The sequence below is a fragment of the Gossypium hirsutum genome, chromosome A05, assembly GCF_007990345.1.
Source record: "Gossypium hirsutum isolate 1008001.06 chromosome A05, Gossypium_hirsutum_v2.1, whole genome shotgun sequence".
In the NCBI taxonomy this organism is placed as follows: domain Eukaryota; kingdom Viridiplantae; phylum Streptophyta; class Magnoliopsida; order Malvales; family Malvaceae; genus Gossypium; species Gossypium hirsutum.
Window position 1 is genome coordinate 106313374 of NC_053428.1, and position 67531 is coordinate 106380904.

Genomic DNA, 67531 nt, shown 5'->3' on the forward strand with positions numbered 1-67531 from the left:
TGTTTTCAAAAATTTAATCCTTTTATTTTTCATTCTTCATAAAATAAATTATAATCGAGTACAAATTTAATGAGCTGAGTCCAATAGCAACGACAAAAAAAGAAGAGACAAATTCGTGGAAAAATTCACTTCCTTGGAGAAAAAAAGGAGAGACTTTTTAGAGAAAAAACAATGTCAAATAAGTCCCCCAATCTTCCCAATGTTTGAGCCTAACCCCTCAGCATAGTTATTGAAATAAGACCGTATACACCAATATGAAGAAATTGAAGAGAATCCGTTGACTCGCAATTTGGTATCAATTTATTAAATTAAAATTTTCATTTTTAAATATTTTTAATAATTTATTTAATTAAAATCAGACTAACCAAATAAAATAATAATAATTTAACTGATTCGACTATCTATCAGAATTAAAAATTATTCACTTCAGTAAGCTGTCGTTTTTAATCTCCATTATGACCTTAACTTGCCCCTTTTTTTTTTCTTAAGGAAAAAACAGGTTTCGGAGAAAGCAACAAAGCACAGGAAGGAAACATCATTGTACATTAAAAATTTTATGTTTATAATATAATTTTGAGATTAAGGTATCTGTGATTCTTACTTAATCTTTTAAAAAAAATCAAGGTATTTATCAGGGCGAGCCCAGAAACTCATCATTCGCGTTCTGTAGGCTCATTAAGGGGTAGATGCTGTCCACGAGTTTTAAAACTATTCTATATCCGATGATTGAACCCTCAACCACTAGTTAAGGTAGGAAAGACTCTCGTCATCTCACCTAACTCCCGTGATTATATCTTTCAAATTTTTAATTAGGTAACAAATAATATAGTTTTTAAATTTCTTTTATACAATACTTACTTCTATCCACTAAAGTACAAGGATTATAATTAATAAAGTGAAACACATGAATCAACTTCACAAAATAAATAAAGTAGAAGGATTGATTATAAAATTTGACCATAATGATTCTCTTTTTATAAATTTATACATTTTCTTTTTCAATTAGGATCCAACACTTTATCTAATGTCAACCAAACCTTGAAAGTAACACAAATAGTATTTTGGCATAATAATTTTATTTTACCCTTTAATTTTATAAAAGTTATTTTAACTTTTTATTTAATTTTTTTATCTTCTTTAGTCCTTAAATTTATGCTATTAACAAATCATTTCAAAATGAATGAAAAAATTATAGTCATATAATTTTATTGACGTAACATATATATGAATTATGTGAATGCCATAAAGTTATTAAAAAAATATAAAAATACTATTTTAATATTTTTAACAGATGTTAACTTTCTCATTTATTTTAGGGTGATTTAATAAATAATATAAAATTAATTATAAAAAATATGCAAAATTAAATAAAAAACTAAAATAATTATTTTCATAAAATTAGAGAACTAAATAAATCATTATTATTTTTTCATATATTTTATTTTATTTCGTTTTTGATGGTTTATTGAGCTGGAATCTGTGATGGGCTGCTGTTCAATTAATTGCCTTTTTTTGTTGCTTTGCTTTGGGGTAATGTGGTAGTGAGAGAAAGGTATCAACATGTGTTGTATTTGCGATTTAATTCTGACTTAGAATAAACAAGTAAATTATAAAAATATTCGTTTTTGTTGGTTTCAAATTTCATTTTAGTCATTTATATTTGAAATATTATATTTTAGTCACTTACATTATCGTATACTTACGTTATCGTTTTATTACAAAGTGGTCACTCTACCGTTAAATTCCGTTACCTTCCTAATAACAGTTCTATGTGATAGTCCAAATAAGTTTTAAATGACAACTTGAATGTCCAGTTGTTGGGATGGATATAGGTTTTTAATTAAATAAATTTAATTTGGGCTACCACGTAAGACATTTAAGTTAGTATTTAAAACTTATTTGAACTGTCACGTAGGACCGTCATTAAGGAGGTAACGAAGTTTAACGGTAGAGTGACCATTTCGTAACAAAACGATAACGTAAGTGACTAAAATGTAACATTTCAAACATAAGTGACTACAATGTAATATAAGGTAAAGAAAAGTGATTATTTTTGTAGTTTACCCTAAAATAAACCAATTCATATATCTCACATTTTTGTGTTTAAACTGAACAAAAACCAAAGGTTTATTATTATTATTTTTTGTAACAATAAGATAATATCTAACTAATCACGTTCAACATTCTAAAAAGAAGAATTATCTTGAGACTTATCCATTTCAATAAAAGTGTAAACCATCACGGAAGGAATTCAAACATCTGCAAGTTGTCTTTTCCTGTTAAGGTTTATTTAGCTAAGTAATTTGCGACTTAATTCTACTCTCCGAATGATCCAAGGATTCATTTTATTTAAATTAATTTTTACCACATTATTTTAAATGATTAAATATCCTTTTTTCCCCTTAAACTTCCTCAAATATTTTCCAAAAGGTAGAGAGAGAGAGAGAGAGAGAGAGAGAGGGAGAGGGAGAGGGAGAGGGAGAGGGAGAGGGAGAGGGAGAGAGAGATAACAAAAAGTGTATAAATTATTATCCTTTCCTTCCCTGCAATGCAAATGTAGAGATACCTGTTATTTTATTACAAAGAAAAAGAAAAGAGAATCAATAAATTAATAAATGAATTTTTAAAAGTGTCAAGTTTAGAAATTTGTGGTACAAGTATAGAATAAGAATTTCTTGCATCAAGTACTTTGTTTTTTTAACAAACTAATCTGAATTTAACAAGGTTTATTTTTTTTTTGGTAGAATTAGTGTATTTCTAATGTTTGTATTCATAGAGATTAATCCGAGGTCTGGGACTATCTTTTCTAATAATACCATATTCAAAATTTGAATTCGAGTCCTTCCTTTAAGAGTCAATGTATTTTATTATTACACCTAACACTTATTTGTAAGTCTTTTATTTTTAAGTTGGAGGAAGCAATAAGGCTTTGCTTGATAGAATGGAAAGAAAATTGGAATGAGGGAAAATTGAAAGGGTAGAAATCTAGAAGGATTGAAAACATAAATTTTCTTTCCATAGGTGTGCTTGTTAGAAAAGATGGACCATGGAATGAAAATATTTTTTTTCAAAAAAGAAAGGAAAAAAATAAAATATTTGAAAAAATAGGTAATTTTGAACCAATATACATCTCTCTCTCATTTTCTCCCCTCTCACCGTTCCAATTTGGAATGATTGATTTTTATACATTAGAATGAAAAATGATTATCTCTCCTATTTTCTTTCTTCTCACTTTTCTTTCCAACCAAACATACTTAAAAGTTTTTTTTTAATGTGTAAATGATGAAGATTAGATTTTCTAAAATTAAGACTAAATTGACACAATGTACAAATATTGAGGATTAAATTTGTTATTATGTCAATTTTAAAAGCTACCATCATTAGCCAACTGGTGAAAAAAAAAGACAAAATTAAATAATTGGGTGACTATTTTATAACTTTTCATAATTAGCTGACAAAAAAAGAAAATTACTAATAGTTTGGTGACTACTAGTGAAGTGTACCCTAAACCATTTAAGGGGGGAAAAACATGAAAACTTAAAGAGATTTGACTTTTCCGTTTTTCAACATTAACAACCACCATGTTAAAATTGGGTTAAAAACTACGGCCTGAGGTTGAAATGGGTAAGAATCGATGTCTTTAAGTTGTTGCCTTAAACAAGTTTGTTGCTTTGAGGTTGTGCTTAAAAGTGAGCATAATTAGGGATTTATAGGTAAGAATGAAGTATTGGAGACCCAGTAGGTGGAAAACCATACCAATAGTTCCATAATTAATTTCTAGTTCGATGGTATGACAACGAAGGATGTGAAAATTGAGGAGTTGGAAGTGAGAGTTATTGGTATCAATAGTTGCAGGTGAAGGTAGCGTCCAACGCTCAACAAATATGGTGAAAATTACGAAAGCGGAAACCTAGGCCAAAAAAGAAAGGGAGGGAGAGAGAGAGAGAGATCTCTCGTTAGGTCAATGCCAGACATATAGTGAATAAAATATTATTTATAAAATAAAAAAAAGCTTAAAATTGGTTTAAGTATTGTTTATTGGTTTTTAAAAAAAATATTTTATTCATAATATTATTATTTTAATGAATAAATTTAATGCTAGGAAAAGGGCATTCATTTATTTATATTTTGTATGTATTTTTATAAAATCTTATGTGTTTTTATAGAAAAAAAGTGTAAAGTTTTTAAAATTTTGAATTTTTATTATACTTGTTGATTTTTTGAGAATTAGGACTAAATTGTTAGAATCTATATACATATGAGAGCTAAATTTGTTATTATTCTAATGAAAGATGGCCAAATTAGAGCACTGTGTTAGTGATTTAACGGACGAGTGATCAAAATATTAAATTTCTATAACGTTAGTGACTAAGATAAAAATTTTGAAACCTAGACACATTAGTAGTTTATTGACTATTTATATAGTTTATCCTTTAATCTTAGCTCCAAGTTTAGGGCGTAGGACTAAACTTGTCCATCTCGGCCCAACCCAAATAGTGGAAAGGTTTGGGTAAAAATATAGACCCGAAAATGGGCTTCGACAAAAAAATAGGGCATGTTTAAAAAACGGACTGAGCCTCGGGTAAGAATTTTTTGGATTGGAGCCCAACCCAAATTTGAAAAAAGAATTGCTGCTTTTTTTTTGTTTTTTTACTGTTTTGTTGCTATTTTCTTGTTTTCTCACTATTTTGTTATTATTTCATTATTATTTTGCTACTATTTTTGTGTTATTTATATATTTTATAATTTTTATTTTATTGTTAATTTTGTTACTGTTTTAGAGGTATTTTCTTATTAAATTGCACCTATCTTAGTGTATTTAAGTATACATATTTTTTAAATTTATTTTTAATTTGTTGAGACACATTAATTTTAATATTTTTAATATATTATATTAAAAAAAATTAATACAGACCGACTAAATTAGATTTGAATAAAATTTTAGACTTATTTTTCAAGCCAAACCAAACCTAATATATAGACCTAAAATTTTGATTTGACCGACCCAACCCGACCCGGCTCGACCCATATAGAGCTCTAATTAAGACATAGCTTGGAACAACTTTAGGCTCTTGCTTGCGAAAGCGGAGCCGGTTTTGACTTGTTTAGTTAAATTACTTTTGTAGCGTTATATAAATGCATATTTAGAGCATCACTTTGATTTCTACTTGTTTATGTTGTTTTCTAAGCTACATACAAATGATTATTAATAACATTTTGAGCTTAATTTATTAAATCAACCCAGTTTAATTAAAATGGGTTTAGTTTATTCATGTATTTGTTTATAAAATATTTAAATGTCTTTCAATATATATTATAAAAGAAGACACGAAAACATATATGAAAATGTATATATTTAAAATAATTTTCATATTTTAAATTTAAATTTTAAATATAGATTTTTTGCCATTAATAATGATAACAATTCAATAGTTATTAAAATTAAAAGTTTAGTCGATTAGATTTGTGTGGTAAAGCATGATCGATGAAGACTAATGCTTCGAATAAACATTTTTATGTTTTTGTTGTATGTGTTTATATAATGGGAAAATCAAAAAATTATTTTGGGTTGAAATTAAATTATAATTTTTACTATAAAAAAATATAATTTCATCATTATAACTTTATAATTTTTAAAAGATTAAATCAAAATTTTATTTTTTAGTAATTTAAAATATAATTTTACTTTTATTAATTTAAAATTTTAAAAATTTTAAAAGGAGATATGAAAAAAAAATTATTTTAGAGAGTCCGGCACATGTCAGCTGCTAGTTTAAGTCACTGTGTATATATATAAGCTATTAGGATAGATATGGTAGTCTTATTTGTTGTTCATCTGGTGAAAGACTGAAGGTTGTAAGAATGGTGTGGCGAAATCCCTCAAAATTTGCACCAAAAAAACACTGCAAATTAAGGAACTAACAATCGCAACAGTGATTGTAATAAGACTGCAAATTCCAGAAAGGAAAAAGCAAAAAAAAGGGAGAGTCTGTCAGAAAAATGCATCACCAGACCAATAATCACCACATAGCCTCGATTCATCAACAAAGATACAGAGGTACGAGCCTATGTAACAGATTCTATTCAAGCAAGGTCGAATTACCTCATCGCTTGGTTCCAGATTAAATACCATTGCAGTATGGTATTTCCTTCCCATTGTGGGACATGTTCAGCTTCTAACAAAAATATTCAGTGTTTGTCTTTCACGTTTCTTCTATCATCTCTGGCCGGCGGCCGCCACAATGATTGGGATCCATTCAACATAATTAAATATTTGTTTACCGTATCATCCTGGCTATTATAATATTTTTGATTACCCAAGGTCATGGATCATTAGCCTGTCTAATGGCTTCTTCACAGTTTATAGCCTTAAACTTGAATTCATTCTTTTAAATCATTGCGTATCCATTAAACTAATAAAAGAAAAAGATAAGGTGAGAGGGACGTGTATGTATGTATTCAACACAAAATTTAATTCGTTGTACGTCTCGAAAGTGTTCTTGGCACGTTTATTTGCCTTGGGCTAAAAGGGAAAGAATTTGTAGATTTTCTCCTCTTCATTAAATAATATTTACTTCAGTTGTAAATTAGGTTATACAATTTTATAAATAAGGATAAATATGTTTAGTTGTTAAGTATACAATACAAGATCACTCTTTAAATCAATAACTATTAAGAAATAAATTTGTGGGGTTAAGTATAAAAACAAAAAGCTATTATCTCTCGTGAGATTTTTTCTCTTTCATCTCCTCCTCCTTGTATTATTTCGTTGACTTAATCTCTCTCATTATTTTTCACTATCTTTCACTATTATTAAGTATCTTTGAGCACTAACTTCATTATCTCCACAATTTACCTTCATCTTGCAAGAATTCAAGAACACTCAAGTCTATCTCCACATCCATTTATCTCAAAGTAGCTAAAAACAAGTGGTGTCATCTATGGGCTTAGCAAAAATCCATTGCTTAATCCTTAAAAGCTTTTCCATGTTGTTTGGGTTCCATTTCTCTTATGTAAATATCTTAATTAATCTCTAGTAAGTATGAAGTTTCTTATTGAATTATTGTCATAAATTAACCAAACACCAAATCAATTAGAAACAAAATTAAATAAAGTAAAAAATTTAAAATTAGTAAATTTTCTCATAAAGGTATTTGTGTCTTTCAATAATAATTTTATAATAATTTTTAAAAGAGATTTAAGATTCTTTGTTTGTCGTCATTTACAATATGAGTACCACGTAAGTTTTGATAATAACTGTTATTCTTGACACAATATTTATAACTATTCATAGTCCCTCCCCAATCTATAAACATGATGATGATTCATTTCAACACACTCGAACTTACGTCCTCTTGCATTAGTAACAATGCTCATGCCAATTGAGCTAAGATTCAAATAACTAAACAAATCGATTTACAACATAGTTTTTAATTTTTTAATAAAAACAAATTTTCATTGAAAGTAAAAAAAAAGGTCAAATTGTGGCTACCAATTAGAGTGATGCAATAGAGTATGGCCTCACTCTAAAAAGTAAAATCTAAAGTATAGGATAAGGTCTTCTCACCAACTTTCTTAAAATTTCCATTAAAAGGAAAATTAGTGAGTAGGATCATTTATGGGAAAAGAAAAGAAAAGAGATGTTAGAGCCACTGTCCGTGATTCTTTTGCAAAATAACTGACAAAGATTCAAAGGTTATTGTTTGAACTACCTATAATTTTTTATTTTATATGAAATAAATATATTAAATTATTTATATTGTAATATATATACTTAAAATGATATTATATCGATAATTGTGGTAATAATTTTTAAAAATTAAATTAATTAATATTTTATGTATAAAACTGTACGGCATCAATGTTTATATATAACTTTACACATCGAATCAAAATTCATGTGTAGTTTTGAGATTTATCTCTTATTATTTTTTAATACAAATTCAATTATTATTGTTTTAATTTTTTAAATCGAGAATTTAAACAAAAATTATTAATTAGAGTTATCTTCTTTAAATTTTTAAGTAATTAACATTTAAAATTTAAAGTTTAAGAGTTAAGTTTTAAAATTTAAAATTGAAATTTTAAAAGAAAAATGTTTTTTATTAAAATATTATTTGATTATTTAAAAAGTAAATTTGGAAAATATATATTATTTTTGTCTGTCATTTCCACATAGAACTAGAGGCGAATCTAGAGGGATTGGTAGGGGCTCTGGTTCCTAGAATAGAAATATTTTCATTTAAGCTCCTTAAAAATTTTAAAATTTTAAATTAGTAAATATAAAATTGTACTTTGACCCCTTCTAAAAATGATAAAATTTTGATTTAATTATTTAAAAATTACATTTGTACTATTGTATAGATTACAATTTAATTTTGGCCCCTTAAAAGAATTTGTGAGATGGTAAGGGTCTCTCACATTAACCAGTGTTCGAAGGTTAGATTCTTGCTTTGGATATGAAGCAATTTTGAAACTCGTGACTAGCATTTACTTCTTTAATGGGCCTACAGAATATGGATGAATAGTTAATAGATTCGTTCTAATAAATACCTTGAAAAATAATATATATATTTTATAAAAAATTATTTGAATATGTGTTAAGGTTTAAGAGTCAAACTTAGGAAATGGGTGGTACACTTGCTTTTGACGAAATGAACAAGAAATTAAATAGTCGATTTTACAAAATGTTGATTTTTTTTCGCAATTTATTGACTAAAATTATCAACTTAGTTAATGTTTTATAATGGTCCAAATTATTTTTTTAAAAAAATGGGTTAGTTGCATTGATGATCTTCAAATTATGAATTATATTTTAAATTAATTCTCTAAATTTCAGAATCTTTTAATTAAGCTATCAACGTATTAATATCTTATCGATTGAATTTTCTTTCTAATTTAATTATTGACTCGAATATTAAATATTAGCGTAGATATACTTTGGAGTATATTTAAAACATGTTGAGATAATTTTAAGGGTAAAATATTAAAATAATTACTTTTGTTTACCTTAAGTTACACTTTAGTAACTTATATTTAAAATGTTATGTTTTAGTCACTTACACTATCATGTTCTAACATTTTAGTCGCTGGGCTGTTAATGGTGTAACGGTAAGCTGACATGACACGTTAAATCATCATTTCAAATAAAAATTTTAGGTTAATTTATACAATCGGTCTCTATATTTTTCCGTTTTGAGTAATTCAATTTTTTTCTTTTATGTTATTTTAATTTTTCTTTATTTTCCATTCTCTTATGCTTCTCCCTCTATTTTCCTCCCTTCACCGTAGTTTTTTTATATTTTCCATTTGTTAAAAGTAGTCCCTATACTTTTATTTTGTTGAACAATTTGGGTTTTTTCGAGTGAGGCAAGCTTGTGGACTAATTTTAACAAATGGAAAACATAGAAAAATTATGTTAAAAGAAATAAAAAAGGGAGGAAAATAAAGGGAGAAGCAGAAGAGAATAAAAAATAAAGAAAAATAAAGAAATGCTCGAAATAAAAAAAAATATAGGGACAAATTGTATAATTTAACCTAAAATTTTCATTTGAATTGATGATTTAACATGCTACGTCAGCTTTCCGTTACACCGTTAACGATAATTAACAACTCAATGAGTAAAATATTACAACACAATAACGTAAGTGACTAAAACGTAACATTTCAAATATAAATGATTAAAATGTAATCTGAGATAAACGAAAATGACTATTTTGATAATTTACCTTAATTTTAAATATGAATGTATATATTGCATCAACAACATAGATTTGGCATGTTAAGAAAAGCATAGTTAACTCGCATAACATGGGCGAAGTCAGGAGAGCTAGTAAGTGCTATTTGAAATGAAACATTTCTCTTTTGATCCATTTATAACGTATAAAATTTTGAATTAATAATGATAAAATTACACTTTGAATCCAAAATAATAAAATTTAATTTAATTTATTAAAAATTATAAAAATATAAACTATTAAAATAATAAAATTATAATTTTATTTCCAAAAAAATATCTAGGCTTCTACCTACCTCTCTATTTTATGTTACACGCTTTTCAAATTTGCTTTACATAGGTTTCCCATCCTATCTATCTCATATTTAATGTTGTTAATCAAATTAATGCTTGTTATTTTATTAATCCATAACATTAAACTTCAATAAAATAATAAAACTTATCGATTAAGTGTTAATTCAGTTGATATGAATATTATTATCGATTTGAATATGCTGAAACGCATTATCCTTCTGTTTATGGATTGATGAGGATTATGCTTAGTTCTAGGCATTACGTCAAACAAAAATAGATATGATAAGAACTTATAATGAGTTTACTAAAAAAAGGATAAACTACCAAAATAGTCACTTTTGTTTGCCTCAGGTTATATTTTAGTCACTTACGTTATCGTGTTGTAACATTTTAGTCACTAAGCCGTTAATTGCCATTAACAGTGTAATGTTAAGTTGACATGGCACGTTAAATCATCATTTCAAACAAAAATTTTGGTTTAAATTCTACAATTGGTCACTATATTTTTTCATTTTCAGCAATTTAATTTTTTCTTTCATGTTCTTTTAACTTTCATTTTTTTTCCATTCTCTTCTGCTTCTCTTTCTATTTTCCTCCCTTCTTCATTTCTTTTAACGTAGTTTTTCTATATTTTTCATTTGTTAAAACTAATTCACAAGCTCGCCTCACTCAAAAAAATTAAATTGTTCTGAAAAAAAAAGTATAGGGACTAGTTTTAACAAATAGAAAACATAGAAAAACTACATTAAAAGAAATGGAGAATGGAGGAAAACAAAAGGAGAAATAGAAGAGAATGGAAAAAAAAAAGAAAAAAAAGTAAAGTTAAAAAAAAACATAAAAGAAAAAAATTACACTGCTTAAACCGAACAAATATTGGAACTGGTTGTATAAGTTAACCTAAAATTTTTGTTTGAAATGATGAGTTAACGTGTAATGTCAGCTTACCGTTACACCGTTAACAACAATTAATGACTCAATGACTAAAATGATATAACGCGATAACGCAAGTAATTAAAACGTAACATTTTAAACATAAGTGACTAAAATGTAACATGAGATAAACAAAAGTGACTATTTTGACAGTTTACCCTTAAAAAAATAAATAATAAAACTTAAAACGGTGAAAATAATATAAAAGAATAAAAGAAAATGCGAGTCACGTGCATGAAATTCCATGATTTTGAAACCCTAGACATCAAGAGGAACCCATCCGGCCACGTGTTTCTCTTCATTCAATCCAACGATAACACCTCCTAAGAAATCGTGGTGATCCATCATTGGTTCAAAGTGTCAAACCACAATACGCAATTAACCGAACCGCCCGAAACTTTCCCGAATCGGGAAAAAACCTAAAGCTCGTGTCCCACCAAAGAGTTTCTTAATCCCGTAATACCTATCTCATCAGTCGCCACGTGTTATGTCTACCCCATCAAATCTTTGCCACGTCGTCCCGAATAAATCTAAGGTAAAACGTTGCCACGTTTACAATTACGTACGGCAGTTTAACCATGGCCCCAAAGCTTCATTATCGTGTATATATATGTGGATGTTATGGTTTAGTTACGTTGTGTGTTTTCCAAGTAGAAAATCTTACATGAACTGTGTTGTTGGAAGAAAGCCAAGGTTTGTACATATAATTCTGGGTTTGTTTCTGAGTTTGTCTGAGAAAATGGAAGGGGAATCATCGAGCTTGCAGATTCATAGAACATCATCTATAGAGAACGAGCCAAGGACCTTGAGTATTGATCAAATCCAATATGCAAGGGTACTGAGTTTGTAACCTTAACTTTTGTTTTTAAAAGTACTACAAAGTGAGTTTTGATTGAACTGAGTTTAAAACAGGAGGCAGCCATGTATGTGGTGAATACCAGGAGCATAGAAGAAGCCATGAATATCTTCACACAGGTATGTTTTGTTCTTTTTCTTTTTTGGCCATAAGGCAAACATCACTTTGTTAATTAGGTATCATGGATTTGATGATTATAATATACAAAGATATGTACGAATGCAAAGCGAAGAACGCAGCAAGACTAGAATCATGATTAGTTCATACTATCACGACTCCATTTTTGTTTTTCATGGATTTACAATATAATCTAAATTAGAAATATGATTTATTTTGTGAAGTTGTGAAGATTTTTTGTGTTGTTTGAACCACAACAGGGACTAGAGCCGGTAGTTGAAGTTGCAAGGGACAAGATGGAAACGGCGACGATAGAAGGAATAGAGTATCTACAAGATATAGGGTTGCAAGGAATGCGCGACGTCGTTTCTGCACCTTTCTAGACACTTCTTTCTTTCTAGAATCTTTAAGAGAGAATATGTATATATTTTGGTGTTGTAAGATACTTGTACAGGATAGAATTTTGGTTTTATTTCATTTTTGTTTTTCTTTGAAAATGAAGTATCGAGTGCTTCCTTCTGGTCCTATATACCAACTCTTGATAAAAACGCAAATGCTGCCTTTAATTGTGTTGTAACACTCCTACATAATTTAGTACGTATTTCCAATGCCCTTTATTCACATTATTGCCTATGAAAACTTATTCAAACTTGGGCTTTACATTTTGCTAACATTATCAATTTTTTCATTTTCAAAGAGAAGACAAATTTTAAATATAAACCATAAAATATAAATCATAAAACAGATATAAATTAACATAGCGTAGTAAATACAAATAACTAATTCGAGTTCGACTCAAAAGAATTTCTCTCGTTTGGATTGAGATAATTGTGAAGTTAATTCCTTAATTAAGAGTTAGCCAACACCTTAGCATAATTTTGCGGAATCGAGAATTCAAAATAGAGACTTTGGTTTGCAATGATTGTACAGTAGCAATAAATAAGAAAAGCATCACTTTTTAGTAAATACATGGAAAGCAAATTCCATAAAGTTAAATCATATTAGTCATCACCAGTAAACCATTTCAACGTGTCCACCTAACGTCCTCAACCAAAATTGAATATTGAGACAAGACAAACCAAACCCCACCTTAAAGATCTGCGAAAAAGTTGTTTGAACCGCTAAACCCAGCTCCTCCTTTATTTGCATTTTTAGTCTTGGTCCCTGTGCAAACAATGTATCAACAGTCAATGGAGATACGACACAAAATATCGGATATAGATTCTTTAGGAAAGATAAATGAATCCCACATGGCATTTCATATTATATGCTACAGTTGAAACCAAAAGTTTTCTACTGAATGCTACCGCTGCACTCAGGCTGGTTAATACTAGTCCACTCACATTACAGGATGCTGTAGTGATGGAACATTATATCTCCCTACTTCAGTAATATTGCTCAGTTTACATGATCTAGTTTACACAAAAGTATCAAGGCACACAAGCGAGCGAGCAAACCTTTCTTAGAATGAGAAGGATTATCATCCACGTCCATCCCATCGCTATCACTGTCTGAACTGGCATCTTGACCTTTTGCAGCGTTTTCGGAACCTTGCAATATCTCATTGAGATCCCACAGCTGCATTAGAAACAAAAACAAAAACAAAAAAAATTAAGTCCATCTTATTCAGATGTAAAGTCATCCACCAGAGCAGCTGGATTATCCCAATCTACTGAGAGACTTTGTTATAAGTCTAACGACTGCTATCAGACTGACTTTTGAGGCAAATAAACTCCATACTGTTTATGACTCTGCCAAAGAAAAGTTCCTCATGCACATGCAATCATTTGTATGCCAGACCAGATAATACCATATAAATTTCCAATATTTCATACAACATATCATTGCAATCTCATAAATAAAAGTAAAGTCAGCCAAAGGGGGAGATAAGTACATACCTTCAACATCTGATCATGTGATATACTGCCAAGAAATCTTCTATCATGAGAAAAAGCTATAATAAAAAGTAAGCAAGCATTTTCAGTAATCAAGGAAGAAAAAAAACTACAGGGAGAAAAGCACAGCAAGAAAGCCACCAACATTTTTAAAAGCTTAAATGGCAGATCTGATTTTGAATTATAATGGTAGTCAGTTGTTCTATAGTACGAATTAGCAACAATATTGTCTATAACATTATATAAATAGCTGAGAGAAGGCTTTCGTTTGCATTAATAAGCATATATAACATGCTAATATTAAAGGCCTACAAGCAAAACCAACGTATCACCTTTTTCCACCAGCTTTTAAACATGGGCCTCTTGCTTTCTTAGTAATAAAGCAAATACATCATTCTTTCAAATAAACAAAAGCATATATAACAGGCCAATATTAAGCAGCTATAAGTACGTCCAAGCATAGGCTCTGTTTGGTTTCAACTTTTGAGGCCTGCATTTGTATATTTTCCATTTGCTTGCTTATCTTTTGTGATTAATCAGACACAAACTAAACAGATTTACATTCAATTAAAAGGAAGTAAATACTTCAAAGAAACAACCAACCCAAATATAAAGGTTGAAAATATAAGTAAGATTATATTTTTCTATGTCAAATTTTAAAATCTGAAATTATAAAAAGAGAAATCGCTTTTGTATCAAAATGCTACTGTTTGCTGTTTGTTTCTGAAACCGAAAGCAGGAAGTTAAAACAGGAAAACAAAAAGGAGCCTTCGTAAAATTTAGCCATGCCCAAAGATCCAATTAATTCCAATTCCAAAAGAACATAGTTAAGCAAAATGTTGATCACAAAGGGAGGAAGAATTATAATACCAAGGCCCTCAACTGGATATTCTGAATGCTCTGCAATTGGTTGTATGATTCTGTTAGGTAATATGCCTACTAGGCTGGGGAAATATTCAAACAAATTTAAATCAATGTTAGGGCAGGCAGATCAAATCAACATCCAAATAAATATCTCCTTCTGTGCCCAACTCTCACCTGATGAGTCCATTCTCAGATCCTGTAATGAGTCTATCTTCATCAAGCTGACACAACAAAGATTAAAATGCAAAATGTTTATTGGTTATTTTAAGCCAACTGATATTAGAAGAATTTGGAAACCAGCTTACCTTCAACATAGCCTCCACAGAATTTGGAGAAAGATCAACAAAACGATCACTAGACAACCAAATGATGTATTAAGGGAACAAAATTAGGTGAAAATATCATAAAGAGAGAAGGGGGAGAGAAATTCAAAATCATGGAGGATTAAGAGAAATATAATGTAATAGGTTTTTAATGCACAATACCTGCAGTCCTTAAAAAATCCCCACGAATATAACAGCAAAGTTCCACCTTGTGATCCACAAATAACTTTCCGACCATTCTGGCAAATACAAGGCATATTAAGATAAAGTTAGGACAAGAAAGCAAAGCTAGATTATGAGAACTATCCTCAAACTCTCACTATAATAGGAGTTATTACAAACTATGCAATTATTTGCTTTTTAATAGCAGATATCATTACTCATTACATAAAAGACAAATAATTTCTCTCAGAAAGGAAAGACTCGTATCTTCAGAGGAAGAGGAGTCAAGCAATCAAAATAATCACAGCAACGGATTTCTCACAACAAAACTATACAGTTTGTTTCCTTCGTTAAAATTGATCATCCAAGTTATTGAAGCATTATCCTCTAGAAGAGAAGGGTTCATGGCATCTTTGCAATTAAATTTCCATAAATTCTATACTGATGTACAGCATAAATAAGGATTCCATATTAAGTTCAACTTATATTTTAGCGTGACTGGTGTTGGGAAATGTGCACAAAGACAAAGCCTTTAACATTTGCAAGTACAGCACCATAATTCCAAACCCTTCTAAAAGCCACTCTACTTCCATTAATTGGCAACTAGGCCACCTCGCTTATCTTTTGTTTAAGCCATTACACTTTCATGTACAAGTCAATTAATCCATGCATAGAGATAACTGCCAACTCTCCATTACATTTGATATTTGGGTTAAAGAAAATTGCTAGGTGAAGTAATAAAATAGAAAAGATATAATCAACTAAATGCCAATTATATATTGTTTAAATGATGAACTAAGTAAACAATATTTAGTAAAATTCACAGATGACAGCTTAAGTAAGTATCTAATCTAAACAACATTAGAAGAATAGTTTGATTAACATTTTAGAGAAAAAAAGGAAGATACCACAAAACAGAAGAGAGAAAATGAAATTGAGAAGATTGGTGAGAGCAAAGAGGAAGGGAGAGAAGGTTCTATGGGATAAGAGAGAAAAGGGGAGAGATAGAGGGCTGTGGCACTGGATCTGTTTTGTTGAGCTGAACAATGCCTAAAATCAGTGTTGTCAAGGCCACCGCTTAACGCATCTACGCATTGCACCTTAGCACTAGACAACAAAAGCGCTTCAAACCTTTTTGGGCAAGTTTATTTTTCGAGTGACAGATAATTTTGGCTTGCATTTGGAGCAGGTGGCTAACTTGACTATCCACTGCCTCTTAAGCTATAACACTACCACATAAGGAATGATAACAGAATATTTCAAGACCATCTTATTGCCCCAGCATAGCCCCAACCTCCTCATTCAACCATCTTTCACCTCTTCCTTTCTCCTTTTTCCAACCTTATCCTTTGTCTTTTCGAATGAAACTAAATTTAATCCAGGTCTCCTTTAATCTAAAATTAAACTACAATAGGTTTTAACTATGATTAAATGAAAAAAAGAAAAAGTAAATGACTATTACTTCAAAATAAAAGATTATCAATTAAAAACAATATTTAGTTTGATATATAATCTATTTTATATAAAACATAGTAATTTGAATGCAATATCTTCTTTCCTATTTCTCCATATCACCTGCTAAATGGGTTTTTTCCCCTTCCCATGTCACTACTTTGGAATTTTTTATCTTACATCACATATTTGATGGAGGTTCTACATACTCTATTATCCAAGAGTTCTAATGGCAGAAATCATAAATAAAAGTAATGGTTAAAATGAAAATTTTGTAACAATAGAGTGGATTTTAGAACGGTTGACCAAAAGTAATTGGTGCAACCATGAAAACTGATCATTGACTAATTAAATGAATGCATATACCTTCATAACAACAACAGAACTAAGTTCGTCTTCAGAGAATTCAGAGCGTGTCTGAACCTATGATAAACAAAGAAATAAATAAATCAATTTTCCAAATCCATATCTAGCACAGCCAAGAAAAACTTCTGCGGTCAAATGTATATAATAGTTTAGAAAGGTTTCAAGCAAGAGCTTACTTTGTAAGTTCGAAGATTGCAAACAGATAGAGTCCCATCTCCACTTATCAATGAAAAATAAAGATATGTTATGTGTGGACAAAACAATTAGGAAGAACATTCTTAGAGAGGAACGACTGAGTAATCACAAGGGAACAATGAAAAGAAGGAAAATGAGATAAAACTATGCTATGTGCATGTGCAAATGCATGGACACACACAACCAGGTTTATTGCAAAAGGAGAATAATGAAAGAAAGTATCATGGTCCTTTTTATCCCTTCTTTTTGGTTAATATCTTCCCAATAACCAAACTCATTTTTCTCTTAAACAAGGATGTGTTCAAGCTACAATTTATTTCAAAATTTGGCATTTCTTTAGCGTATATCACTCTTAATTGGAAAGCACAAGAAAACAAAATTTCATGAAATGATCAATTGACCTAAACCAGAACAATTTTTTAAAGATATAAGCGAATTACAGAAATAGGCAATAATTTAAGATAATTGCAAAGCCAGATACCTTGTTGTTAGCAATTTCATGGAATCAGATACAAAATTCATATCTGAAATGTAGTCTTCATGAGCATTAATGGAGCCAGAGCATGATCGTTGTCGGGTATCCCATACCTGCAAAGAAGGAAAGCAGATAGATCATGGTTACATGTTTAATACGCCATTAGCACCACAAAAAATCCATAGAAGCAATTAATAGAGAACCTTAATACAGCCTTCATCGTCTCCAGTGGCAACAGTGGATTCTGTAAGATTGATTAAACTATTGATCGCATTCCTGCACGTCCAAATAAAATAGTGTTTTAATAACCAATTAAAAAAAATCAAAAGATAAAAAGTAGACCAAAATGCAGTGAGAACATACTCATGAGCATTTTCAAGACGAGCAATTACTGATCCGGTTTCAACATCCGTGGCTAGAATAGAACAATCTTTTGAACCCGTAGCCACAGCTAAACCCACAAACACAATCAACTATCATTAAATTAAATCACTGCGAGAAATACCGATTTAAAAAAAGACAAAACAAAAAGCTTTACCTTGTCCGCCATTGATAAACCGAACTGTTCTACAGGACTCAGCATGAGCATGTAAGTCCAAGCATCTAAACAGAAAATAAATTAAAGAAAGCTCTTAGAAATTCAGAACCAGACACTTCCATCCATCGGTATTAACTTTGTAGACCCCTCCACAAACTTAATTATGAAAAGAAATATAAACCATTTAAACAAGGAAGATGAAAAATTTTGTACCTTTGTAGCGAGGAATCATCTGTATTATATTTGTATCTGTAAAAGAGAATGTATCTCAATAATAACTATTTTTGAAATATTAAAGAAACTGAAGAAGAGCGGAAGGGAAAGGAAGAATACAGATGAAGATCTCCGGTGATGAGAGAAACAGCGACAAGTTCTTTTAAAGGATGAAAATCGATACCAAAGGGAATTTCCCCTAAACTGGCCTCCATTACACTTTCAAACAAAACCTAACTAAAATATCCTAAAACCCTTTTTCTTCTCCTCCACTAAACGGCTGCCGCAGGGTTTATGTCTAGAGTTTAGGTATAAAGCGTCTTTTGGTTTAATATACCCTTTGGTAACTATATTTCACGCTAATGTTAATTTGGTACATGAGTTTAACATTATTTGTGATAAAAAATAATAATAAATATTTATGCATTTGTCCAATTAAACAAATTCAATAAAAAATAATAATAAAGATTCGACAAAAAAACTCGTGTAATGGTTCGATGGTTAGAGATGACCAGATTCGGAGTCGTGTTTGATGATCGGGTTTTGCCTTATAATTTACCGAAAAAATATTATGTTTACGTTGATGATTAGAAACATGTGGCTGTTGCTGAAAAGAAAGAAACGACTTCTGAAAGCCCTGATGTTGAGATTCATCTGTCCAAGGAGGTTGCTAGAAAATCCACTTCTCATATGCGTGAAGAACGACTTTAAACTCTTATTCAAGTTGCGATTCAACAAGGTAACCCAATTCCCATTTTGTACAAGAAACTGTTGTTGATATGGCTACCCAGCAAACATACAATCCTTCATATTTTACTGATGAACTCATTACCAATATCACTGAACTTGATCCTAATCTTGTTGGTGATACAACCGTTGTTGGTTCTGAGGGACCCAACATCATTACCGGTGGTTATGAAAATTTGGAGATAGGAGCGACCACTGGTATAGGTACAAAAGTTGACACTGCCCCTGTTACTGCTCAAGTGAACGGCAAAAGACTCGCTCTATTGCTACCAAGGAGATTGAAGGGCTCCACAAATGTGCAAAAAGCAAAGCCAAAGAACCACTGTTTCCTTCAGCCCCCAAATGAAAAAAAGATCTGGTGCAGCCTCAAGCTCGTCTGAAATTGAGTCTAATGAGAATGTACCTCTCAAGAAACTGTATCTTGGTGGAATGGCTCGTCCTAAATGTCCTTCTTACTTCCAAAGAAAGAAACTAGAAATTGAAAAGAGTCGGTGCTCCGGCAATGTTAAAGGAAGCTACTGACAACCTGAGAAAGGCTACCAAGGCAGTTGTTGAAAAAGAGATACCAAACTTTTCTCACCTAAACATTGATGAAATAAGTTTTGTTGATGGTGGATTTGATGTCATTCTTGAAAAGAATGATATTTTTGGCTTAGTTTTGTGAAACCATATGTGTATGAGGTGGTTTTGGAATTCTATGAAAATCTCTTGAAGTGATACAAGGATCCCCAAAAGCAAGCTTTACAACGAGGCTTATGTCAGGGGGAGATGGTGCAAGTTTTGCCTAGCACAAATTTGAAAACTGCAACATCTATTGAGAATGACATAGAGTTGGATGAGTTGTTTGATGCTATGGCCAACCCCATCACTAATGGAGTTCTCCCCACTTGGCCTCAAAAAGTGAAGTTGCAGGCTTCTCAATACTTGTTGCTTTGTTTTCCATAACTCGCAACTGGATTCCTAATAGCAAGAGGAATACAATCACAAGAGAATGGCTACAATCCTAAGGAGGATTGTTGAAGTTATTCCACTTGGTTTGGGGGAGGCTATCTACTAGGAGATTCACCGACACGCTGAAAATTGTGCACCCTAGGCTTTGCTTTTAACTTTTCCCCCTTTGATTTTTCAAAATTTTTTTAATCAAAATCCAAATATTTTCAATGTTATTTAAAAATATGAAAAGATGCCTGTAGAGCTTAAATTCTCTTACAAATGGCTGGAAGGAAAGCATGCTAAAGCCAATTCAGCCACGGTTCCATTCGAGGATATTGAAGCTAAAGAAGGAATGCTTGAACCATTTGGCGCTGGCCATGGCACTACGAGTACCTTAGCTGCGTTTGATCAAAGAATGATACAAAGCCCGGAACAGTAAGGATCATGCTCCAAACTTAAACAATGACATTCTGGCTAAGCAAAACCAGTATCAGTTTGGTAATTTTTTTTTTTACAATTTAGAGAAAAAAATAGCAAGCACTCGCCGTACATAGTGAAGGACAAGTTCCATCAACATAACAAAGACTTTAGCCTTAGCATTAATAGAACACTGTGACACGTTGACAATTGACTTTATCACAACTCAAGCACGACATATCTAGAGTGATTACAAGCATTTATTATGATAAGAAAATTAACCCTAAATGATATAAAACGAAAAAACAAAAATCAATAAAAAAATTGAGTATTTAAACACTAAACGAGAATAGTGTTATTTTAAACTTCATTTAGCAATATGCTAGTTCTGTTATTATTTGAGATGAATTTACATTGAGAAATATTTATATGTTTATGACTCATTTGTCTTTCAACTTGTTGTATTTTATATTTTGTTTATAATTAAGTATGATTGATTAAGGGAGAGATTGTTTAGGAGGAGCATTTGATGATATAATGTATATATTTTCATGTTTATGATTTTGTTCAAAGAATTCCAAATGGGAAAATTGTTGAGGTAGTTATAATAATGTAATTTTTTTTTGTATAATCATAATTGTCTTTAGTCATTTTATATTTAAAATTAATCTTATTGGACCGATGTAACATTTAGATAAAAACCTTTCAATTATAATAATTTTAGAGTTCAAATTTAATTAAATATTTAAAGAAAAAATTTATCGTCACTTTTTTTAATCACTTATTTATAATAATTTGATTCATACTAAATTGCAATATATAATGAATTATATATAAAATTTAATAAATGAAAATAATTTAAATTTAAATTTAAAAGAGTTAATTGAATTTATTTTATATGGTATATATTAAAAAGTAAAATTCAGTTTAATTATTATAATTTATCCTATATGAAGGAATCATTATTATTATTAAAAAAAATATTATACGAAATAATAACATCACATCATTTATATATTTTTTTTCAATAATTTGATACTACATCAATAATTTTATTTTAAATTTTAATATTTTTATCTGAAAAAAATTAAATTTAAATAACCTTAAAATTAAAAATAAAACTACTTATGTAACATCAAATTATGAAATAACCACCACTCACATCAAATTTATAGTAAACGATGGAAAAGATGGAAAAAAATATATTAAAAAAAGCACTAGATGACAATGAAAATCATTGGTGCTGTCTGTCATTTGGATTAACATAAGATAAAAGAGTAGAGTTTGGGACTTAGATGATCAAAATTGCAGAATCTATCTGCAAAAAAATTAGCAGCAGTTTATGCCCATGTTAGAAAACTGACTGGACAAGGCAGAGCCGCCACCACCCAATTCCCTATTCTGGGTCTTAGGCTTTACCATTGGAGGTGTCCATTTGCTAAAACCAAGCGCACCACCTCTTGGTTTAGGTTCCCCATTTACTTTGCCAAAACCACCGTTAACATTAGGAGTGGCAGAGAGCCACTTGGAGTGCATGTAGGTAGTGGTCCTCCATGGTGGTACATGCAACCCTGCCTCTCTAAACGACTGTTTGGCAGCCGAGCAAACCACTGATATAATCTCCCTCAGCTTTTCTTCACTTCCTATAAAGATGGATGGCAGAGCATCTGTCAACTCCTTGTAGGTTGGTGAAGGCCTTGCAAGTTCAAATTGGGACTTGAAATCTATGTCTACTATCAACCTCACCGTCTCACCATTTTCATTCTCCATCACTATGTCAACATATTCATAATCACCTGTTCATATAATTTAGAAGCAGAAATCAAAAACTATATTTATGTATTCTTATATAAACCAGAAATGGATAGAGAGACATACCAGCAGGACATCCTGAGGACGTAACCCAACATGTTTGACATAAAGAAGCATTAAATCCATTCATTTTGAGCCTCATGGCAAGCCACTTCTTCAAACCACTAGACTTTTGGATAGCCCTTTTGCTTCTAATATGCTTCAACACAATCTCAAGAACCTTTCTCTCAGTATCTGTTCTACACCTAAGAATCTCCTGTAAAAATGTCCCAACACATAAATCAAAACCTAGAGATTAACCAAAACATTGGGAAATATGTAGATATGTACCTGTAAAGTAGAAAGTTGAGCAAGATGGTTAGAAGATTGAAGGTGGTATGAAGGAACTATGGGTGAAGATGGTTCTGATTCTATGAAGTCTTGAACCATTTGAACCAGTTCTTCTTCTTGCAAGCTTCCCATAATATTTCTAATGTGTTTTAGATGAAACTATGTGTGTGTTATATAGCGGTGGTGATTACAAGTTTATGATGATAGATGAAGTCATTATTAACTTACCAGGCAGCTGTTAGCCTTTAACACAGTGTACAAATATTTGGAAGTTAATGAAGAGATAAAAGGGGCTAAATGGGAAATGGGAAATATGCCTACTGTTTTGCTTGCACACAGGATGAGAAATTGAAAACGACAGTTTGGTTGCTTCCAGAATATCCAAAAGCTTTGCTTCAAAATGTTTCCGTTCTTTCATGTAGTGGGGGGACGTTCTTAGATCACTGAAATTTACCTTTTCAACCTTCAAGACTTTGAAAAGCGTGACAACCCCGTTATGCCTGCACCGTATGGGTAAGATTAAGAAATTCAAATTTTAACTACTACAATTCAAAATCTAAATATCAAATCAATATATTTAATTTAGATGATGTAAATGTGATGATTAAGTTTTAACTCTACTGTTCTAAATATTGTTGTAGAACATAAATTTTAGTGCGTTAAATAATATTATTTTTTTATTTATGAGTTAAAGAAAAATTATAAAAATAATTTTAGATATTTTCTGAAAAATAGCAAATTGCGGGTTTTGTCGCATATTGGCCATTCAAATTTCCTCCCATCCCTTCCTCTAGTGTCAAGTAAGGGCCAAATAAATTCCTGTAAAAAATTTTTGTAGTATATTTGATTTTTTTTAGGGACACTAAATAAGTGAGGAGTGTATGATTGTAATAATTAGAGGTTAATATTTGATCGGAATAAGTGAAATTTTTTTGAGTTAATCGAGTTTATTAGTCTTATTTTATCATCCTAACTCAATTTGAAACTTTTTTGAATCGAATGAAATTTTTGAATTAAATTAAAAAAATTAAATTAGTCAAATAAAAATATTATTACAATATAACGAATTCAATGTTAAAGCAAATAAATTGGAAACCATATGTATTTAAAAAAAATTCAAAGTAAAAAAAATACTTGAGTATGATAAATTTGAATCATTAATTAGGTCCAAACTTATTATTTTAGAAAATTTTAGCTTTTTAATTTCTTTTTTAGAATTTTTATAATTTTTTTTAAAATATAAATCTTGAAATTTTTATAAATATTTTGAATTTTGAAAGTTATTTTGATTTTTTTTAAATTTTTGTGGAGAAAGACCAATTTACTTATTTCAAAATTGTCAAATACCAAAAGGATATTTACACCAATTTGTTATTCGAATTATTCAAATTGTGAAATTCAACTCGACTCGAACTCGAAACTTGAATCGAGTTATTAGAGTTGACTCGAATAATTCGAGTAACTCAAAATTTAAAATTTTTTTTGATTTTTTCTGATCGAATCAAATTTTGTTCTCCCTTAATAAGAATAAAGGTGAATTATTTTTTAAGAGATATGTAATAAATATATTATTTTGTAATTTTTTTTAATTTTTGAAACTGACTAATCAGAAATTTATGGGAGCACCGCCCCTGTTAGAAATTGAATGTGTGCTTTCATGTCACACAACACAAGCATCCAAAGTTGGATGTACTTTTATGAATAAATTAATTTTAATCTTAAGAGAGATAAAAATTTATCAAAATTTGAATTTAATAATAAATTATTTAATAAGTAAATTTAAAATTGTAATATGTGTAAATGATAATATTAATTATAAAATGATAAATTATATTTTAATTAATAATAGATTAAAATAGTAGATGTATAGATTCATTGTATTTAAATTAAAAATACATTTAATTTATTCATATTTTTTATAGAAAAATATTTTCACATAATCATTTGCTGACTTTTGGCGACTAAGTGCATCACATTAGAATCACCACCATTTAGTTGCAAAATATTAGTACTTCTATAAAATCTTAGTTTTAGTATTGTATTAGAATCACCACCATTCATATCGATAATATATAAATAACTTCAAGCTATAAGCTCTCTCTCGTGAATTTCTTTAAAGGAAGAAACTCGAAAAGCTTATGAAAATATTGAGTATGGGAGTGTTCTCTAGATAAAATGGGATTAAAAATCATCATCGTTCATATCAATAATATATAAATAACTTTAAACTATAAGTTATCTCTCATAAATTTCCTTAAAAGGAAAGAAACTCTAAAGAGCTTATGAAAATAGTGGGTATGCAAGTGTTCTCCAGCTAATATGGGATTAATATTATTTTTTAAAGGATTAAAATTAACTTTTAATTAAGATACTGAAGAATCAAGATATATGAGTATTCTCTAGTTAATTTGGGATTCTAAATAACTTTTTTTAAAGAGACTAGTAAAAAGGTAAGTTATGAGAGTATTTTCTAGTCCATGTGAGATTAGAATTAAATTTCTAATGAAAATAGTGAAGAAATTGTCACTTATTTATAAGGTAAGTGTGAGATATGAGAGTGCTCTCTAGTCAATGTTGGATTAAAATTAACATTTTAATTTAATGAAAATAGTGAAGAAGTTAGCTATATGAGTATTCTCTAGTCAACATGGAATTAAAAGTAAATTTTTAATGAAAATAGTGAAGAGGTGAGCTACAAGAGTATTTTTTGGTTAATGTGAGATTAAAATTAACTTTTTAACAAAAATAGTGAAGAAATTATCACTTATTTATAAGGTAAATGTGATATATAAGAGTATTCTCTAACTAATATCGGATTAAAATGAATTTTTTAAAGAAAATAGTGAAGAAATTATCATTTATTTATGAGGTAAGACTGAGCATAAAAGTGTTCTCTAGCGTAAGACCTTGTAATATATATAAGTATATATTTATCTATACCCTTCCTACCACATCAACTATTGTTTCTATCCAATAATATATTACCATGTAAGAATATTTTTACACATTATTAAAATATTTTCCAACTCACTCAGGGTCCTTTTTGGTAAATTTCTCTTCCAAACATCTATCATATAACATTTGTTCGATAGTATTACAATACAAATTCATTACTACTTCACGTAACTATTATGATGATACTTTTATCTTTTCATATTTTTATATTATTTTTAAATAAAATAATTATAAATTTAAAAATCGAATAGATATTCAATAATATTAAAATAAAAATTCATTATCACTCCACCATAAAAATTCATTGCAAGAAAATCCAGTATATTTTTTACATATTAATTCTAGCTTGGATGGTAAGGCCCAATCTAGCTTGGGCTGACGAGTGTTTCAACAATGGAGCCCATCGGTTCATAGAAGGAGAAGCTATGCTACTGCTAGGGTTTCATTTCGGCTGATGCAGTATATAGCATAAAATTTTTCTTTTCCCTCTCCTACACTCTGTTACTGCTACCATAGTGCGATTGGGAGGACGAAACCAACAAAGAAAAGCGGACAGTGAGGAGCAACAGCAGCAACAATGGTGAAGTTCCTGAAGCCAAACAAGGCGGTGGTTGTCCTTCAGGGTCGCTACGCCGGTCGTAAGGCGGTGATCGTCAAATCCTTCGACGAAGGAACCCGCGACCGCCCTTACGGTCACTGTTTGGTTGCAGGGATTAAGAAATACCCAAGCAAAGTTATCCGAAAGGACTCTTCCAAGAAAACGGCCAAGAAATCCCGCGTGAAATGCTTCCTCAAGCTCGTCAATTACCAGCACGTGATGCCGACGCGTTACACCTTGGATGTGGACTTGAAGGATGTGGTCACCGTCGACTCCCTCCAAAGCAAGGACAAGAAAGTCTCTGCTTGTAAGGCTACCAAGCAGAAGCTCGAGGAGAGGTTTAAGACTGGGAAAAACAGGTGGTTTTTCACAAAGTTAAGGTTTTGAGATCTGGGTTTCTGTTATTTTGGATTGATTTTGAGAGTTTATTTAGTGTTTTGAGCATTTGTTTTATCATCACATATTACTGCTAGTTTTGAGCATCATTTTATGATAAATTTGAGCTTTGCTTTATGATAAAAGTTGCAAATTGAGGGGATGTGGTTTTTAAAAAAACATGAAGCTTTAGGCAAATGGTTAAGAAAAAAAAACCTAGTTTTAAAAAAAGATGAGCCTTGCTTGTTGATAGCGGTAGCCATTGCTAGTGGTTTATTGTAAAATATGAGAGTTTTGACCATTGTTATGTAATGACAAAGCTGAGTTTATAGGTAATGGCTTATTTTTAGAGAACCCAAATGGACTGTCACATGTTATTCTAGCTGCAATATTTGGATATTGGTCTGATACCCAAATTCAAGTATGTCAGCTATTCTAACGTATACTAATTTAAAACAGGTTGGTGAGGTTTCAGGTAGGTTTTATGCATATGAATATGAATTTTATACTAATTTAAAACAGGTTGGTGAGGTTTCAGGTAGGTTTTATGCATATGAATATGAATTTTACGTGTGATTTTACGGGAGAATATAGCTACCCCTCCTGCAAACATACATTATCATGCGAACTCATTTGGGATTCGGACTTATAATAACAAGAATTATAACAGTGAAAATGTCGTTGGCAATGTAGATTTTAGTTATTTTTTCAATTAAAAAATTAATTGGGATTAATAAAGATAATTTACACTAGATATGCAAGTTCATTGTGAAAAGTGATTTAGGCGTAAAACGATTAGATTTTCTTATTTCTTCCTTGGAAAAGATTTAACTTGAGCACAGACTGCCATAATTTTATATAAAATTAAATCATTCCCAGCTAAAAGCAGCATTGTATAAGTGATAGAAATATCCCTATCTCATGTCATATTACATGGGATTAATGGGATTAAACCAAATTGTGGGTTGGATTAGGTTGGATTTGGGCTGGATTGATAAAATTTTAGGTTCGATTTTAGATTCGGATTCGGTTCGACTTGAAAAATAAGTCTAAAATTTTATCCAAGCTTAACTTAGATTTAAAGTACTAAACTTTGATAATTTAGTCTAAAATAAATTTTAAAAAATATAATACATTAAATACACTAAAAGCATTAAAGTAAATATAAATGACAATAAAACAGTAGCGAAACAACTAATTCAAGCCGAATTGGGTCAAAAAAATCTTACTTGAGGTTTAGCTTGTTTAGAAAATGAATCTTATTTTTTGGTTAAGCCCATTTTCTGGGTTTAAATTTTTGTCTAAACTCTCTAATTTTTTAAACAAATCTTTGAATTTGAACGAATAATCGGACCCATTATCGTTTTTACGTGAGATTAGGAATAAGTTAATTGTAGGCATCTTTTTCTTGTTCAATGTAATTGTAGGCTTGCTTGCACAACATATGGTAATTTTGCCCATAAATTGCTTCAAGGATAATACATATGGTGATTCAAATACCTATTTTCTTATTTTTTCTTTCTTTCTATAGATTTTATTTTATTTTAGAATTTATGATTCAAGTAATGAATTATTTCTCAGCCAAACAAGCAATAAAAACGACTGCTTTATCTCAAATACAAAAACACCAAAAAGGCTTTCAATCCACCAACACAAGAAAACAACGACAATAGACGCAAATCCAAAACACAATCCCTATGACACTAGACAGCTCTGAAGCTCCTGCACATGCTAAGAGGTTCAAGATAAACACATACTATCTTAAAATGACTTCATACATATTCCAACTCTCTTTTTCTTTGTTGCGGCTTCTTTTATTTTGAGTGTTATATTAAGTCCTGCTGTTGAAAAAATGATTATAAAGATCATAGATCATATATATGAGATGCATGCATGCATGCATGCATGCATAACTTGTAGGATAGACAAATTTTCTAGTAGGGATCAGGAAGCGGATGATAGATGCCTCCTCCATGTGGTGATGCTGCCATTTTCTTGTTTAGAGGAGGCGGTGCCAATGGTGATGGAGTTGGAGATGGCGATGGTGATGCTGGTCTTTCTCGTACCCGAGAGCGTGATGGGTGAGCATGCCCACGCCATAAACCAGCAGCGCTGGTCTCTGGTAGAAATGCAACAGAAATTATTAGGAGAAATATAATAGAATTAATATTGGTGGTGAACACTCTCATTCCCTTCTTGTTTTCCATTATAATAATATCTAAATTGGTTACTTATGAAACTCCTCAGCCATAGATATGCCTATTTATAAACTCTTCAACTGAGGTCTTAACTCAATTCTTACGTTAGGTTACAAAGTAGTATTTTAACTCAGCGTATAGGCCACTCTCAGATTCTTTGAATGCTTCAAATTTTCATGCAGGTGACTGCTGTTGCAGTTCACATTCAAGTGAATACAAAAGGGTAAGTTCCTTCCATCCAATTTCCATGAGAATTGGTTGACTTGACCTACCTCACTAATTGGTCTTATATGTTTAAATATGACTTGACTTCATTGGGTGAATTACACGCTGATTTTTAATAAAAAATATCAGAGTAGGCCCCTTTTTTTTCGAAATTTACCGGAATAAGGAGATTTTAGATAAGAGTGTGTGAAAATACGTCAATGAATTATTCTGGGTCCCAAACTCTCCCATTGTCAACCCCCTCAAATTTATCTTTCACACCAAAATTGGTCTATATCCTGAGGTTCTCGGGATAATATTTTCATAAATATGCACGTTTTTTTTAGCATATTTACTTGTTTCTTTAGGGGTGAGCAAAACTCTCTATTTGATTCGAAAAAATAAAAAAAATTAAATCTCGATTTGTTTGAGTTTCGAGTTTAAATCGAGTTGAATTTTACAATTCGAATAACATATTAGTGTAAATAACTTTTTGGTCCTTGTCAATTTTGAAAATGAATAGATTAATTATCTCACAACAAAAAAATTTTAAAAATAAAATAGTAATTTTAAAAATTCCAAAATTTATACTTTTTAAAAAATATAAAAATTATAAAAAAAATCCTATGAATATATAAAAAAATAAAAATTAAAAAATCTAAAAAAAAACCTAAAACAAAAACCCTAAACAAAAATCTTAAAAATCCTAAATCGATCAAGGAGAGAAAATAGGAAACACATCCAGTTAGAAATATTTTCATGCAAAATTCACTGAAAATGCGTCCAACTGAATATGTTTTCACACCCTCTTTTCAAAATCGACCTATTCCGATAAATTTAAAAAACTACCCTAATTCAACCATTTTGATTAAAATCGGCATATATGAGTATTTCACCTGACTTCATTAGCTGACTAATTTTATTTACCAAACGCCGACCACAGTGTCCATCATGCAACCCATTTAACCTCTTTATTCACCTTCCATTAATTACAGAATCATGGAGCCCTGCATTTTTTTTATTATCACATTGCCATGAAAGAATCAATCTTTTTCTTTGTGCCTTCAAAAATTTATGTCATGTATACATATTATTCTTTAAATAATAAAATGAGTCATTTAAACAAGTTAAATCGAGTCATGCTATAACTTAACTCAATTTTACTCATGATCAGTTATAATCTGGTGATTGCATGTGATTTTGTGTTGGATTTAGTGTGTGATAATTGATTTATATGCAACAATGGGTAACACTATTAAACATGGAAATCCAGTATGTGCAACAAATCCAGTTTAGAAAGAATTTTTTGGTCTGAGTCACTAAATTTTTTCACTGTTGTTTGCTGATGTCTGTTGTCATTTTGTTATTATATGTTGTTATTGTTTGGATATTATATAGCTTTTGTTTTATTATTAATTTTACTACTATTTTAAAAGCATTTGCTTGTTAAGTTACAACTATCTTAGTATTATTTAAATATAAAGACTTTTTTTAAATGTATTTTTATTTTGTTGGGGAACATTTATTCTAATGTTTTTAGTGTACTTAATGTATTATATTTTTAAATATATTTTATATAAAAAAAATTAATACAGAATGAGTCGATCTCAAATTTAGCATTTTTTATCTTAACTAAATTTAAATAAAATTTTAAACTCATTTTTAAGCCCAACCTAAAAAATAGCTTAAAATTTTGCACTAACCCAACTTAACCCATCATCATGATTTGGTGGAACTTGAGTGTAGAAATGAAAAAGAAAAAGAAGAAGAAGAAGAAGAAGAGAGTTATCAATATTGGACTTCCATTTTCTGAATTGGGGCATGGACAATGTCAATCTGGAATATGCTATTTTGGGCCTTAATTGGATTTTTTTTCCTTTTTTTGCGATCCTTTCCTCTAAATTGTCTTTTGAGGGAAAAAATTAACAATTTTATATATATATTAACTTTATATAAAAGGAAGGTTGTAATGTTTTCTTTTTTTAATTTTAGAAAAATAGTTACATTTTAGTTTTAGTTTTTTTTAATTATGCTTAAATTTAATATTTAACTTTTATATTTTAATTAGCTTTTGGTTTGGTTATTGCTCGCCTTTTTCTTCTCCCATCAACCATTTCTTTCTTTCTTCTCTTTTGCCAGTTTGCAGGTCTATTTTGTGAGTATCTTTGTTGTATTTACAAGTTGTGATGGATAGATGACCTAAAACTCCACCGATCACCAGTAGTTTTTCTTGGAAAGTGAGTGCTCTTCGTCAACTTCTTAATTTGTTTCTGTTTTAAGAGTATTTCAGAATAATAAATGATTTTACGTGTTGTCTTAAGTTTTATATTTTTTTTGTTTGTTTTTCCATTGTTTAATAACTCTTTAGTTTTAGAATTTTTTATCTGTTCTTATAGCACCTTTTTTTTAGTCTTACTTAAGCATATAATCTTAATTTTACAAGTGATTTTGACCAAAATAATTAAGGGTATCAACTATATTAACTAACTAATGGTATTAGGTAGACGAACTAAATTATATCCAATTAAAGAAGAGATACTAAATTTCTCAAAAGAAAGAAAGAAAGAATAGATACTACATTCTAAATTTAAATGTAGTAGCGAAACCATAACCATAATTTAATCTAAAACAATCTATCCCTAACACAATTGTTCGTCATTTTATTTAATAAAAGGGTAATTGTTTTGTATATAGAGAGTGGAAAATTTTAACTTCACAAACGAAACTAAGATTTGACCGTATCCTATTGATATTTTTATAAATAAAATTGTTTTTAATTTAATTTAATTGATATAAATGATTATATATTTACCGGAAATGAATTGAAATAGCAAACTAATATTTACTAAAAAAAATTATATTTGTATATGCCTTACTGGAGAAAAAACATGTTTAAGTGCATTTAAATTTGTGTCTTCTTGATTGTTACAATAGCAACAATGCTAAACGAAGCTAAGACTCAATCGGCTATATACAAATTTTTATAGCATACTCATGACAACAATCTATTTAATATGTTGGGTAAACTACACCAATGGTCATTAAATTATTAGTAAGTTTATGTTTTGGTCACTCAATTTCAAAAAGTTACAAAATGGTCAATGGACTATTTGAAAGTTTTTATTTAAGTCACTAGAATGTTAAAGTTGTTGTTGTATGGCCTCTTTTCATACAACCTGAACCAATTGAAAGTTCTCATTCCCTCTATTCTGCAAGTTTTTTTTTTATAAAATAACTTTAAATGTCATGAATCTGCGAATCAAAATCTAAATAGCTTTCTTCTTCAATCTTTGACATTGATGGTCAAATCGACTTGGATCTAAGATATGTTTTTCTACTCGTTGATAAGTATTGATCTATTGTACATGTTGTTGAATCGTCGCCTAAAGCTCGCTAGCCAAACTTTTGAATAGTTTAATGATCATTTTTATACCTTTTTGAAGTTGAATGATCAAAATATAAATTTACTAACAATTTAATGATTTTGAAGGAAGATTACCAAACGTGGGTGAAACGACCTTGGATGGTGTGGATTTCTTCAAAATCATTTCTGATATTATTTTCTATTTCATGGATGGATGTATGGATCATGGATGGATATTATATCAATTTACCTTTCCTTCTATCCCTTCTGTCTTCCATCACATTAGCTTCTTCTCCACAGATGCAGATTTTACAGGTCATGAAAGCTAAAAAGGAAAGAAAATCATGTGATTTAAACTTTACCTTTACAGTTTACACTCAATAAAATGGGGTCCAAATACTTTCAAATCAATGGGACGATTTATTTACAAACTTTGGGGTGTTTTTAAAAAAAATATTTTTTTAATAAAAGGAATTAAGGTAAAAGCACTATAAGAGCTTATTTTTAGAAGGGAAGTTTGCATTTTATCCTTTTATTTAAAAAAAATAGATAAATTATATTTTTCTAAAAGTTAGTGTATCTTATGAAATAATTAAGTAATAATATATGACATGTCTCGTGTATATCATGCTGACATACATGAGTCAATTTTTAATAATAAAAATTAATGAAAATTTTAACAAAAAAATTAATTTATTTTTTGATCTAACGTATACAAATTAATTTATATATTTTTCAAATAGAAGAAACAAAATACAGTTTATGATATTTTTACCCACAACAAAGGTTAGGTACGATAAATGAATGGATTGGAACATTACTTTTTAAAACATGACTTACATGAATTTTGTAGATTAGGTTGGGTTTCTAATTACAAGACTTTATTGGTGTATAAAAAATGGTGTCCATTCAAATAAGCTATGTAGTCTTTAAACTTTATGGTGAGCTCATGGCATCTCTGAGCCTACCTAGAGAAAGAAGGAAATAGAAAAGATAATCCAAATGAAGTTGTTGTTCTTCCATCATGTCTTCTTTAGTAGGTCCCTAGGATTGGATGGTTTCGTACCATCAATTAGTCCCTTGTTGCTTCACCAACGCTGCTTTTTTTTTTCTTTTCTTCTTCTTTTAATTGGTTTTCACTCACCGGCATTGTTATAGTAAAGTAAAGTAATGGTGGTTTAAGATTCGAATAATAAATTATTGATTTTAATTTAATATCTAATTATTTAGATGAATTTTAATTTGGTGTTATTATACTCGTGAAATTTTGATTGTGGTTTAAATATATGTTTAAAATTTTAATTTTAATTTAATCATACATATTTGAAGAAATAAATGTTGCATAAACGTTAGCAATATATAAGCATAAAATGGTGTTATATCAATAATCGTGTTAATAATTTACGGGAATTGGATCAAATCAAAATTTTATGTATAAAATTACATAAAATCAAAGTTTATATATATAATTACATATTAAACCAAAGTTCACGTATAATTTTGGGATTTATCCCTAACTTATTTGAATTTTCAATTTTATAAAAAAAAATATTTTAGATTTTCATTTAATTTTTCTTCTCTTTTAGTTTTTAAATTTGCGTTGTTTGCTAAACCACCTCAAAATGGATGAAAAAAAATTAAACATTTGGTAATTTTACTGACATGATATACATGTGTATTGCCACATGGATAATCTGTTAGCAATTAATTAATTTTTAAAATATTAAAAGTATTTATATATATTTTTACTTTTTAAATGTTTTTAATAATTATATATTTTTGAAATTTTTTATATTTAAAAATTAATTAATTTTTAGCGTGACAATCGATATGTATGTCGCGTCAACAAAGTTAATAAATGTTAAAATTTTTATCCATTTTAAGGTGATTTGACAAACAATATAAGTTTAATGGCTAAAAATGACAAAAAATTAAATGAAATGTTAAAATAACTTTTTATGATAAAATTGGAGGGCCAAAAAGTTATTATACCTTTAAGATTTTATGTGTCCAATATTGCTATTAAAATTTGATGTGAAAAGTTAAAAAATATGCACTTTAAACTTAATGTTAAAAAGTAAAAATAAATAAATTTAAATATTATTCAAATTTATTAATATTATGATATATTAAATATCAAATTTAAATATTGTTTAGACAATTAATATAAATTGAAATTTGGTTAAATTTTGCTAAGCATATATCTGTCTTGTTATAGCCTTATAACAATCGGAATTTTCTTTCCCACCGGTCGGTATTAGCCTTTTCTTCTCGAATTTCATGGCACCATTGTTCGGAAGTCTTTCCTAACCCCGCAGTCCTCATGGATAGGCGCAGCTTCTTATAGTCAGTCTTTAAGCTGTCTAGATCTTCTTCGGCCTTGGTTTTTCCGTTTCTCTACTTCTCAACCTCTGACCTCTGAACATTAACTTCTAATCTCAGGTGCATCTTCTCTTCCTCCAATTGTTTGATCTTCTTTCCAAGCTCCAAACTCTTCTTCTCGAAATCTTGCTTTATAATCTCCAATTCTGATGGGGCGACTTGTAATTGTTCCCCGATAGGTCGAGCATTCTCCAAGCTTGGCATAGGAATATTATCATTAATCCTCTTCTTAAACCACTCGCTGTACTCGGGTGTTACCATGAGACCGACGGCTAACCTCTTCATCCAACAAGTTTGCTTCCAAGCATCCGATAACTCCCGAACTCTCTTCTTATAATGAGCACCCTTAAAAAAGAATTCACTCTGAGCAAGTCCGTGGGTCGTGGGTACAAACTGCCTCGACTTATATTGCCTCAAGGCTATCAACGGAGTATATCCGATAGCTCCCCAAATTCCTAACAACGACACCCAATCAAAGTTACCACATCGGTACATGATCTCATTAGGAACCATCCAATAAGCTCTCCACTCGATATCCTCCTCCTTGAGGTTCTGAAGAATATCCATCCACTTCTCCTCCGAGATACCCTCTCTCCTCTGTATAGCTGCCTCTTCTTTCAAAGGGGAATAACCTTTGGAAAAGACTCGATAGGAAACCTTGTCTACCTTCCAAAAGTGGCCATGAAACCATACCATCAATAGTTGAGCACATCTAATGAATCGCCCCTCGCCTGTCTTCCGACATGAGCTCAAAGATCTGAACGTTTCTGCCAATATTGCCTGTACCGGTGTGATTCCCTATTCAAGGCGATCGAACAAGTCAATGACCGCCTCGTCCATGTGCCTCAAAGCCTTAGGAAAGATCACTAATCCGTAGATGCTTAAGGCAAATATATCGACCCTCTTTCTTTCATCTGGATGCGTCAAGATCAAATCTTGTAAATTCTCCCAAGGGATACATTTGCTATCTCCTTTTTGCTGAATCCGAGCGATGACCCAAGACTCGCTCATCCCAGAAATGCTCATCAATTTCTTCATGAAAGTCTGACTACTAAAAACACAGGCATAAGTCTTCCGGACCTGAATCTTTGGACACCTAAGCAGCGTAGTGTTTTCCTCCATGGTAGGTACCAAATCCACTTCTCCAAAAGTGAAACACTTGTACGCAGAATTCCAAAACTGTACCAAGGCTCGGAACAAATGCTTATCCACTCTAATGTCTAGCAGGTAGGATATATCACCATAGCTTTGGTAAAACGACTGCTTGATCCCTTCATTCCAACTAGCCTAAATGTCTCTCAACTCTTGTAGCTCAATTTGTACTACATTGACACGAGTGAAATCCTGCAGCTCCGACACATATCCTTCTGCCAAGCTATCCCCTCTCTCTGATTGTAGCCTTTCCGACCATACACGAACGGCTGCATTATCCTCGACTTTACTGAGAAATTCATTCTCCATGTCAAATTTTCTTACTTATTAATTGAATACGGATTAACGCCTCCTTTAGTATGCAATGTCGTGCAAAAAGATAATCAAAACAAGACACCGGTTAGTATCAAATAATAGCGATAAAATGCAAGCACATAAACGATAATCATGACGCATATACGGGTAAGTACTAAGGCTCGACGCGGCTTCACCCAAGGATAGCTCTTAAGGTTCACTATATGCGGTTTAGTTCTAGGAAAAAGGGTACCCGAACCAGCAGATTCCTCAATCCTCACCCATTATAGACTCATATAGATCGAGTTCGGTTCGGGGGGATGCATTTCCCTATGACCATGTGGAGATGAAAATCTCACGAAATCATAGGTACGGATGTACCCTGGAAGCAATCCACTAGCCCATGCGGAGGTGAAAACCTCACGAAAGCGTAGTTTCTTACTCCCACTTAGAAGGTGTGACCACAGTGGTCATGCAATGAAATGCAGTGCTATTCTACAAGACCCGCACAAACATACAATCAAATGCAATCGAAAGATACATGATTTTTAAAATAAATTTTCGGTCTTTTAACAAAAGGACAGTAAATAATCGATTTTTATGGCTTGACTCTCAAGTTCAATCCCCAGTGGAGTCGCCAAGCTGTCGAAACAATTTTTTTTGAAAAACGGGGATCGACTTTTTGGAAAGCGAAAATGGAGTCGCCACCGACCCTTTTTTTTAGGTGTTATCGGATCACCTTGAAGTAGATCATTTTAATAAAACATTTGATTTATTAAAATAATAATTTTAGGTCTACGAAAATTGAGAGAAAGGGTTCGGGAGTCGGTTACGCACGAGGAAGGGTTAGCACCCCCGTAACGCCCAAAATTGGTACCAAACCGATTAAATAAATGTCCTTGTGTTTAAGATTTAAAATGTTTTTAAAATGAGGTTCCTTTTTTATTACATTTGAATAACCCGAATTGGTTGTCAAAATCTTCTTGATTCAGAGGAATATAGATCACATCCAGCACGATAGGACACGATCCTTTATATCCTCGAAAACACGATAGATTTCGACTTCCAAAAATTCATAATTTGGGGATTACAAAAGGATGTTCAACTATTTAGTCCAACGAAAAATCGAAACGCAGCACAGTAGGGCACGATTTCTCGAATTTCCAAACGTTGAACATTGCCTCGCCTTAGAAAACACGAATGAAATTCCAAAGGGATATTCGATTATTTTGCGCAAACGAGAAATTGCAACCCAGCACGATAGGGCACGATTCTCCGAATTGCCAAACATCGAACATTTCCTTCATTTTAAAAAGTTTTTAGAAAACATGAACGAAATTCTAAAGACATTCGATTATTTTGGGCAAACGAGAAATTACAACCCAGCACGATAGGACACGAATCCCCGAATTGCTAAATATCAAACATCGTCTCCGTTTTAAAGAATTTGTAAACAAATAATTATAAAACCGGCTTGAAATACACTAATTTAACTTGAAATAAAAGGGAATAATTAGTTTTAAAGAATTAGAAATTATAAAGTGATACTTGTAAATCGAAAAGAAAAAATAAAAAAAATAAAAAAGGGGATAATAAACATGTATGAAATATTATGATGAATGAATGGAGATAATATAATTCGTTTAATCAACTAACAAGACAAACAATCGAATTTAATCAATCTAAAAACATTGTCAATTTCCTAATCATGGAGGAAAGATAATCAATATGATAGTAATTCCTAAAATAATATACCACAATAATATATATATAACCTAATACAACACATTAAAATGCCCAAAAAAGGTGAAACAAAATAACAAAATTAAAGAAAAATATGTATATACATATAAGACAAATTTAAAAGGATGAACACATAATATATATTACATGAATTGTTAAACTAGAAACCTTTTACAGAAACAAAATAGAGGTATACGTATGACCATTAAAATATAATTTAGAATTAATATTTAAATCGAATGATATACGAAGTGTTAAAGGACATTGGTTTAAAATTGACAACTTATATATAATAAGGGACAATAAAAAAAATTATGTATAAAATATGCAAAGATGGTAAAAAATATATATTATGAAATATAATTTGAAAAACATATTAGATTTACAAATCGTATATATATAAATAAATTTAGAATAAAGTAAAAGGGAAATGCATACATAACCCAAATTAATTTTGTCATATACTTGCAAATATATATATATATATAAGTGTTTGAATGAGATACTATATAATATATTAAAATAATACGATATAAAGAATTTCGAAGTAACAATTTAAAAGCATAAAAATGAATTTTAAAACGACTGTTTAATCATTAAAATAATATATGTACAAATATACACAAGGATATTTAAATGAGACATTATACAAAAATATGAAAATAACAAATTTTAAAAAAGAAATTATACACATGTAAATAATGCGAAATAATTAAAATAAATTAAACTACCTAGATTAATTTTAAAATACGAGTATTTCCAAGTAGAAAGCTCAACTAAATTAATATATGTACACAAATGTATATAAAAATTTATAAACAAAGTGCTATATAAAACGTCAAAATATTATGATATAAAAGAATTTTAAAACGGTGATTTCATAAAAAAAAATGGAATTATAAGCATATAACAACATATATGAATAATATATTATAGTCCACAAAGGATAATAGCATACACATAAAATGAATTAACCAATGCACTAAAAACATATCAAAATGAATTACAGTAAGCTTCCAAACATAATATAATAAAAATAAGAAAGTAGCAACAAAACTAATTTTACTATGAGCTTTATATGTATAATAGTATACAAGATATTGGGAGGAAACTTTATACAAAAATCTTAAACCATATAATATAAAAAGCTTTGAAATAAAGATTTTATATATAATAAAAAAGGAGTAAAATCATCATGATAGCTAAAAAACAGTACATATGTACATGTATAAAAAGTAGGTATTAAGTGAATAAAAAAAAAGAGTTATACTACCCAAAAAGACTCTATTAAAACAAAATTTAACTAAAGGGATATTTAATAAACAAGATAAATTGCTGAAATTAAAGGAAGGACTGAAACGCAATGTGCTTCAACACTTAGGCATCAAAACAATAAATATACCAACTCTATGTTTTAGGTTAAGATACCCTAAAATCTTTTATTTGGCTGCTTAAGACATATCAAAAAACAACAGCCCCCCTTTTATTCATTCGGCAGAAATAAAGAAAGCAGCCCCTTCCCCTCAATTTCTTTTCTCTGCTAGGTTTTCTACCTTCCCCCTTTGAACCGTCACCAAATCATCGTGAACCCGCCGTGGCTTTCACCGTAAACGGTGGTCCCCCCACTCAAGGTTCGTCAATCTCGACTTCGAAATCTCCTCTCAAACTCCGATGTCCGCGATGGAGATAAGGATTTCAGTCGTTATTTCATAAAGGTAAGCTTTTTCGTTATTCCATTATGCTAAGAAAACACATACAAGACGAAGAGAAAGAGGTAAAACAGATTCAAAATAGGAAACCATAGACGCACGAAATCACCTTTAATTTTTTTGTTGCTCTTGTATTTAGCATGCGAATATGTTCGTAAAAAACTTAGAAACGATTCTCTTTTTTGCTTTATAGCCAAGAGAAAAAGAAGAAGAAAAATAAAAAAGAAATATACAAATTTTTTTGCTATTTTCTTGCGTCTGTTGTTTTCTTACGTTTGGTGTGCAGGTACGGATGCTACTGGCATGTGTACGGGGTGCGGGTGTGGCGTACGAGGGCTGTGGCGTGGCTGCTGGACGTTGGGGCGTATGGAGATTTAGAGCACGTTTGGTTCGCTGTATTGGATTAGAGGTGTATTGGATTAGAGGTGTAATGGAATAGAGGTGTAATAGCAAATCAACTGTTTGGTTGAATGTAATGGAATACAGGCGTAATAGTAAAACTCTGTTTGGTTGAATGTAATAGAGGTGTAATAGCATAATGGAGAAAACTAAAATGACCAGAATACCCTTAGCATAAATTTGTTTTGGTAAATGATTATTGTTATTGTTATTTAAATTTTAATAAGATTATTTATTATCAAAAATAAATAATTTAATCATATTTAAACATAATTATTATTTAATATATTTTAATTAAAATATATATTTTAATAAAATTCTTAATAATTGATTATCTTATATGAATTTACTCAAATCATAATATATGATATTATAAAAGATAATTTGAAATAATTAATATTAAATATATTTTAATTAAAATATATGATTTAATAAAATTTAAAATAATTATAACTAATAAATTATCTTATATGAATTTGTATAATTTAAAATAATTATTATTACATATAATTTAATAATAATATATAATTTCATAAAATTTTTAATAATAAATTTTCTTATATGAATTTATACAATTTAAAATAATTCGGATCAATCACACCTTCATTACTAAAAAGTTACATTTGCTGCATTATAATTCGCAATCTGCTGAAATAGTTTATATACAAGATCCACCGCTTAAAAATATGGACTCTTCCTCAGAGCATAACTAAGCTTGAATTTCATTAAATTACTTTCAAAATTTCATTAAATTACTTTCAAAGTTAAGGATCAACATTTAACTACAAATTTTGAGTTTGCTAGTTTACAAAATTGAATTATTTTGGGAATTTGTTTCGACTTGAACATCCTCGTCGAGTAACAATCTGAACTTGAGAATCTTCTGAAGTCGAGCGACCGGTTTTACTTGCTTTCTCGGAGCTTGATTTGGATCTAGTATATATTTGCCTGAGAAGAGATTTGCCTCTGATGGACCTGTCTCTTCATGTACTACAGGTGAAGCTTCTGTAAATCATAATTTCACACACAAGTTATTAATTCATGCAATGCAAAATGTTTGAGAAACAGAATAAACCAAGAGGCAGCCTATGTTACGGACAGAAGTTCAACTACTGGAACACAACATGTATGCACGAACATGCCAAAATCTATCATGGATTTATCGTGTTACAAACTATATAACACCTTAAATGCAATACGACATAGAAAAATAATAATAACACGACAAGAATGCCTGGATTGTACAAGTAACTTGCTATTCCGCTATGCAAGGGGCAAGAAGATGATAACAAAGAGAGAATAGGATGGAGTAAGTCAACCAAGTCCCGGTTTAGCTCAAAGTAAGTATAACAGGAAATATTGCTCACCATCTTCAGAGAAAACAAAGCAAGTCCCAATTGTTTCTTCATATTCTCCGATCTGTAATTTGGAAAATAAATTAACTTAAAACATGAAAATTTCATGAATTAAAAAACCCTCATCTCAGCAATCAGTTGGTGATTATTAAAGCTCAAATCAAAGCAAACTATAAAAGCGATAGCTTAGGCCTATAGCGGACCACCAAATCCCTAGTTCAAATCAAAGCAAACTTTTATATTACCGGAATTGGAAACAAATGTCAGATATGAATACCTATCCAGTTATCCAGACTTGAATGATAATGATTTGGAAAATGATCTCTAGATAATATTTTCCATTTATAATACCATATTCGGTCTATGGCTTCCTGAATTCTTTACGTCATTCTCATGCATAACAGAGACATTCATACACCATTTAAAATTTCTAGCAATAAACATTAATAAATAAATAAATAATGGTAGTCCTAAGATATTTAGTAAATATGGTCATCAAGGGAAATAAACTTTTCAAAACATAAATAACCTGGAAGTTGGAACCTTAGTTGTTCAAGGTAAATACTAGATTTAATATTGTTCGGACTTTTCAGTTTCTTTATGTATACATAACATATTCAGACACTAGTGTGGAGGAATGGTCCTCCAAATATAGAGAAAAACATAGAAAATTTTGGTAAATCCATGTCACGTACAGATCCACATCTGACACTGACCTTGATTTAAATAATATAGCAAGATTTGCAAAGTTAACAACTCACCAGCTTAACTTTTTTGTCTATGATTAATATTGGATTCATCGTATCCAGACCCTGACATTCATAACAATCTGATCATCACACTATGATAAATCAAAGAAAAAAGGGTTAAAAACAACAATCAAACCTTGTTCAAAACTGACAGCAAAATACCAGTAAATCAAGTAAGCAATATTTCCAGGCAAAAATATCGCTAAACAAATAATTAGAAGCTTACAATTACACACCAAAATCAAATCCGTATTCATCTATGCAGAGCTCCAATCAAAGAACAAAAACATATATAGGTTGATTTTTATTAAGATTAATCATATTGCAAACTAAATGAATACGCAAATGTAAGAAATTTTATATAATACAAATTATAAACTTGCCAAATTTTATATAAATATATAACACCATAAATGCTGAAATGTAGATTGCTGAATCTAATGTTTATTAAATCCAACAAGTCCAAAGCAAGTACATACATAATCTAAACAAGGTTTATCTAGATTAAGTTCTCCATAGTTAAAGCAATCACACGGATAGGTAGTATTATATATCTAGATGAAGATCTCTATCAACACATTAAAATTCCCTAATCCTCATAAGCTGACCAGTAAAAATATGAGAGCTTTCGTTTCATGAATTAACAAATATAAAATGAACATCGAGCAACAAAAACCAAAGGCAAAGCTTTCTTCTCGGGTTCTTAGTTTTTTTAAAAATATTTGTATCTGTCATATGTATTCAAGACTAAACTTCCTAAATACTCATTCAGTTATAAATTCTAATTTTCACATAACTGCCAAAAAAAAACCTTAACAAATTTGTAACATACAAAAATTTAGAACTTATAGAAAGAGTATAAGGTGCATTTGGAGGGATGTCAATCTGCCCACGAACAGCTTCAAGATCAAGTAATACATACTTTGAATCTTCTTCCTCTCCATAATCATCATCCTTGTTTTTCTCCATCTAATCAAACCCAGAAAAAAACATTACACTTCAAAGATACTGCAAAACAAACAAAATAAATTTTCAGAAGAATGGTTGAAAAAATATGAATTTTTATTTAGTTGTATTCGAGATAGATTAAGAGAAGTTCCATTGCATACGACACCCAAACAGATTAAGAGAAGTCAAAGAAGAAGAAAGATTCATCAAGCAGCTAGGATTAACTGATAACAATGTCCATTCCATATAGAAAACTAAACCAATCTATAAGAATTAGATATCTTCTCCCAAGTTCAAAATTTTTCGCAAAAAATATATATATTGGGGGGACTTGCAGAGATGGAGACATTTAACTTTGTAGTGATTTTAAGCTAACCCTAAATAATTCCAATCAACATAAATAGAGAACTGTTAAGACCTAAACATACTCTACCTCAAAAGCATAGTAAACAAAAGAAAAACAAAATATATTACCCATTATCCTTACCTTGCGATTTTAGTCGAGAGTTAAGGATTTCCGAGGGAGAGGAACCCCAGCCGTCGGTAAGATTCAACAACCAAACGTGCTCCGAGAGGAAAAATGAAGCAGTGGGAAATGGGAGGAGAAATGATGGGGACAGAAAAAGGAGAGGGTATAGGTCGATTTCGGGTAGGGAGGGAGGGTAAAACAGAGAGTTGGGAAGGGAAGCCGGACGTAATAGGTAATCTGAGATTTAGGAAGGGAATAGAAAAGCAGAGAATTTGGGGATTAGGTCGGGATTGTATTACGCGCGTAATATCTATTACAGCGAACCAAACGTCGGAATAGGGGCGTAATGTAATAGGCGCGTAATCGGGGCGTAATGGATTACCTATTACACTGAACCAAACGTGCTCTTAGGGTGGCTAGGCTGCTAGTGAGGGCTACGGCGTAAGGGAACCCTTGCCTTAGGGTTTGCTGACATTGGGCTCGTTTTAGATATTGGGTCTATTGGGCCTGTACTTGGGTTTGGGATATTGTTTTTGTAATTGGACAGTAATGGACTGTGGGATTTTATTTATTTAGTTATTTGTTTTTGGTCTGTTTGATTTGTGTTTGCACTGGCCCGGGCAGATTTGGCCCATTACAAATGTAAGGGGTGAAGCTATTAAGATTATGAAAGTAAAAAATTTAAGTTATAATGTATATACATAGCTTATTATTGTTTAAGTATTAGTTTATAGAAATACCACTGAGTGTATACTCAACGTACGGTATATTTCCGTGTGCAGGACTAGGTACGAAAGAAAGCTAATGACTCAGCATCCAAGCCAATCCCGGACTTAAAGTGGTGAATACTTTTCTTTTGGTAAAATGGCATGTACCTAGGTTGTTAAGGTGTTATTTTGTACATGATAGTGAATAATTATGAAAGTTGTTGAAGCATGGTATGAAATATGCATATTTTGGAAGTTAAACTTATATGAGTTTGACTAGTATGATAATGTAGTATAATTTTGATATGTATTGTGGTACATAATCCTTAAGAGGTATTGAAGTGAATGAATGAATATTTGCTAAGTTTGAATGGCATAATGAATGATATTTGATTTAAGAACTATTAGTAAATGTTTGGGCATGAATTAGTGTGTTTAGCTTTGTGAAAATAGCTTAAAAATGGTCAAAAATCATGTTTTCACATGGCCAAGTCACATGGGAGTGTGCTTAGGCCGTGTAGCTCTCTGTTTATGTCACACGGGTTGTTCCCACGGTCGTGTATACAAGTCAGATCTGCCCACGTCCATGGGAACCCCACGGGTTGGCCACACAGCCATGTCTCAGGCCACATGGGCGTGTGCCCCTATCTTCAAGGAAAAATTTTCAAAGTTGCCAGTTTAGTCCCGAATCACTTCTAAAGCATGTATTGGGCCCCGTAGGCCCATATTATGGACTTTATTGTGAAATTTGAAAGGTTTTGAATTGGAATGCAAATTTATGACTCATTTTTGTATAAATGTTAGTGTATAAGTCTAGTAATGCCTCGTAACCCTATTCTGGTGACGGTTTGGGATTATGGGGTGTTACAGTTGGGATGGTTGGAAATGGTGTGTAGCAGATGGGGTAGGAAAACTGCATATGTTTCTGATCTGTTCTGTATATAAACTGGAATTGTTTTATCATATAACTATTACGTTAATCCTATATGGAATATTCTCTGATTCTGATTGGAACTTGAGATTCGGGAACTTCTTATTAAAACTTTGCTTCTAATTGAATCTATATTGGTTATACACTGAGTTCTCTACTCACTGTGTTGTTGACTGAATTTCAGGTAACTCACGGGCTTGACCGGGTCAGAATAGGGGATCTATTTTATTATCATATTATATATTTATTATGTAGTTCCAGTATTTCTTAGTACTTCGACCTTTCTAAGATTGTTGAATTGTCTGTTGGATTTAATGGTTGTCATGACTTGTTAGGTATGGTTTTCTTAATAACGTTAATGTAACTCTTTGGACTTGGTCTAGACACCTAGGTCGTGTTTAGGGTGTTACAGATACAAAAATATTAGATACAAAAATATCGATACCTAATTTTTGCATTGTGCTTTTTTTTTTCAAAATTAGTTTTTTACCCTAAGTTTCTCTCCACCGTTTTCAAATACTCTCAAAAAACCTTACACAAAAGGCATTCAATCTTTAAAATCTTTCAAGAAAATCTTCAAATACTTCTTCCTAATAAAGATTTAATGTTCCCTACATGGATTTCTTCATCATTTTCACAATATTTTGAGGTAAAAATGTCGTTTTATTTCAAAATTTTCAAAAATATTTTGTTAAATATTTGGCTAAAAGTTGTGTTATTAGGTTGATTGGAGTTTGTGTTTTCTTGCAAGAGGTTGCTTAAAACCAAAATTTTTTCTCGAAAAATTTTCAAAAACCTTTTCCCACCAAGTGCTTGATAAAATTCCCAAACAAACTTTCAAAATAAATTTAGTGTGTCTAGAATCTTAGCTTGTCATTATCCCTTTAAATAAATGTCCTCGATCCGATACCTCATCATCCAACCCATCTAGTGGTACAATGGATTTGTTAAATGATTGTTTTAGAAACTCTGATGAACGTTATCATTTTAACACTTATTTTTCTACTCGCAAAGTAAATGTGTCTCAGCCACTTGATTTTAATTCCTTAATCGATTTTAATTTTCACTATCTTCCTACTTTGGCCGAATGAAATTGGGTTACTTGTTTCAAAATCTCCTCTCAAACCCATGCTAATATCATTCAAGCATTCTATTTGAATGCATTGATTGAACATGATGAAACATATGAAACCATTATTGCTATCAACTCTTTTTTTAATGAATATATCTATTTGTCTCGCCGTAAAATTTTTTAGAGATTTTTTAAAACTTCCCCCGATAGGGTGTCGAATATGAAACGCTCCTATAATTCAACCTTGATCGTTCTGAGTTCGAACGCATCTGGGCTCAATTTCCATGATCACTTTTTTACATTTAATACTTACATGGATATTGCAACAAATTTCTAAACATTCTATCATTCGATCTATCAGTTATTGGTAGATTGATTGTTTTCAAAACAATAAGCATCCCAACCTCGCACTTATCATGTTTAATGACATTACCAAGGTCATAGGTAAGGAGCTTACCAACGCCATTAAGTTTCCATTTAGAACATATCTTTCTTACATTTTTAAACTTCTAAAAATCCTAACCCGAGGTGGCCCTTCTTTGGCCTTGCCTACTCTTTTTGGCGTTGGTGCCCTTCATCATGCGAGATATAAGAAAGAACCACACACCAGTAAATAGGTCAAGGATGTCCAATTAGCAGCTCTTAAAGATGAAGATGTTGAGGGTGGTCACGATGAAGTTCCTCATCCTCCTCCCAAGCATGTTCTTCCTCTATCTGCTCCTTTGGTTGGTTCTTCTCAAGCTGCTCCTATTTTCATCGAGCTAGGTGACACGCTCATTGGTGCCATTAATTCTTTAGGCGATGAATTACAAGGCTTTCGAGTTGAGGTTAATGATGCGTTTCATAGTATAAGCTGTAGGATGTATTTTTTAGAGGATCAAATAGCTCAACTTATGACTAGATTCCCTTCACCTCCCCAACCTCAAGAAGACTAGGTTGCATATCACATTCTCATACATCCTCATACTTTTAATTGCACATTTCTTGTCTTTGTTTTCCTATCTCTATGTGCTAGTACTTTTATGTTTATATTGGTATTTTTCATATACTTGAATGTTTATTTTGAAAATGTTAGTTCTTTATTCCCCAATTTCAATCTCTATTATTGAACTAACAATATCTCTCTCTTAAGCTTTACTTGTTGCTTTTTGTAATAACAAAAAGGGGAGAAGAGAAAGGTAAATTTAAATTTTGGTTAATGATTGATTGTTTGGTCTTATGCCAAATTACAAATTTAGTGACCAAGTTTTCAAAATGTCTTTAACTGAGAATGAATGACCAATTTATAAATGAATGCCAAATTTTGGTAATGAATGAAAAATTTGTCTAAGCCTTAAATTGAAAATGGTTTTTAGAAAATGGGAGCAAACTTATTCAAAATTGAATTTACCAAAATGTTTTGTTATATCAAAAAGGGGGAGATTGTTGAACCAAGCTTTAATTGGAAAATTATTTTGATATAACAAATATTATGTTTTAAATAAAAATATTTTTAAACAAAACTTGGCAAAAATTTCATTTCAAGTGACATCTAAATTGAAAACTTGTTGAACTCATAGTTAGAAAAATATTTTAAGGCCAAGTTAGTTAAACAAACTTTCAAACATTTTTCAACCTTGTTAAAATTGCTCCAGGCCAAAAAGTATTGATACTTTTTGTCAAGTATCGATAGTTTTTATTGATTATTGATAGAATCAAGATTTTATCGATACATTTTTTAGTATCGATACAAAAATGACATTCTGTTTTCCAAAGTATTTACCAAGTATCGATATGGTATCGGTAAATTTCTTCAAGTATCGGTAGTGGTATACTTTTATCAATACATTTTTCAATATCGATACGAAATTTGCATTCTGACTTTTTAAGATTTTATCAAGTATTGATACGGTATCAATACATTTTATTTGGTATCGATAGAATTCCCTTAATATTTATATTGATGGTTCTAACGGTCACTAAATTAGGCATTAAATGTTTATGGTATCAATACTCGTAGAAAAAGTATCGATACCTGTTGTTATAGGTGACATTAATGCATTGGTATTTTCATCTCCAACGACTCTATTCAATATTCCAACAATACAACAATTTAAACCAATTAAATGGTATAAATACCAGCCTTCAAAGGGTCTACAAGAAAAGAGATTGTCAAAGCAGAATTTTCAATCAATCAACCTTTGTGCTTAAAGTTTTCATACTTTTCTTGTACACACTTGTGAGCTATCATTGTTTTTTATTTAGCTTTTATTAATTTATTTATGGTAAATTTGCAAACAGTCCAATCTAGTAAGGATTACATCTTTGTTTGCTTATTTGTATTACTTTTTGAGAGGGTTTTATTTTAAGGTTTAGGTAAAAACCTTAAGGGAGTTGTAAAGTTAAACCTTACCTCCAAAGGTTAGACAAATTAGTAAATTTGAGAAAATCCTTAATTGTGGAAAGCTAAAGTAGTGGAGTTGTCAATTGGGGCCGAACCATTCTAAATCATTGTGTTTATTTGTTCTATATTTTCTTTCTTGCTTTTAAAAAATTCCCCCTCTTGGCAATTTCAGGTTGTTTTAGTGAGCTAACAATATATATACTATAACAATATGAGGTTAAAAAAAAAGAAATAAATTTTTAAAAGTCACATTTCTATTTTTTAACATATGGTACTTTCCATTTGAAGTATTTATTTACAGTGTGGGTAAATTACTCTTTTAATCATTATGCATGCCTTTTAATTTTAATAAAAGTTATTTCATCCTTCTTGTTTAAAATTTTTCTTTATAATTTTTTATATGTTAAATATAAAGTTGATTTTAAATGAAGTATCTCTTTATTTTAATATTTTACTTAAGTGAATTAACTTTTAATATTATCATATTAAAATTAATGAATATTAAATTATTAAGTTTAAAATATGGTTTTAATAAAAAGACACATATTAATAACATTTATTAAATTAAACTTATATTTTTAAATATAAAAAGAGTTAATTATTAAAGTAGAGCAAAGATAAATATAAAATTAAAAAAAATGAATATTAACAACTTTGATATTAAAACAAATTAATTTAACCATATATAAAATAAATAACCAGTAAGAAATTATTAATAAGATTATTTAAATTATACTATATTAATATTAATTTTATGACGAATTTTTTATTTTTTTAATATTCAATATGTTTAAAATCAAATATAATTTTAAATTAATTAAATATTTTTAAAAATATTTTGTAGTTACAACACTATTTCAATTTATTAATGATTTTTAGAAAAACTTATTTAAAAATTTTAAACAAAAACTAATTTTATAACAAAATAACATAAACTTAATATATATAATGTGAAAATCGAACGTTGATAATGATAATGAATCGCAAAGAAAGAGAAAAAACAAAACACACTGATTTTACGTGAAAAACCCTTTCGAGAAAAACCACGCGCAAATGAGAAGAAAAAATTACTAACTGTTAAATTCGAATGATACAAGATGAGAGATGATTATGTCTATTTATAGGTTTAAAAACTTTATTCTAATCAAAGTCTAATAAAAGCAATGCAGTAAGATTGAAACACTTTATTTAAATCAATATCAAATATAAAAAGTGTAGGATTCCACTTGTGCAGTCTGTACTATACTGCCTTTGCCCCCACAGATCTCCTATTTTGTCATTTTCTTTAATAAAAATTTGGGTTACACGACTCTAACATACAACTCATCCTGCACTAGAATACAAACTAGTTACAAACTAAGATAATTTTATAACACCTCCTTCAAGTCTAGAAATTATAGTTGTGACCATAAATGGGGACAAATTCATAATTTGATCCAAAATCTTTATTTTTTCTTGTTCCACGTATTTACTTTGGTAATTATTTTGACTTGGATTATCTTTTATTGTTTGAATATAACAAAAGAAAATGGTATTGTGATGTAGTGTTAACGTATGGCTTACACTAGAACATGAGTTGTTAATGCCAACTAACTGCTCCTTCGATGGAGCAACTGGTGATGGCTATGAAGGGGACAAAACCATGAATCAGAGGCGAGGGACCAGCTTGTGGTTAGCCTGCTGCCACTCTCTTTTTAATGCTAATCTCATTCTTTTTTATATATTACTATATTCACGAGTGAAGTGCAAGAAACCCATTATTCATTTTCCAAAGAAGAGTTGATTTCAAGTAGAGTGGAAGGACAAGAGGTTATTTAATGAACCTCACTCGCATTTATTTCTCACCCCTCCTACGTTGATTATTCAATAATAAAACCTTGTATCAACCATACATGAATCCTAGTGTGATGAACAAATCTCGAAAGTGGCATGTTGAGCCCATTTCTTTGCATTCTCTTATTCCCCCTTTCCGCCATTGACGAATTAATATTTCCTTCAAACACGAAAAAAAGGGAGGTGTGTCCCCTACAATGAAACAACAATGCACCATCAACATCAAATCTTTAATAAACTAAAACCATATCCTTTATTTTAATCTACTTCATCAACCCTTTGGTTGGAGCAAGAAGATGGTCGATCATCATCGAATTCAGTCCCTAAAATTCCTCTCAGGTCTGACCATAACGTTTCTGCAAAAGAGGAACATAATCAGTGAAGAGATGGAAAAGGATTGATGGAGTTTTCAATCATTTTCTGTAAAACCATCCAACATTAAGTAAATTAAATTCATCTCTACAGCAATTTAATTTTGTTAATTTTAATAGTAAGTCGCAATATTTATGTTTTCATCAATTGTATAACTTTGTTATTGGTATAATAACAAGATTAACTCTCAAAATTTTCACGTTCTGCTAATAATATTTTGTCAATATTTACACAAAACATATAAATATTAAGGGATAAATTTGTTATTATATCAATTAAAATTATGTACAATTGACGGAAAACATTAACTTCACGATGCTTACTTTATAAATTGAAATGAACTAAATTGCTCCTGTTTTTTTAGAGTAACTAATTTATTCAATATCCACAATTGAGAAGGATTGGATAAGTATTTTTAAATGAATTTTTTTGAACATAAATCTCATTATAGATTCTTATTATATCTGCTTTTTTTGATATACTCTTTATAACTACCCATAACCCCTCCCAACCCTTAAATAAGAGATTCGAACCCATGTCTTTTTACATTGACAACAATACCGATACTAATCGAACTAAGACTCAATCGATTTTTAAATTATTTTTAATTTTTTTCACATCCCATCTGCATACTCAAATAAATATCATATTTAAGAAAAAAAAAAGAAAAGAAAATCAGTGGAAACAGGAACACACGTAGTTATTACTATACAAGTGAATATGTAAAAGAGACTTGAAATATTAGTTTATTCACTGTGATTGCACAGTGACAGACTGTGTTGTCCCTTGAATTCGGGAAATTGAGTATATGTTGGACGATTATAATAATATATAATGTTTTAGATTATTGGAAGTATTTTTGAAAAAAAAAAAAGAATTTGATGGACGTAAACTAGAAAGCAAAATAATAGAGGAATGGGGAAGAATCAACATACAAGCTATCCACACATATGGGGGTCTAAAACAACAGTTGCAATTTGATTGTAGTCAGCCATTAAATTCGAGTGGGACCAAACACTCACCTAACCATGGAAAAAAACATGACATAGCATTTCCCCTTTCACTTTATTTTGTTTAGATTTTATAGTTTTTAATTTAATAAATTTATATTTTAAAATATAAAATTTATATAACATATATTCCCTTAAGTAATTTAGGTTAAAATATATCATAAGTTTTAGTATTTTTTTAAAGATTTAGAAATTAATATATGTACTTTAATTTTAAAGAATTCAATTTATATAATTTTTAAATTTCAAAAATTCAGGTTAAATTGTTAGCATTGTTAAATTTATTAGTGTTACATTTTGAAATAATTTTTTTTACGTGATAGCCTTGTAATTAAAAAATAACGTTGTAATAAACTTGAATTTAACAAAAAAATGTTAACAGTAACAATTGGATTTGTATTTTGAAATTCAAAAATTAAAAGGATTAAATTCCTAAAAATTAAAGTACAAAAACTAATTCCGAGTTTTGAAGACTACACAGACTTGTAACATATTTTAGCCAAAAATTTATTTAACATATTTATAAATTAAATACGATTTTGGCTAAAATGGTAATTGATGAAATTTTTTTTGAGGTATTGAGTTCAAATCACATCATGTGTATATATTTTTAAAATTGTATGTAAAAATATAAAAAAATGCTCTTAATTTGTTGCTTTATGGAAACCACAAATATAACTTATTTTAATTACATAATGACATTATCATAAAATTTTTAACCAAGTTGGTGACCCGATTGAGAATGATACCCACTTAGTTAGTATAAATATACAATTAATGAAAGTTAAAAATGTGTATTATAATAAAATTAAAATGTATAGCTATATTAAAATAAAGCTTTGGTTAGATGATAAATTAAATATTTTACTAATTCAATTGGTTCAGATTCAAATCCTATTTTTATTACTGAACGACATTTTTGTAACACCAACTCAACTAGGAATTTACATAATAGTATAGATATTGAACTTTTGGTAATTTCACAACTAAATTGGATCCGGTTGAGAATGACACAAACTCGATCAAAGTTTTAAACAATAGTATAGATAGATAATTTTATTTCTTAAAAAGCTTGATGCCATTCGGATAGGATTTTGGATTTAAGTTTTGTTAATAGAAAAGAATATCTTCGATTCATTTAGAGATTTAATTTTATTCAAATTTGAATTTATTCGAAGTTAAATGTTAGCCATAAAAAAGTATTAATGCAATGTTTTGATATCTTTCTAGTCCTATCTTCTCTTTGGCATTTGTCAAAGGAAAACTTTCCTTTTATATTTGCTTTAAATCTTTTTAACTTTACTTCTCCATTAGAGATTAAACCCAATTCACATGTAAGCTTCTATTTTTACCTTTATTTGTGCTTTTTGCCCGAAGCTTTTCAACTTTTTGCTTCTTCTTACTCCTACTTGTAGAAGCATTTGATTTGCCTTTGAAAGACATCTCTTTCTTTTCGTTTATTTTCTCTCTCTCTTTTCCCTGGTCTTCACCACATTACAGAAAGAAAAAAACACAAACAAAACCCCAAGGGATCAATCTCAAGACACACGATCTAATTGCTCTTTTCATTGAGTTTGTCCATATGTTCCTTGCTTTCTCTGTCACACCACCTTTTGCTCCAAACCATAACTCTACAACCCAACCAATTTACACCTTTCCACTTATTTTCTCTTCCCTTATTCCTCTCTTGCTACTCTGATCAGATAAGCTGCATGATGTTTCGATGCACAAGACAACTGATTCTACTCGTCTGGCTGTTCTTAGCGTTGGCTTTCATCGTTTGCCTGCAGTGCCAGGGTTCAAGAACCACCCCCACCACCAACGTTTTCAAGACCAAGCCAAAATCACAATACACAGGCCACTTCGTGGGGTTCTTGCCTAGGCATTTCCCTATTCCAGGTTCTGGTCCTTCAAGGAAACATAATGACCTTGGCTTACAAAGTTGGAAATCACCATGAACATCAACAACAAAAGGTGATGATCAATATCACTTTGTTTTTGGTTCTTTTAATTTCATTTGTTTTTCTTATTGAAATTAATGAATGAGATGGTGGTGGCTACTGTATATGGAGTTGTTGGGTTAATCATTTTTTGGAGGCTTTGTTGCTTAAAAATATATGAACCTCTCCTTTGATGCTCAAAGGAGGATATAGATTAGTTGGTTTAATCTTTTTTTTTTCTGGAGTGTGAATCAGATGTAGAAAAAAAAAAGAAAAGAAAATTAATAGCATGGCAGAAGATCTAGTTTCTGATTTTTTTTTGGGGGGTTTATTTATGAGAAGAAATGTTGTGTATAAAAAATATATATCATTATTAAGCATCCAAATTTTTATTCTATTTGTGCTAGTTTTCTTCCCATGTTTTTTTTTAAATTATAATAATAGGATAAAACTCAAATAACAACGTAATTAGCGTGACTTGAATCTAAATTATATTTAGAGCGATGAACACCTTTAATCATCGTGTCATCACACACGATGTTCCATATTTCTCCTCTTCATATTATGTTTCTTAAAAATGATCCTATAACTAGGTCATAAATTACTTAAAAAGTCAAATTTATGAGCTAATTAATGTACCAAATATGAACTGCTTCATTAAATTATGCAAGTACCTTATTTCCAACAACCAAAAAAAAAATGTTATATGATATCAAGTCGTAGGTAAGGGAACCTCAAGCTTACGCCATGCACAGTAAGACTGCAATTATCCTATGATATTTTTCTTTTCTAATCTTACATGACAGGTTGAACTACTTGTTGAAAGAAATTAATTTCTATGATTAACTTAAAATAACCATCAATTTCCATGATGAAAAAATAAAGTAGAGGTCGGTCTAACTCTTAACTATAATACAAGGAAAAAACAACAAATTGGGCCAATTATGGCACTAGGTATGCATTTGAATGTTTCACATCAAAATTATCATAACAAATGCAAAGAAGCCTCTATCAAAATCCAAGTTGCCCATCCAAGGTGGGGTTGTTGATGGATACAAAGTTTTTGGTCATAATTCAAGGCTCCATTGGATTATGTTCCTTTCAATTTTTGGAATAATGAGGCATTGATGCTTTTAAGATGAATCCTTATCTATCATGATTTTCATGTTGGATCCATATCATTAACGTCGTTTTCATTCTTTGCCATTATTTTTTTAAAAATCAAAACCTAAACCAATACTTCAAATTAATTTTTTAATTGAAAATTGAAAATTTATTTTACTGAAATATGAATAGAACCAAATATATTAGCGGTCAAGCATTAATGCTCGTCACTTGGTAAGCTAAGAATAAAAGTTAAACAATCTATCTTTCGACCAAGAATGTAAGTATTATCTTTTGGAAAGAAATTTCGTTCTTTCAATATTTTAAAGATTTAAAACTTATTCAAATATTGAAGAGCATCTCGAAGCACAAGCTTCGATGTCCTTTTAACTTATGTTGTAGAAATTGAAAAGCGTTGAAATTCAACCATAAGAAGGAATATTATTATGGATCCATCCATTGTGGAAACAAAAATGAATGGGGCAATGAAAGAGACTCAAACCGTTTCATGCACGATTGTCAAATGCTTTGTTGCTAAATGTGTTGAATTCAATGCTAGTTTTTAGTCAAAATTGACAACTAAACCTCTTTGCAATACTACCTTTCCTTTGAAAAAAGTTTAGGGGTGGCTGGATTTTAAAGGGACTCTCTGGTGGTCGGTGGGTGGAAAAATTGGATTTTCAGTCTTGGTTTCTCACTTCCAATTAAGCCCTCTATATTTTATAGTCAAACATCATGGTAGTATTTATTTAATACTCCCATGTGACCTTGCTGACTTTTAAATCAGCTCAGGGTACGTTTGGCGCTTGGCGCTTTGGGCTTGTGTAAAATTTTTAATTTTTGGGACCCTTGATTAAAATTTTCTCTTTTCCTGTTCAAGATTATTTTTTGCTTCATTTGGTACTCCTTTGACTGAGAATAAAATTAAAATTGTAATCAATTTGTTTGCCTGTTTCATGGCAAAAGGAAACCCCAAATAGTAACAAAATTAAAGAAAGAGTTAGGACTTATAATCATGGCAAATGCAGTAGAAAACGTGGGTCCAAATTATTTTCTTCCTGCAAAATTTTTTTGATTAAAATGAAAGGTAATAAAAGTAGTGGAATGGGCCTTGCGTAGGTGTTGTAGCTATTGCATTGGCTATATTATAACAACTACTAATAATTTCGATTTTCGTTTTCACATCATACGGAGAGTCATGTCATGTCCTCCACCTTTTCTTCTTTTATATTACTCGTGTGCCCATATTTTAACTTTAATTACTATTATTGTTTAAGATATCCAATCTAATATAAAAAAATTATAAGAAACTACAACAAATAAAATTGTCCAATCCAGTTAGTGTTGGTGCGAAAGCCACCAAGCACGGGTTGGGATGAGTAGATGGTTTATGTTAAGAAATGGCTTAAAATTGGTAGTGGATTGTTGTTGTTGGTAGTGGGTTGTTGGTGGTAGTGGATTAGTGGATGGTTGTTGGTGTCCATTTTCAACCACAAATCTTTGCCAAAGTTTTGGACAATTATGTCCTTGAACTCTCTTATAAATAGAGAGGTTCATTAGCCATATTGATCATCCCAAACCAAGAGAGAGCAAAGCTTGTTCTTTGAAAGCTAGGATTTTAGCTTTCGGGTTTTCTATAGGGGTTGAGAGTTGTGAGGTTCTCGGGTTGTGTCTTGAGTGTAAAACACTTGTAATCTTCATCTTGTTATAGTGAAATTTCTTTTCGCCTCTGCCCGTGGACGTAGGCATTAAAGCCGAACCACGTAAATTCTTGTGTTCACTTTATTTTTTCGTTCCGGTCAATTTACTTGTAGTCATATCGGAGTTCTCGAATCGATCCTTTCCGCAACAAATTGGTATCAGAGCGTAGTTGAAGGAGTGATAATATTTTCTGAATTGCCCTGTGACTGCAGCTTTGTCTGATCTTTCACATCAGGAAGAAAATATTATCATTCATTCAAAGGTTCCAAATTATGGCTACAAGTGTTTCATCGACTAAGTACGATGTCGAGAAATTTACCGGGAAAAATAGTTTCAGTTTATGGCGCATCAAGATGCGGGCAGTGCTGGTTCAACAAGGATTGCTAAAAGCATTGTCTGGTAAAGATAAATTACCAAGCACGCTTTCGGAAGAGCAAAAGGATGACATGCTAGAAAGAGCACATAGTGCTATTCTGCTATGTCTAGGAGATGAAGTGCTACGAGAAGTAGCGGATGAGAAAACCGCGTCCGGTTTGTGGCTCCGGTTAGAGAGCAAGTACATGACGAAGTCATTGACGAACCGGCTCTACCTCAAGCAAAGACTCTATGCCCTGAAGATGGAGGAAGGTACACCTGTTTCCCAGCACCTGGATAAATTCAATTCCATTATCATGGATTTGAATAATATCGATAACAAAATCGATGATGAGGACCAATCAATAATTGTTTTGTGTTCTTTGCCTCCCTCGTATGAGAATTTTGTTGATACAATGATGTACGGTCGTGATGACCTGACTCTAGAGGAGGTGAAAAATGCCTTAAGTTCCAGTGAGTTGAGGAAGAAAATCACTGGTAAGGTGGTCGAAAACAATGAAGGCGAAGGCTTGGTTGCTCGAGGAAGATCCAAGGCAAAGGGTGGAAGTTCAAGTAAAAGCCATCCTAGATCGCAGTCCAAGAAGAGAATACAGTGCTACTACTGTAAGAAGTACGGGCACATGAAGGTAGATTGTCCGAAAAGGAAGGAGAAATCAGAATCACAGGAGCAACAAAATGATCGTGCGAATGTAGCTGATGCAGATTCTTCAAGTGATGCCGAGATCGTTCTTGCAGTATCCGACTCTTACGCTGGTGGGAGATGGATTCTTGATACGGGAGCTACATTTCATATAAGTACTTCGAAAGATGCATTCTCAACATACGAGAAGCATTCTGGTTCAGTACTAATGGGAAATGACCACGCATGTCAAGTCATGGGGATTGGCACAGTTCGTATAAAGATGTTTGACGGTATTGTTAGAACTCTAACTGATGTTCGGCACATTCCAGAAATGAAGAAAAATTTGATCTCTTTGAGTACGTTGGACAAGAAAGGCTTTCGGTACTCTGCTGAAGGTGGAGTTCTCAAGGTATTCTCGGGTGCTTTGACTGTGATACGTGGTAATTTGGAGCGGGGCCTTTACTTCCTCGATGGTTCCTCGGTTACAGGTGTTGCGGGAGTGTCATCATCAGATGATCTAGATTCTGACACCACGAAGTTATGGCATATGCGGCTCGGGCATATGAGCGAGAGAGGCTTATCGGTGCTAAGCAAACGAGGATTATTGTCTGGGCAGTGTACAGGAAAGTTGAATTTCTGTGAGCACTGCGTCTTCGGTAAGCAGACTCGGGTAAAGTTCAGCACTGGGATTCACAAGACAAAAGGCACAGTGGATTACTTCCATTCTGACCTTTGGGGGCCTTCTCCGACAATTTCTAAAGGTGGTTACAGATATCTGCTTACCTTTATCGATGATTACTCGAGAAAGGTTTGGGTGTATTTTCTGAAGAGCAAGTATGAGGTTCTCATCAACTTCAAGCAATTTAAAGCTTTGATCGAAAATCAAACAGGAAAGAAGATCAAGCGATTCCGGACGGATAATGGCTTGGAGTTTTGCTCAGGTGAATTCAATGAGTTCTGCAAAAATGAAGGAATAGTGAGACACCGCACTGTTCGTCGAACACCACAACAAAATGGAGTTGCAGAACGCATGAATAGAACTCTCTTGGAGCGAGCTCGTTGCATGCGATCAAATGCTGGGCTCGGTGAAGAATTTTGGGCTGAAGCTGTTAATACTGCTTGTTATTTGGTTAACAGATCTCCGTCAACAGCTATTGAGCTGAAGACTCCTGAGGAAGTATGGTCTGGTTCTCCTGCTGATTACTCTGGTTTAAGAGTGTTTGGCTGCCCTGCGTATGCTCATGTAAATGAGGGAAAACTCAAACCGAGGGCGAAGAAATGCATATTTCTTGGATACGGCCAAGGGGTGAAAGGATACAGGTTGTGGTGTCCTGATCCGGTTTCGTCCAAGTTCATCATCAGCAGAGATGTGACTTTTGATGAGTCATCCATGCTTCGATCCACCACAAATTCCCGGGAAAAGGAGGAGTCAGATAGAATGGGAGATCACGGTGTTGAGAAGCAGGTGGAGTGTCAGGTGGACGCTCCAATTCCTACGGAAGGTACTTCAGTCCAGGATGATCAAGTTGAGGTGCAAGATTCCGATGAAGATAAGTCACCTCAAGAAAAACCATATAGCATTGCCACTGGAAGAACGAAGAGACAAATCAAACCAAATCCGCGTTACGCTAATCTGGTGTCTTTCGCGCTCAGTGTGGCGGAGTCCATTGGTATAGAACCTTCCAGTTATAATGAGGCTGTCACGTGTGATGAGTCGGCACAGTGGGCAATTGCTATGAGTGAGGAGATAGAATCTCTTCACAAGAACCATACTTGGGAGTTGGTTAAGCCGCCAAGTAACCAGAAGATAGTTGGTTGCAAATGGGTCTTCAAGAAAAAGGAAGGCATCCTAGGGGTTGAAGCAACTAGATTCAAGGCACGATTGGTTGCTAAAGGCTTCACTCAGAAAGAGGGGATTGACTACAATGAAGTTTTCTCCCCAGTCGTAAAGCATTCTTCCATTCGTGTATTACTTGCCATGGTGGCCAAGTCTGATCTAGAACTTGAGCAGCTTGACGTAAAAACGGCGTTCTTGCATGGTGAGCTCGAGGAAACAATCTACATGCGTCAACCAGAGGGTTTTACAGTTCCTGGTAAAGAAGACCATGTCTGTCTATTAAAGAAGTCTTTATATGGATTGAAACAATCCCCAAGGCAGTGGTACAAGCGGTTTGATAGCTTCATGATTCAGCATGGTTACACAAGATGTGACTATGATGCTTGTGTCTATCATCGGAAGCTCTCAGATGGTTCGCACATTTATTTGTTGCTGTATGTTGATGACATGTTAATTGCTTCCAAAAACATGTCGGAAATCAACAAGTTAAAGTCGCAGTTGAGTGGTGAGTTCGAGATGAAGGATCTGGGTGCTGCCAAGAAAATTTTGGGCATGGATATTCACAGAGATCGCAAGGCGGGCAAGCTTCGTGTGTCGCAGAAGAACTACATTGAAAAGGTTCTTCAACGCTTCGGCATGGATAAAGCGAAAACTGTGAGTACTCCGTTGGCACCACATTTCAAACTCTCTGCAGAGTTGTCACCACAATCTGATGAAGAAAAGCAGCAAATGTCTCACATTCCATACTCGAGTGCAGTTGGAAGCGTGATGTATGCAATGGTTTGCACTCGTCCAGACATTTCACATGCAGTTAGTGTGGTCAGCAGATACATGAGTTGTCCTGGCAAGGAACACTGGCAGGCCGTGAAATGGATTCTCAGGTACTTGAGAGGTTCTGCAGATTTATGCTTGGTATATGATCAGAGTGACTGCACTAGCAGTGTCACGGGCTATGTGGACTCTGATTATGCTGGAGATCTGGACAAAAGAAGATCTCTGACGGGTTATGTTTTCACTTATTCTGGAGGAGCCATTAGTTGGAAAGCTGTGTTACAGTCTACCGTAGCCTTATCTACGACTGAGGCGGAATATATGGCGTTAGCAGAAGCAGTGAAAGAAGCATTGTGGATGAAAGGTCTAGTAAGCAGTTTGGGTTTACAACAGGATTTCACTGTTGTATTTTGCGATAGCCAGAGTGCCATACATCTGACTAAAAATCAGATGTTTCATGAACGGACCAAACACATTGATGTCAGATATCATTTTGTTCGGGAACATGTTACGCAAGGTGACATTGTTATCAGCAAGGTTGCTACCGAGAAGAATCCTGCAGATATGTTAACTAAGGTGATCCCTGCATATAAGTTCAAGCATTGCTTGGACTTGATAGGTATTCGGGATTGATTAGCGCCAGAGAGGCGTTTGGAAGAGGTGATCCAGTTCGAGGAATTCACTATGATGTTCAGCTTGGTAAATTTCAAGCCAAGGTGGAGATTTGTTAAGAAATGGCTTAAAATTGGTAGTGGATTGTTGTTGTTGGTAGTGGGTTGTTGGTGGTAGTGGATTAGTGGATGGTTGTTGGTGTCCATTTTCAACCACAAATCTTTGCCAAAGTTTTGGACAATTATGTCCTTGAACTCTCTTATAAATAGAGAGGTTCATTAGCCATATTGATCATCCCAAACCAAGAGAGAGCAAAGCTTGTTCTTTGAAAGCTAGGATTTTAGCTTTCGGGTTTTCTATAGGGGTTGAGAGTTGTGAGGTTCTCGGGTTGTGTCTTGAGTGTAAAACACTTGTAATCTTCATCTTGTTATAGTGAAATTTCTTTTCGCCTCTGCCCGTGGACGTAGGCATTAAAGCCGAACCACGTAAATCCTTGTGTTCACTTTATTTTTTCGTTCCGGTCAATTTACTTGTAGTCATATCGGAGTTCTCGAATCGATCCTTTCCGCAACAGTTTAAATGTGCGGCAATTTTAGAAATAACAATAGAAACTACCTACGTTAGCATCCATTAAATTGAATACGGATGGGGACGAAATCTTTATTCGGAGTTACCGTAGTCAATAGCTGTGACTAAAAATAATTACGATAATTGAATTTGGGGAGTTAGAAGAAACATTGGAAGATATAACATTGAGCAAGCCGAATTATGAGCTATTTATGATGGCCTCCAATATACATGGAAGGTAAAATAGAAAAATGTTATTGTAGAAACAGATTGTGTTCTTGCTATTGAATCTATTCAAGGTAGATTTCAAGATCATCTGAATAAAGACTTAGCTACAAAAATTATTGAATTGTGTTGAAGACAATGTAAGGTAGAGATTCAATATATTTCGAGGGAGGCTAATACGACTGCACATACTCTTGCCGGCGTGATGAAGCAATTTCCTATTGGCCTACATGTTTATCAGAATATTCCTTTAATTATAACAGATCAATTACGAAAAGAGAACTCTGCATCTAGATTTAGATATGATAGTTAATGTGTAATTATTTTATTTTATAAAAAAAATACAATCAACTAGTGATAAAATTATTTTATATGATAAAGAAAATTATTCAAACACTAATTAAATTTCAAGACCTAACTTTTATTAATACATTCAAGAAAATGAAGTGTTTGAATTTTTGGGTGGGTTTTTTTTAGGGAAGATATGATATGCTTCAAATAGTATAGAGAGCATTAATTCAATTGAATGTGGTACCTCTCAACATTTGTCAGTCATATTATAGTAAATCATTGCATTGCCCTTTTTGCTCAAAAAATGTGAAACAACACATCATTTACATTTACATTTACATTTTAATTTCAATTAATTGGTGACTTTAATTATTACAATCTGAGTAGCCGTAATTTCAGTATTGCTCTAATGAAATATACTTTTATCTTCTATATAATTAGGGTGTAAATCAATTAATTGGAATATATGTATTTTTTTTCTCTGGTCCCCTCCTCATGAAAGTTATTTTTATTAATTGGAATATATGTTTTTTTTTCTCTTGTCCCCTCCTCATGGAAGTAATTTTCATATTTATAAGACACGGTTTTTTAATGGAACGTGCTGGGATAATTAGGTGTTTTGCACAACGATATGTTACCCCTAGAGGTTTGACACGTAACCTTAAAGGTATCTCTGAAAGGGCCTCCACACGAGTAGGCGAGCTAAGGAACAATGAGTTGGGAGATGAAGCTGGAGAGTGGCAAATTGACTAACTGGCAAACTGCAGATTAACTACCTGGCGAGCTGGGAAAGCTGACAAGTTAGGAACGGAGTGGTGAGCTGGCAAAGTGATACAAATAAGGAGATGACGAACTGTGACCATCAGGCGGACAGGGAATGGCGAGCTGTGCACATAGGGGTAAGCGAGTTGTTCAAGTTTCCAAGTCGAGTCGTCATGTTCAAGTTTCTCTAGTTGAGTCGCCATTTGGACCGGATTGCAACACACTTAGCGGTAACAATAACAACCAAATCAACATTTTTTACGATTAATAATGTAATAAAATAATATTAAACAACACTCAATTTAGTTAATTATCCCCCATATTTTGTGAAATTTCGAAACTTCGTTTAATCATTTGAATATGACACCTAATTTTAGCAATGAATTATTTTACATTATGATTTTATTCAGGACAATAAGTAGTACACAGTATGATTTGCCTCATAATGCTGACAGTATATACACCACGATCTTAAATTATACCAATAGTGGCAATAAAAGAGCCAATGATTTCTTTTGTTTTTGTTCTTGTTTACAAGCAAAGAAATGATCCATCATTTAGGCAACTGATAACATCGACTTGTGGTTTCTCTTTGATTTATTTTCCTAAGATGGAGGTTCTTGTAAGCTTGAAACCTTAAAAATAACAAAATATTAAGGTTTAAAATTTTAAAATTATTAAATATTATATTTACAAATAATTCCAGAAACATATTCATTAAACTTAGGGTGAGTTTGGATGGGCGGAGTGTTTAGCTTACTTTTTACACCAACCGTCACAACTATTTTTATATTAATAGCAAGAAAACATACCGCTCATCTAAACCTACATTTAGAATTCTTTGTTATATTGGAAAATATGAGAAATACAATTAGGAATATTACCAAAAAACAGAGCAGTTAGCACTTAGTAAGACTACCCGAGCTAGAAGTGGGCTACATAGGCGCTCATTGTAAGGGCGACTAGGGTAGAATTGGACTACCATTGTGTAGCCCTAGCGAGTATACAGAAAATGCGAGACCATTGTTTATTGTGGTTTTTCAGTGGAGCATAGGGTGTTAATGGGGAATTTAGAGGTGAATGAGGTATGATGATAGTGTAAGCTTTGTCAGGGGACGGGCCGGGTGGAGGCAAATGGTAGCAAAGAGAAGATAGGGTCCGCCATTACTTGGACTCTATTCTTGGAAAGTTTGATGGAAAGGACTCTGCTTCCTTATTTCTCTCCATATTATTCTCTTTTGAATTTTTTGATTGAGCTGGTAATTCTATTTGGAGGATTGGGAATTGTTGGGCTATGAAATCGTTCGCTTCAGTTTATCAAACTATTTCTTTAGAAGGCTCATTGTTCTGAACATGGTCTTCCTCATTGTGTGATGTGAGGTTTGGTAATTATTCGTCACCAAGTGCTTTTGTTATTTCTTAAGAAATCTTTGTCGTAGAACATATTTTAGTTTAGAAGATGGCGAAAGAGATTAATAATTGATTTGAGTCATCTCTCGTTCGACGACATTTTTGAAAGAAAAGAGTTGAGGGGAACAGAGCAGATAGATGGGTAGTTGGCTTTTTTATAGCAGATAGATGGGTAGTTGGGTCTTTTTATAAAACTAACCTAAAAAATTTAATTAATTACGTAAATAATTTTTTTTGATAAAATACATAAATTAGCTAAAATTTACGGTGAAAGTTGATGGAGCCAAAGTGATTGACGCCACCAACATGCTATATCAACAATCAAGATAAAAAAATAATTTTTTGGTGAATTCATGTGGAATAGTGTCATTTATATAAATATCAAAAAAATACTATAATTTTTAAAAAAATAGGAGGGCTTTAAATAAATTTTCTTTTTTTTAGTGGAGCCAAATAATTTAGCGCCACCAGTACCACGTCTCTACCAGCTTTTTATCCTTTTTTTTTGTTCTTTTTAAAAATATTTTTATTATTTTTTTATAATATTTTAAATGTATATTTTTTAGTGGATTCATTCTAAATGGCTATTTGTTCATTTAAACTTTTTTTTTAATTTTTTTATATATTTAAAATTTTAAAAAAATATTTTATTTGGTGGAGTCATTCTTTTTGGCGTAACCAAATTGATATATATAAGCCTTAATGACACATCAATCTGAGTTGAAGGGAAAAAAATAATTATACTTTGTTAGAGGATGAAAAAGAGAGATATGAGAAGCATTTTTTTAATGTATTTTTTTTTATATTTGAATGTATGTTTTGTTTAACGATAATCCGGTGGAGCTCTGACACCGATAAATTTAATGGTTATTTTCATATGCCAATTATTTCTTTGGTAACGGGTTCAAATTGGTTATGCAACTAACGGGTGAATTATTTGAAATTCCTTAGGTCAATGGGATGTTCGAAGGTTATAAGAAATTCCAAATCAAACTGTATGAGTGAGACCATCAATATCGACAGCATTCAAGCTACAATTTAATAACATTGAAAATTTTATTTTTGTTACGGTTTAAATGAATTGGTGGCACCATTTAAAATGGCTCCCCAAAAAATATACATTAAAAATATTATAAACAAATAAAAAAAAGATAAAAAGCTGGTAAAGACATTGAAAACTGGTGGCGCAAAATTATTTGGCTCTACTAGAAAAAGAAAAATTTGCTTAAAGCCCCCTATTTTTTTAGAAATCGTAGTATTTTCATGATATTTATATAGATGACGCCATTTTACATGACTCTACCAAAAAATTAATTTTTTTTATCACGTTGCTAATGTAGCATGTTGGTGTCGCTAAACATTTTGGCTCCACCAACTTTCACTGTAAATTTTAGATCATTTACGTATTTTATCGAAAAAATTATTTACGTATTAATTAAAATTTTAAATTTAATTTTATAAAAAAAACATCTTAGTTGAGAAGAAAAAGATGTGATGATAAGGGTTTTCAACAATGGATAGTACACGGAACATGAGTTCATTTGCACGGCCTAGTCTTCGCATATGTTCCTAATAAAGTTCAGGTCTAGAGAAGATAGAAAAAAGATAGTAGAGTAGGGTCCCTGGTTTTTTGATAAGCTCCTATTTCCTATGTAAGATTATGTGCTAGACTCTAGCCCATCGGCTTATGAATTTTCATTGGTTTAGTTTTGGGTATGCATATATAATCACCCGTTGGGTTGGATGAATCAAGCTACTGGGCAGAAGGCTAGTGGCTTACAAGGGTTCTTTTAGTCAAATATGAGTGACTTTCCAATTTCTGTTATGATTATAGGCTTATCTATCACATATTCAAAGCTTGAACGAATGATGTAGATACTGAGGAAAAGGGAAAGTGAAGGCTTCCGTATGGTGAACGACTACAAGTTCAACTTTTGTAGAATGCAAGTCCGACATGAGGTGTCAATTTTGAAAAGGGTATGGAGATGGTAAGAATCATGGAGTTATGACCATCGGCGAGTGAAGAACTTCCTCATATGGATCAGACTAATAATTCTCATAATGATATGACGGTTTGTCATGGCAACAGATTATTGATGGATCAAAATTGAGTACAAAGACTATGACTCTAGAAGCTACACATGAGCTCAAGGAAGGAAATTAATCGTCTTCTTTAAATGGGTCAATTTGGGTGAATTTTGCGTTATATCACAACTTGCCACTAGTGTTTGAGACTAGAACTTTAGTCTAGTAAATCATGAGGCTTTAGTCAATTCTTTTACTTTAAATTTACTTAGTTAATTTTACGCACATCAAGTGTTTGAGTAAATACTCTCAAAGTGTTTGATTATTTTGAATAAATTACACTGAATGAGAACACCTCTATTTATAATTGAACTCTCCCAAATCTAACAGTACAATTTAAATTACATCAACGATCGAGATTAAAAACTATCTACAAGATGAGAATCCTACGAGATTTAAATACTATACAATCTTATCCCTCAAGATTTACAATATTCACCTTCATAACTTTGTTTTATTGGGATATTTTACTGGGCTATTAAACTTCAAGTAGATGAGATTCTTCATGTGTTCCATGAATCGGGCCACATTTAATCAAATAACCTCCATAAGAGGTTTTGTATGCAATGGTCACACAATTTGATCTGTAGCCCGTAATACTGGTGTCGAGTTGAAGTAGAAAGTTACCCTTAAGTTTAAAAGGGATGCTAAGGGAAGATCTAAACCGTTGGGAAAGGTTCAAAAAACCCAGTGTACTAACTTCTACAAATGATGAGGAAATGGAAATAGTGTCAATTACTATGAAGAGGCATTTAGAGGCTTTAACATCCATCGAGATATCGAAGGAGGTTATTAACCAGCCCTATGATTTCATTGGGGATGATTTGGAACCACTGAAAACATTAATCTTGGGCTTAAAAGTTACCCTGCAACATGGGTATGGATACCTACAAGGAAGATATTGAAGCTTCCCTTAAAATTAGCCATTAGATAACCATTGGAAAACTATGGTACAAATACATAACTACACGAGGAAGGTATCATACCTTGCCCTCATGAAGAGTTTTTTGCTACCAACTTATAATGTATTGATACCTAGACCCTTAGTATCAATACTTGGCTACTAAAATGCTTTAAAAATATTTTTAAAATTTAAAAACACTTTAGTGTTAACTTAAAAACATTTTGTACATTATAAATCACATATAGAACATGTTGAGCTTTTTGCAAGTTTTGAGAATGTCTAAATGACTTAGTGATAAAATTTATCTTAAATAATGAATTTCAACAATACACTCCTACAAAGATGTTTAGAGAAAGGAGTCATATAAAGCAACCATTTGGATTTGAACATACCTCCTTGTCAACATATGTTTGTAAGCTTAACAAGGTGATCTTTGGCCTCGCATGGGCTTAACGAGCCTGGTATGGG

General features: G+C 31.5%; 5 protein-coding genes and 1 long non-coding RNA gene across 7 annotated transcripts; 3 read left to right on the forward strand and 3 right to left on the reverse strand.

The window, feature by feature from the left end:
- Positions 1-11584: 11584 nt before the first annotated feature.
- Positions 11585-12554, forward strand: LOC107961430 (uncharacterized). The gene is made up of 3 exons (XM_016897567.2): positions 11585-11795; positions 11873-11935; positions 12194-12554. Exons 1-3 carry the CDS (start codon positions 11625-11627, stop codon positions 12314-12316), a joined length of 357 nt encoding a protein of 118 aa, XP_016753056.1. The 5' UTR covers positions 11585-11624; the 3' UTR covers positions 12317-12554.
- A 315-nt stretch (positions 12555-12869) lies between these two features.
- LOC107959602 (WD repeat-containing protein 55) lies at positions 12870-20327 on the reverse strand. The gene is made up of 15 exons (XM_016895687.2): positions 18537-20327; positions 18417-18452; positions 18204-18268; positions 18029-18116; positions 17869-17941; positions 17672-17778; positions 17172-17214; positions 16996-17052; positions 15178-15254; positions 14998-15046; positions 14867-14913; positions 14699-14772; positions 13832-13887; positions 13391-13511; positions 12870-13097 (listed from the first exon to the last, which is right to left on the reverse strand). Exons 1-15 carry the CDS (start codon positions 18629-18631, stop codon positions 13024-13026), a joined length of 1062 nt encoding a protein of 353 aa, XP_016751176.2. The 5' UTR covers positions 18632-20327; the 3' UTR covers positions 12870-13023.
- Positions 20328-21688: 1361 nt separating this feature from the next.
- Positions 21689-22917, reverse strand: LOC107959601 (uncharacterized). The gene is made up of 3 exons (XM_016895685.2): positions 22656-22917; positions 22392-22581; positions 21689-22309 (listed from the first exon to the last, which is right to left on the reverse strand). Exons 1-3 carry the CDS (start codon positions 22785-22787, stop codon positions 21843-21845), a joined length of 789 nt encoding a protein of 262 aa, XP_016751174.1. The 5' UTR covers positions 22788-22917; the 3' UTR covers positions 21689-21842.
- A 2981-nt stretch (positions 22918-25898) lies between these two features.
- On the forward strand, positions 25899-26721 carry LOC107959600 (60S ribosomal protein L27-3). Its single transcript, XM_016895683.2, has one exon. It carries the CDS (start codon positions 26188-26190, stop codon positions 26593-26595), a length of 408 nt encoding a protein of 135 aa, XP_016751172.1. The 5' UTR covers positions 25899-26187; the 3' UTR covers positions 26596-26721.
- Positions 26722-40748: 14027 nt separating this feature from the next.
- On the reverse strand, positions 40749-43757 carry LOC107959597 (general transcription factor 3C polypeptide 6). The gene is made up of 5 exons (XM_016895681.2): positions 43568-43757; positions 42982-43101; positions 42145-42195; positions 41396-41447; positions 40749-41033 (listed from the first exon to the last, which is right to left on the reverse strand). Exons 2-5 carry the CDS (start codon positions 43099-43101, stop codon positions 40834-40836), a joined length of 423 nt encoding a protein of 140 aa, XP_016751170.2. The 5' UTR covers positions 43568-43757; the 3' UTR covers positions 40749-40833.
- Positions 43758-43951: 194 nt separating this feature from the next.
- Positions 43952-45631, forward strand: LOC107959599 (uncharacterized). Of its 2 annotated transcripts, XR_001700843.2 has the most exons (3): positions 43952-44191; positions 44332-44390; positions 45372-45631. It is a non-coding gene; the product is annotated as an uncharacterized lncRNA (long non-coding RNA). The 2 variants fall into 2 exon arrangements; XR_005927557.1 differs by lacking the exon at positions 45372-45631 and having other exon boundaries at positions 44332-44586.
- The last annotated feature ends 21900 nt before the right edge of the window (positions 45632-67531 follow it).

Excerpts from the sequence above, each read along its gene's own strand:
- LOC107961430 (XM_016897567.2), top strand. The coding sequence starts at position 11,625 with ATGAACTGTGTTGTTGGAAGAAAGCCAAGGTTTGTACATATAATTCTG. Across the intron at positions 11,796-11,872 it reads ATCAAATCCAATATGCAAGG|GAGGCAGCCATGTATGTGGT; the intron begins GTACTGAGTTTG and ends AGTTTAAAACAG. Across the intron at positions 11,936-12,193 it reads CCATGAATATCTTCACACAG|GGACTAGAGCCGGTAGTTGA; the intron begins GTATGTTTTGTT and ends GAACCACAACAG.
- LOC107959602 (XM_016895687.2), bottom strand. The coding sequence starts at position 18,631 with ATGGAGGCCAGTTTAGGGGAAATTCCCTTTGGTATCGATTTTCATCCT. Across the intron at positions 15,255-16,995 it reads GTTCTGTTGTTGTTATGAAG|AATGGTCGGAAAGTTATTTG; the intron begins GTATATGCATTC and ends TGTATTTGCCAG. Across the intron at positions 14,914-14,997 it reads CTGTGGAGGCTATGTTGAAG|CTTGATGAAGATAGACTCAT; the intron begins GTAAGCTGGTTT and ends TTGTTGTGTCAG.
- LOC107959601 (XM_016895685.2), bottom strand. The coding sequence starts at position 22,787 with ATGGGAAGCTTGCAAGAAGAAGAACTGGTTCAAATGGTTCAAGACTTC. Across the intron at positions 22,582-22,655 it reads CTCAACTTTCTACTTTACAG|GAGATTCTTAGGTGTAGAAC; the intron begins GTACATATCTAC and ends ACATTTTTACAG. Across the intron at positions 22,310-22,391 it reads GTCCTCAGGATGTCCTGCTG|GTGATTATGAATATGTTGAC; the intron begins GTATGTCTCTCT and ends TTATATGAACAG.
- LOC107959600 (XM_016895683.2), top strand. The coding sequence starts at position 26,188 with ATGGTGAAGTTCCTGAAGCCAAACAAGGCGGTGGTTGTCCTTCAGGGT.
- LOC107959597 (XM_016895681.2), bottom strand. The coding sequence starts at position 43,101 with ATGGAGAAAAACAAGGATGATGATTATGGAGAGGAAGAAGATTCAAAG. Across the intron at positions 42,196-42,981 it reads ATGCACCTTATACTCTTTCT|GGTCTGGATACGATGAATCC; the intron begins ATAAGTTCTAAA and ends TATGAATGTCAG. Across the intron at positions 41,448-42,144 it reads TAGACAAAAAAGTTAAGCTG|ATCGGAGAATATGAAGAAAC; the intron begins GTGAGTTGTTAA and ends TCCAAATTACAG.